Source organism: Onychomys torridus, chromosome X (genome assembly GCF_903995425.1).
Source record: "Onychomys torridus chromosome X, mOncTor1.1, whole genome shotgun sequence".
NCBI lineage: Eukaryota > Metazoa > Chordata > Mammalia > Rodentia > Cricetidae > Onychomys > Onychomys torridus.
The window spans coordinates 50,535,336-50,598,040 of NC_050466.1; the positions used below are offsets into that span (position 1 = coordinate 50,535,336).

Here is a 62,705-nt window from a genome sequence, read left to right on the forward strand (position 1 = left end):
ATTTAACAAGATGGTTACATCTACATTCATCAGTCAAAGAAAACACTAAAGATAACAAAGTCATGACCCAAAATGTCCAAGAAATTTGGGACGTCATGAAAAGACCAAAGCTACAAATAATAGGGATAGAGGAAGGAGAACAATACAAACTCAAAGGCACAGAAAATATATTTAACAAGATCATAGAAGAAAAGTTTCCCAACTTAAAGAAAGAAATGCCTATGAAGATACAAGAAACCTATACAACACCAAACAGAATAGACACCCCAAAAAGTCCCCTCACCACATTGTAATAAAACAATTAAATGTACAGAATAAAGAAAGGATATTAAGGCCAGCAAAGGAAAACGGTGAAGTGACTTATAAAGGCAAACCCATCAGAATAACACCCGATTTCTCAATGGAGACTTTGAAAGCCAGAAGGACCTGAACAGATATAATGCAGAAACTAAGAGACCATGGATGCCAGCCTAGACGAATATACCCAGCAAAACTTTCAATCATCATAGATGGAGTGAACAAGACATTCCAAGACAAAACCAGATTTAAATAATACTTATCCACAAACCCAGCCCTACAGAAAGCACCAGAAGGAAAATTCCAACCTAAGGAAGGCAGATACACCCATGAAAACACAGGCAATAGATAACACCACAGCAGTAAACCCCAAAGAAGAGAAGTACACACACACTACCACCAAAAAAATAAAAATAACAACAGGAATGAACAATCACTGGTCATTACTATCCCTTAATATTGACTTAATTCACCTATAAAAAGACACAGACTAACAGAATGGATACGAAACAGGACCCATCTTTCTGCTGCATACAAGAAACACACCTCAAATTCAAAGACAGACACCTCCTAAGAATAAAAGGTTGGGAAAAGACTTTCCAATCAAATGGTCTTAAGAAGCAAGCTGGTGTAGCCCTCCTAATATCCAGCAAAATAGACTTCAAACTAAAATCAATCAAAAGAGATGATGAAGGACATTACATACTCATCACAGGAAAGATCCGCCAAGATGAAGTCTCAATTCTGAACACTTCTGCCCCAAACACAAGGGCACCCACTTATGTAAAAGAAACATTAATAAAGTTTAAATCACATATAAAACCCCACACATTAATAGTGGCAGACTTCAACACCCCACTTTCACCTCTGGTGGGAATGCAAGCTTGTACAGCCACTTTGGAAATCAATATGGCACTTCCTTAGAAAATTGGGAATCCATCTCCCCCAAGACCCAGCTGTAGCACTCTTGGGCATATACCCAAGGAATGCTCAATCATACCACAAGGGCATTCGCTCAGATATGTTCATATCAGCATTGTTTGTAATAGCCAGAACCTGAAAACACCCTAGATTCCCTTCAACTGAAGAATGGATAAAGAAATATGGTACACATACACAATTTTCAGCAGAGAAAAAACAATGACATCATGAGGTTTGCAGGCAAATGGATGGATCTAGAAAAAATCATCCTGAGTGAGTTAACCCATACTCAGAAGGAAAAACATGGTATATATTCACTCATAGGATGATACTAAATGTAAAACAAAGATGACTAGACTGCTACACAACTCCAGGGAGGCTAGAAAACAGGACCCTAGGAAAGACACAGGGATTGCCCAATGACAGAGAAATGGATAAGATCTATATGAACAACCTGGATGACAGTGGGAGTAATGAAGGGCAAGTTTTGAGGGAAAGAAAGCTAAGGGGAGCAGGAGATCCTAGCTGGATCAAGAACAGAAAGGGAGAACCAGGAATAGCAGACCATGAAAAATGATGACCACATGAGAACAGGAATAGGCAGAGTGCTGGAGAGGTCCCCAGAAATCCACAATGATACATCCTCTGTAGACTGCTGGCAATGGTCGAGAGAAAGCCTGATCTGACCTAGTCTGGTGATCAGATGGCCAAACACCCTAAAGGTCATGCTGAAACTCTCATCCAATGACTGATGGAAGTGGATGCAGAGATCCTCAGCCAGGCTCCAGGTGGAGCTCCAGGAGTCCAATTGTTGAGAAAGAGGAGGGACTGTAAGAGCATGAATTGTTGAGACCAAGTTTGGAGAGGCACAGCGACAAATAGCCAAATGAATGGAAGCACATGAATTATGAACCAAAGGCTGTGGAGACCCCAGCTGGATCAGGCCCTCTGGATAAGTGAGACAATTGAATAGCTTGAACCGTTTGGGAGGCATCGAGGCTGTGGGACCGGGACCTGTCCTTAGTGCATGAGCTGGCTGTTTGGAACCTTGGGTTTACACAGGGACACTTTGCTCAGCCTGGAAGGAGGGGACTGGACCTGCCTGTACTGAATCCACCAGGTTTAAATGAATCCCTAGGGGTGTCTTAGCCCTGGAGGAGATGGGAATGGAGGGGAGGGGCTGGGGTGAAGGTGGGTGCGGGGGCAGGAGGGGGGAGGACAGGGGAACCCATGGCTGATGTGTAAAATTAAAACACAAATATAATAATAATAAAAAAAAGTGGGGAAATTTTGGGGAAAGTTCGTCTTTCTCTCCTGTGGAAAGAACCTTTCTCTTAAACTTAAAACCTTTTCTTGAAAAATTTGGGGAAAAAAAAATCTGTCTAAAAAAGCCTTAATCTTTCTCAAACTAAAAACTCTCTTAAACTTAAAAACTAAAGCCTTTCAGAACTCTCTCAGAAGGACAAAAATTAGAACCACCTGAAGATATTAGTATGGGGACCACCTGTGATTAGTTCTAAGGGAAAACAACAAACCTCTTAAGACAGCAAAACCCTGAGTCATTCACCTGCTTGCAGACCATGGGCATGAACTGACTCATCTACATGTGATTCTGCATTCAAGCCCAGAGTCCACAACCTCCATAAAACTTAAAGAGTCTATAGAATCAAATTTGGGAGAGTTTATATTTGCTTCTACCAACCTCTAACTGAAATTTAGCTTTACAGATAAACGGTGCAAACAGCCAATCACAAGATAATAAAAACTAGGGCTTTGTCACCAAGTGAAATACTTGGTATCCTCAGATCACAGTAGTCATGGCAGCAACTCTCTCTAAATATCCTTCATACTTGTCAGCACTTCAAAATTATAGTAATTAGATCTGCCACTCTATTTCATCATTTCATGCATTAATAGAGTCACATGTGCTTTATGAGAAAATTATGCTGTAAGACAAACATTTTGGTAGTTATATTTCAATTAAAAATTGGCTCCCTTTCAAAATGTATGTATTTTATTTTATTCATTCAGAAATGTTGGCTTTCCCCAGACATATTTGGTGCCTTCTCAGAGTGAAAGGGAACATAGATAAGTAGATAAAGCGCATTACATTTGGTGATTTCTGGGCTGGGACACCTGGGACCATGGGAACCCAGAAGACCACATCACTCGAAATTGATCACTCATTGTTCAGAGGTTTCTATGTGATAAGGGTAGCACTACTGATTTATAAACCTTACAGTGTGGCCCTGGCCCTGCTCACCTGTTTGCTTCACTACGCAGAGTTATAAGATGCAGTAAAACTAGCCCTGCCCCCTTTGGTAGCAGCAGATCAGCTCCCGGCCCCCTTTTCTGCTGACACCAGATATGTTCAGCTATAGAAGAGACACTACATGAGCTCTCAGTAACTATGGAAATCCAAGGGTTTCCCTAGCAACAGCTCCAAATGGTTCTTGTTGCTAGGGAACACAGGGACTTCCCAGACTACCAAAGAACAAAAGTACTGTAACTCTAGGGCATAAATGTGAATTCAGCTATGAGTCTGAGCCCCTGGAGACTGATATTTACCCTTGCTTCTGATTCTTTAAGAGTACCCAAGGCCAAGCCAAGTGAAAAGGGAGAGGGATATACACTGGGTGAGGGAATCTTGAGTAGGGACTGAGGAGTGCTGTGGTGTGAAAACTAATCATGGAAGTCTAGATGTGCCCAATAGATGTCTAGAGAAATGGAAGACATTGGATTTGAGGAATCAACTCAGTTTTCCAGCACAGCATTTGACTGTTCATCAAGAACATTCTCTGGGAAAATTACACAGTATCCAGAGGGGAGATTGCTAGAAGCTAGGCTGCTTTCATGGTTGTGTAGTCTAGGCAGTCACACGTGACCTCTGCACACTTAGTTTTAAGACTCAGCTGTCACTGACTTGAAGCACTTATAATTTTGTTTTGGTTGCTTTTGTGTCTGTGTTCTTGTGACAAAAATACATGTATTACAAAAACAAGTCATGTGACCACTCCCCCCACCCCACCCCCCAGCCAGAAGATAGCTGGATCCCTTTACTCATGAATGCCATTGATCACTGCATGAGCAGAGGTAAGGAGCTCACTCAGCATGCAGCTGCATTGTGAGCTCCCAGGCCATTCTTACTCCTCCTCCTCCTGCTCCCACAGCCAAGATCCAGTGTCTGCTTTTATTTATTTTTATGTTTTTTCCCTGTGTCTGCTTTTAGAAGTGGAGCTATGATAGGGTGCTTGCTGGATAGAAAGGAAACTCCTGACTGTATTTTACAAGAGCTTCTTATCAAGATTGTAGGCTAGGACAGATTGGCAGTTATTTATAAATCATGAGTGTGATATGCTTCTATGTTAGACACAAAAGAAATTTGTATAAATTTGTGCTCTCAGCTGTTTCATGGAGATTCTTAAGGGAGTTGTCCTATTCTCTATTTTACAGTAAAGTATATTGTTTTATTAAGATTTTGACGATCTCAATAAAATGCTAACCCATGTAAAAAAATACATGTTCATGTGTGTGCATGTCTGTAGAGACCAGAGATTAAAATCAAATGTCTTTCTCATTATTTCCCATATTTTAAGTCAGGATCTCTTATTGAACTTGGAGCCCTCCAATTATCTATGTTAGCTGGCCAATGAGCTCTCGAGAATCCAACTGTCTCTACTTCCCCCATCCAGTGTTGGAGTTGTAGGTACACACTACCGTACCCAGATTTTATGTGGGATTTGAAGACCCAAACTCAGAACCTTATGCTTTATACAGCAAGCACTTTACCCACTGAGCCATCTTCCCAACACTGTAACTTTTTTGTTTGTGTGTTTGTTTTTAAAGAAGAGGGATAAGTAACACTAAACACATTTTTAAAAGCCATATGGAAACCTACTACAGTAGGGGCTTCCTAAAAATGGGGGACCTGATATTTTTATTTTGCAGTCAGTCTCACAAATTACTTATAACTCTATTACGTGGCTATTAAAAACAAGGACACCAGAAAATTTGTAGGCAAATGGAACTAGAAAAAAAATCATCCTGAGTGAGGAAATCCAGACAGATAAAGACAAATACGTTACGTACTCACTCAGAAGTGGATGTTAGCTATAAAATAAGGGATAACTATGCTATAATCCATAGACCCAGAGAGACTAGGTAACAAGGAGAGTTCATGGGGCTACACCTTGAACTCCCTAGGAAGGGGAAATACAAGAGATTTCATGACTGGACTGAGGACAGGTGAGGATATGAGCGATCAGGTTGTGGGAAGCAACTGAGGGAGAGAGTGCTGGGGGCACATTTTGGGGTCAGGCAGAAGCATGGCACAGGGAATCTCCCAGAAGTCTATGTGGAGAACCCTAGCTTAGACTCCCAGAAATAGTGGATAAGTAGCCTGAACTGGCCTCTCCTGTGACCAGATTGGTACCTGGTCCAATTGTCATCAAAGAGGGTCATCTAGCAACTGATGGAGGGAAATGCAGAGATCCACAACCAAACATTAGGTGGAGTTTGGGAATCCTACAGAATAGGAGGAGAAATGGGGTAGGAGCCAGAGGGGTCAAGGATACCATAGGAAGGCTCACCCAATCAACTAACCTGGCCACATAGAGACAGAACTGTCAACCAGGGAGCCTGCATGAGACTGACATAAGCACTCTGCACATATGTGAACAGTTGTGTAGCTCCGTCCTCTTGTGGGACTCCTTAACAGGAGGAACAGGGGCTGTCTCCGACTCTTTTACTGGCTTTTGGGGCCCTACTCCTCATACTGGGTTGCCTTGCCCATCCTTAAAACATGGGGAGGTGCTTAGTCTTACTGCAGCTTGATATGTTTTATTGATAGTCATGGGAGATCTGCCCTTTCCTAGATGGCGATATAAGAGGAGGGAATTGGGGGGTGGGTGGGAAGGGACTGTGGGGAGGATGGAGGGATAAGAAGGCTGTGGCCCAGATGTAAAATAAATAGATGAATAAAAAAATGTATAACTTCTAAAACTGCCATTTTTCAAAGGAGAAAACTGAACTATAGGGAGCAGGTTTGATGAGCCTAAGCTCATATGTCAATACACCTTCAGGGCTTTCACTATCTTCAGGCATCAGTAGCCAGACAGATTGATCCAAAGGGGTATCTGTGTGAGAAGATCCTCCTGGGATGCCCACAGAAGAAAATTAGGGATTGTAGAAAGCATGTTCTCTCACCTGTTCTGGGGATTGAACTCAGAAGTGGAAGAAACAAAATTTTGGAGAGCTTCCCATCTCACAGAAGATGGACAGAATTAAGAAAATTCAAAGGGAATATGAGATAGGAGAGGCAGTAGGAACAAGATAGAGGCAGAACAGGTCTTCCCATGTCTCAGAAGTTCAGTCTGCTTCCTCTTGCCTTGGATTATGTCCAAAGTGGCCACTTTCCATCTCTATTACTTAATCATTAATTCCAGGGTCATTAGAAAGATTCATCTAACACTCTACACACATTCAGTGAGGTCCTGTGTCATACCCTAAGGTGATACTTTTAAGGACTGAATTGAATTTTTCTTCCTCGTAAATCCATATCATGAAGGCCCAATGCCAAGTACTACAGAATGTTATTGTCTTTAGAGAAATAACCTCTAACAAAGTAACAAAGTAACAAAGTAAGGTGAGGTTTGTATGGTCAACCCTAACACAGTGTGACTTGTTTCCTTACGATATAGAAATGCAGACTCTCTCACACACACATACTGAGGGGGATTGAGAATTCAGCTAACTGCATGCCAAAGAGAATGGGCTCAGGAGAAACCAACTCTGTGTACACTTTGATATTGGACTCCTGGCCTCTAAAACAGTGATTCAATAGACTTCTGTGCTGTGGGATGTTCTGTATGTTAAATGTGTTGCACTGATTGGTTAATAAATAAAACACTGATTGGCTAGTAACCAGGCAGGAAGTATAGGCAGGACAAGGAGAAAGGAGAATTCTGGGAACAGGAAGGCTGAGTCAGAGAGACACTGCCAGCCACCATGATGAGAAGCAGATGTTAAGATACTGGTAAGCCACGAGCCATGTGGCAAAGTATAGATTAATAGAAATGGGCTAATTTAAGATAGAAGAACTAGATAACAAGGAGCCTGCTGTGGCCATACAGTTTGTAAGCAATATAAGTCTCTGTGTGTTTACTCAGTTGGGTCTGAGCAGCTGTGGGACTGGTGGGTGAGAGAAATTTGTCCTGACCATGGGCCAGGCAGGAGCAGAGAAAACTCCAGCTACACTTCTATGCCTTAAACCACAGCTGTGTAAACCACCAAATCTACACTGTCTTATTTTGGAAGACCAGTATAAAATCCTTCCCTCACTTTGCTCCTAGGAAGTAAAAGCTATGGCTGTTTCAGAGGGACCTGAAGCTCTGAGCAGTGAAGTACTTTGCTGAGGATAATACAGGCTCTGTGGCAGCCACTTCAAATCTGGGACTCAGTTTGGCCAGACATCAAGTATGTAGGTACAACTTGCCTGTCCTTGGTGAGGCTGTAGCCTCAGGTCACCTAATTTGGAACATCTGCAGACTTTTCCAGGTACATTCCTCCCTCTATTTCACTGTGGGTTCAGGGGCTTCCCAGTATACTGCTGCTGCCCTGAGGCCTATCACTCACATGTTTATTCACATGTCTATAATTTCTGAAAACTTTGTGCTCTTGTCTCAAGATGAGATGACTATACAACCTTGATTCCTTGACAGAAGGACAGGGGCTGAAGAAGCACAGAGAGTATCCCTCCACACTGGAAGAACAGGTTAGAGCATTGACAAGTAAGCTGTAACTTGTAGAACAAGATGCTGAGGGGGAAGAAGACAGGAGGTAATATTGCAGACATCAGGATGCACAAGCAAAGCCTTTGGGGCATCAAAAGCTCCAGAAAAACAGATCAGCAAATACAATAAAGAATGTCTCATAGGATACAAAAAGAGTCCAGAACAAGGTGTGATCAGAGAGAAACAAAACAAAGCTTGCTGTAATATTTAAAAGCTATGTCTGAAGCCAGAAAAGGCAGTGTCTATTTGATGTTTGCATCATATTTTAGTTCTTGTGATCAATTGCTGTTTCACAATACATGAAGCGAACAGCAGGTGTTCCATGACTTTCATGAGCAATGTTTAGAGTAAACGTGAATGAATCTCTACCTAAGACATGATGTTGCTGAGCAAGTTATAGATATGGAACTATCCATGAACTACATCACAGCATTGATTGGTTAAGGAATCCAAAATCCATTTATCACTGGTGTTTAAAGCAGCAATGTAACATTCTAACACCTAAATGCACATCAAACCTCATTGTCCCAATATCCCATTTTCTCAATCTCTAGACATTTGTTTCTTTCTATCTCTTGGAACATATGTTTAAAGCTGTTTAAAAACCCCTTCAGTAAAAATAAAGTATGGACACACATAATTATGCTCCCACACATAGATGAATACATGTCTGTGTCTGAAACAGACCATTTCCCAGCATTTCTTTTTACTACCATAAGCCAAATTGTCATATACATTATTCTGTTTCAAGACTAGTTCTTGTTTGGCCAACAGTCTGTTTACTTGTTCCTGGGCCTACACCAGTTATTATGTACTATGCTTCTTTCCCTGTAATATTCAAAAATTCACAAGGCTCTCCCATCCAATTTTTTCCTATTCCCATCCTGAGTATCACCTTGCCTGGCCACTAGCTATTATCCTATGTCCTCCTATCGTTTTACAGTCAAATTATCAAAAATATTTTCTTATATACAGATATACCTATATCTGTATATAGGTAGATTTTTTTCTATGCTACTAAATCCAAAGAGAAAATCCCAGCCTTCACACAGTGTCCTCTCAGCCCTGAAGACTTCCACTTGGCTTTTTAGTCACTTTGCCTCCTTTGTCTCTGCTGTTCCTTTTCCTATTTCTTAAACACTGAGGCTCTGGGATGTTTGGCCATGATACTTTGTGGTGGTATTGTGTTCCCCAAAATATTGTGTACCCTAATAAACTTATCTGGGGTCAGAGAATAGAAAAGCCACTAGATACTTAGGCTAGAAAATGGTGGCACTCACGCCTTTAATCCTAGCATTCCAGAGGCAGAAATCCCTCTGGATCTCTAAGTTCAAGGCCACATTAGAACAGCCAGGCATGGTGACACACGCCTTTAATACCAAGAAGTGAGCCTTTAATCCCAGGGACTGATGACAGAAAGTAGAAAGATATACAAGGTGTGAAGACCAGAAACTAGCAGCATTTGGCTGGTTAAACTTTTAGGCTTTGGAGCAACAGTTCAGCTGAGAGTCATTCAGATGAGGACACAGAGGCTTCCAGTCTGAGGAAATAGGATCAGCTGAAGAACTGGCAAGGTGAGATAGCTGTGGCTTGTTCTGTCTTTCTGATCTTCCAGCATTCACCCCAATAACTGGCCTCGGGTTTGATTTTATTAATAAGATCTTTTAAGATTCCTGCTACAATACTTCTCTTAAAATCCCCACCACACAACTTCCCTAGGAGTATTCTCTAAATCTACAGTTTCCCTTATTACACATTACATATATGCATACAGTGTGTTCACCAGACACCATTTCCTTTTCCTCCTTTACATGTAGCTACACCATATTTCCCAGAATCTCATTATTAGGAATCCCTTGAGTAACAATGCGGTCATATACCATCCAATGTGATATGGACCAGAGGTTGTATGCCACTTTGGGGTCTGGCTACTGAAAGGCCACATATGATCCTTCATGTGCTCTCCTCTCACTTATCTTTATCTACCAGGTACAAAAGGGAAGATCTCTGAATACCTATGAGCCATTGGAGCTACCAGATAATAGAAAGCTGGATCCCTAATTATAGTGATATTTTATTTGTATTGAAATGTGATTTTATTTGTATGTCAATAAAGTTGCCTTAAGGTCAGAGCAAGCCAGAGCAGAAGCTGAGCAGTGGTGGTGCATGCCTTTAATATCCCAGCACTTGGGAGGCAGAGTTAGGCGGATCTCTGTGAGTTCAAGGACACAGCCAGCATGGCAGACACACGCCTTTAATATCAATAGCAACCATAGAAGACCTGGAGGTCTGTACAAACAGGCAGTGACGAGGAGGTCATGTGGCTGGGTTTATAACCAATGAAAAAGCAGAACAGAAAGTCTTTAAATAGACAGGACACACAGAAGTAGGTCTCTTGCAGAGAGGAAGAACAGCAGAAGCAGTGAAGGGTAAGGTTTTCCGCTCTTACTCTGACCTCATGGTTTTTAACTCTGCAATCGGTTCTGTGTTTCTTATTTAACAAGCCAGTTACATCTACACCTAATAGCTTCCATGGAGAAAATCTCAACCTGTATCACCAACCCTCCTTCATCAGCTTTGGGTCACAGTACAGCTACAAAATAATTCTTTATTGAATCAGCTCCCTGAGATGGTGAAATTAGCCTAGTTCAACTAATACATTGTCCCCAGGCTAATTACAAGCAAATATTTAAATTTTAAATTAAAAATATTTAAAATTTAGGCTCATGCTTCTAAATGTACATCAAATAATTGATAAAGGTGCCCAAATGATAGGCTACAGAATCATTTAAGCAGATTAGGAAGTTACAGATATTCATTTAATCATCCAACAAATACATATCAATTACTCAGCATACCAGATACTGTGTTAGGCACCAAAGTTGCAGTAAAGAGCATGGATAAATCCAGTCCTCATGCTAACAGTTTTCCATAACTAAATGACAGAGGATCTACATGTTTTCATATCACATCATATCATAGCTACTAGAACTTCCACGGCTTTTGCTTTTTCACCTAAGCATACCATCCACAAAATTGGGTGTTGCCTCTCCTTAGCTCTCAGAACTTATTCATCCCCACTCCCTTTGTCAAGGACTACAACTAGATCTAATAGCATAATACCCCTTCTGTTAAGAATATTTTTCATTTTTTATTCTGGAAGGATATTCGGGAATGTTTATCATTTTAACGACTAAGTATAAGATTAATTGACATTAAATATATTCACAATATCATGTAACCATAACCGGTATACTTACCCAAAACTTTGTCATTTCCAACAAAAACTCAATACCTATTAAATAGTAATTCACTTCCATTTCTCCTAGTCTCTGGTAATCTCTCATTTACTTTCTGTATGCATTTGCCTGTTGTATGTACCATATATAAGCATAATCATAATATTTGTCATCAATGCTTATATTTACTCAGCAAGCAGTGTTTTCATAATTCATGCAAGAGGAATTGGTAAACATTTTATATATATATATAAAATTTTCAATGATAAAGAACAAAGCTATGTCATTATTAGCAGGAAAAATGCAACTGGAGAGAATCATGCAAATTAAGCCAGTCTCAAAAAGACAAATATCAAATATTTTCTCTGATTTATAAATAAGCTATGTATACATGACATGAAATTAGAAACAAAACTAAAGAGGAACAAGTATTCCTAACAGGAAGTGTGAGAGGTAAGAGATGAGAGGGATAGACCATGGAGAAATATGCTTAAAATACATTATATACTTGTTTGGAAATATCCTTATGAAACCAGCACCATGTACAATAAATATATGCCAGTTAAAATTACTTCAAAAATTAATTTTATCCATTCTATGGATGACAATATTCCACTATATGGATTAATAGACTGCATGTTATTCACTCATCCTTCAATATATGCTTGAAATGCTTGAAGCTTTAGTGTGGGTCATGTGTTAGGAACATGTATGTAAAAATCTCTTTGAAACCCTGCTCTTGCTTATTTTGGCCATATACTTGGAAGTGTACCTGTCAAAAGCACCACCATACCATTTTACATTCCCATAAGCAATGAATTACAGTTTCAGCTATTCCACATTAACAAAAGCTATTTTCTTCTTTTAAATTATATCCATCTGGAACTAAAGAGATGATGGTTCAGTGTTAAAAAGCATTCGTTCTTGTAGAGGATCTGAGTTTGTTTCCCAGCACTCACACACTGGAATCCAGTGGTTCACAACCACCCATAACTCCAGATCCAGAGGATATAACACACACACACACACACACACACACACACACACACACACACACACATGTGTGTGTATGTGTATGTGTATATGTGTGTATGTACATATGTACGTATGTATGTATAATATATACAACCTTTTAAAAAATTTTACCCATCACAGAACATGTAAAGTGATACCTAACAACATTTTAAAATATGGAAGTCATACATGGATACACTCTTGTTGTTTGTTGTTGCAAGAAATTTAATCCCATGATAGTGTTAGACAGATAAGGTTTACAGATACTTATGTCTTAGGTATGAGTAGCTAAGTGCTAGCTGTGTTACTACAGTCTCTGATGGAAAGAGTTTACATATATTTGCACTACCTTAACAATTACAGGAAATAGATTTGTTGTAGTTGCTCTAAGAATGAAAAGTATGAGGAATGAAAACATTTCCTCAACAAAAATGGGAAGTAAGAAGCCACTCACAGGTCTGCATATTTAATCATTACTCTGTAGTTATATCAGAACCAGTTTGTTAGACTTAAGGGAACTGGAAAGAAAAAGTAGCCACCAAAAAAATAAAGAAGAAATTTAAGGCCAAAAGAGAGCAAAAGAAGAAAGGCAACAATCAACTGTAGCTTAGTCTACCCTTTAGCTCCTCTTCCTGTGCAGAGAAAAACCATGATTAAAAGCATGGGTCTTTTCAGACCTTGGTATATATATTCAAGATTGTGCATTGTCATTATTGTTGGTTTCTCACTGTATTTCACCCATTTCATTGGTCCTTTTGTTAAAGACATTGAACTTCTAAAGTTTTGATCTAAAACTTATTGTAGTATGAATCTTAAAGGTCTTATTAATAAAATCAAACCTGAGGCCAGTTATTGGGGTGAATGCTGGAAGATCAGAGAAGCAGAACAAGCCACAGCTTCCTCACCTTGCTAGTTCCTCAGGTGATCCTGTTTCCTCAGGCTGGAAGCTTCTGAGTCCTCCTCCACACGTATCTCAGCTGAACTGTGCTGATCTAAAGCCTGAATACTAACCCAGCCAAATGCTTAACCAACTAAATGCTTAACTAACCTAGTTCCTGGTCCTCACGCCTTATATAATCTTTCCCTTTCTGCCTCCACTCCCTGGGATTAAAGGTTGGGTTTCTGGGTCACCATGCTTAGCTGTTTCTAAAGTGGCCTTGAACTCAGAGATCCAGCTAGCTCTGCCTCCCAAGTGCTGGGATTAAAGGCGTGCACCACCACCACCCAACTTCTGCTATGGCTTACTCTTCCCATTTTCTAGTCACCATTTTTGTCTTTGTTCTAGTGGCTGTCTCTTCTATGACCCCAGATATGTTTATTTCAGGGAACACACAATATTTTGGGGAACACAATACCACCACAAGTTATCCCATTGGTTATAAGATGGCCTTTGAATCTTGGGAAGAGAAGCTGTGTTGGAGAGTGTTGTTTTTAGAAGCTGAAATTTTCTATGTCTCAGAGAGCACACAATGCCTCAGTCACTGCAGCATTGCTCTAGACTGACCTCATTTCACATATGTCAAAAACCCTTTATGTTACTCTCTTTCTCTGGTGCTGCCTTCATCATCTAATAAAAAAAAGAATTAAAAAGATTGTTCTGAGAGTATATCAGTCATGGGCCTAAGGGAAAACCCAATACTAATATTGTACTAAAGCAACATAGCAATAAAATAATTGATGACATATTTTTATACCAAAAGATAAGTTCATTGCTCAACCCTCATCTGATAAACTTCATCCTTCAGCAGATGCTATTTAACACAGAGGGCCACAACTGAACATTATGCTGAGTGTAAGAGACTTTGGAGCACTCAGCCCTAAATGGGACATCTGTATCATACCCTTCCCCTCAAGTTTCAGGGATCTACAAGGAAGAGGAGTCAGAGAAACTTAAGAGCCAGAGGGGATGGATGCCTCCAAGAAAAAAACATTGTGCAGACACAGCTGGGGCTGATGCACATATGAACTCACAGAGACTATGACATCATGCACAAGATCTGCACAAACTGAAGGCAGATAGAATCCCAGCATGGAAAAGTAGGCACAAATTCCTACTCCTAACCAAGCATCTAGCAGCCGATAACTGCTGAGAGAAAGCAAATCAGTTTTCTTCAATGGAGTGACACTTGAGTATTTCAACCACACTCCAAGGCATGCATATCTGGGAGTAGTTGACCAACACAAAATGGACTCCGTGTTTTTCATGTGATTTTTCTGTTTTGCTATAATTCAGGGGTTTTGTGTGTGTGTGTCTTATCATTTGTTTTGACCTGGGTTTTTTGTTGTTGTTGTTTTATTTTTTTTAAGAAAGAGACAACATGATGGTCAGTGGGTAGATAAGTAGGATCTGGATGAAGTTGGGTGAGAGGAAAGAGTATGATCAAAGAAAACTCTTCCCACCATATGAATATGGGAAACAAGCCTAGCTTGATAAAAGATTGTCCTCTGCTGGCTGTGTTAGTCAAGGCTCTCCAGAATTAGCACCTTAGGGTAAACAGGAATAATTTACAAATATATTTACATAGCATATATTTTATGCTACACACATAAGTATGCACATTATGCATTATAAAATATGCATATATATTAGTCCTTGTGAGAAGTCTCAAATCCTGCAGGTTAAATTAGCAAGCTGAAGGTCCAAGAGAGCTGATGTGTGGTTTCAGCCTAGTGAAGGAGACAGACAATCAGCTCAAGAAACTCAAGAGCAGCCTATGACACAGTTCAAATCCAAAGGCAAGAAAAAGTGAATGTTCCTGTTGCAAGCAATAAAAAATTTTAAGCAAGGGTCTGGGGAGATGGTTCATTGGATGAAGAGCTTGCTGAGTAACCATGAGGACCTGAGTTCAAATCCCCAGGTATGGTAGTGCCTACATTTAACCCTAGCACTCAGGAGGCAGAGATAAGAGTATCTTTGTAAGTTCAAGGCCAGCCTGGTCTATATCACAAGTTCCAGGATACAGAGTGAAACCCTGTCTTCTCAACAACAACAACAAAAAATCCAAGCATAGTGATACTATCTGTAACACTAGTATTCGGGGACAGAGACAAGCAAAATCCTGGAACTCTCTTACTAGCTTGTCTATCCAAAATTGTGTGCTCCAGAATCAGTGAGAAAATAATTAAAAATAAGGTGAAAGCAGTTGACAAAGACATCCTAACAACAATCTCTACCTTCCATCCATACCCACATTGGCAATCACGTGCACACAAACACATGTGCACACATGCATTTACTACACATACACACAAATCAATAATCAATAATTTTAAATGAGAAACATTAAATAAAATATGTAAGCCAAATTGGAAAGAAAAAGAATATATTACCAATGACTGGCATCTTACTATACTTCTTAGGACATGATTACTCTCCATTACCTACTACGGAGCCTACTAGGTCTGACCCCATCCCATACTATCTTCTGCTGCAACCAGATGGGATTTTTCATAGTTCCCCATATTCTGTGCCAAGACTGCTGCTATCTCAGGACCTTTTAACTTGCTATTCTCTCAAACTGGGCACTTTCCCCACAAGTCTATGTAAGATTTTAGGCTTTTGCTCAAATGTCATCTGCTGTGGATATCGCTCTGTATAAATAAAATGCTGTTTGGCCAGTGTCCAGGCAGGAAGTATAGGCAGGACAAGAGAGAAGAGAATTCTGGGAGGTGGAAGGCTGGGGTGGGGAGACACCACCAGCCACTGCCATGAGAAGAAAGAGATAAGGTACTGGTAAGCCACGAGCCACGTGGCAAAGTATAGATTAATAGAAATGGGCTAAATATAAGAGTAAGAGCTAGACAATGGTAGGCCTGAGCTAATGGCCAAGCAGTTTAAATAATATAAATGTCTGTGTGTTTATTTTACAAATGGTTTGTTGGACTAACAGGGCTTGGTGGCACCTGGAGAGAAGCTCTCCAACTATAGTCATCTCCCTAGCTAGGTCTTCCTTCCCTAGTCTGTAGTTAGAGTTTTCCTGCCTGGCTCACAGTCAGGACAAATCTCTCTCACCCGCCAGTCCCACAGTCGGTCAGACCCAACTAAGTAAGCACACAGAGACTTATATTGTTTACAAACTGTATGGCCGTGGCAGGCTTCTTGTTATCTGCTTCTTCTATCTTAATTAAATTAACCCATTTCTATTCATCTATACTTTGCCACGCGGCTTGTGGCTTACTAGTACCTTACATCTTTCTTTTCATGGCAGCAGCTGGCGGTGTCTCCCTGCCCCAGCCTTCCACCTCCCAGAATTCTCTTCTCTCTTGTCCTGCCTATACTTCCTGCCTGGACACTGGCCAAACAGCATTTTATTTATATAGAGTGATATCCACAGCACTAGTCATCCTGTCTCCATTCATGTTTATCTTTGTATCCTCTTTTATTTTTCTTGAGCTGATTGTCTGTCTCCTTCACTAGAATACAAATACCATGAGGCTTTGTTTTTTTCATGGCAGGCTGAAGTAGGTATGACATCTTTGCTGAGTGAATGAAAAAATGAATTAATCGAAAATAGTAAAAATCTTCTTGTTGGCATTTTTCCTTCAACAAGATTAATCTTCAAGCTAAAAATGTCAGAGATGAGGGAAAGAAAATAGCAGAAAAGTCATGCAAAGGGTGAGTCTGTTGGGTCCCAAAGGCTCCAAGCAGTAAATGGTTGCACATCTAGACCAGGACAAAGACAATATCAGTGTGGTCCTCATGGTCCAGAGCAGTCAGGAAACAATTGTCCTGGGTCCTCGGGCATGACATGAAATCAGGGTTAGATTGCATTGTGGGAAAAGGAAAGGTAGGTTAGGAAACCTGTGAGACTCAGAATTCCTGTGTGGATGGAGAATCTCAAAACCAGGTGTCTTCTGCACACTCCTGCAAACACATGTACACACACGTGTATGTGTACCAATATACATGCATATACACAAACACACAGATACACGTACACACATAAAACTGTAGCACAGTGCTGTGGGTTTACTTATTTCATGTTGTGCCTAATTCCAATTCTGAATTCTTTTGGGCTCCTGGGAGTCTTTGAACAAATCTAACACAAATTGTCTACCTGTATGTACCTGCAAACTGAGCATATAATGTCAGATTAGGAACTTCTTCAGAGCAATTCATGGAATCCTGATGTCTATGTAACTTGGATTAGAAGCCCCTGTTCTAATGGTATGACCCTGTCTTAGTTAGGATTACTATTGCTGTGATGAAACACCATGACCAAGAAAAGTTGGGGAGAAAAGGGTTTATTTAGCTTACACTTCCACATTGCTGTTTATCACTGAAGGTAATCAGGACAAGAGCTCAAACAAGGCAGGCTCCTGGAGGCAGGAGCTGATGCTGAGGCCATGGAGGGGTGCTGCTTACTGGCTTGCTCTTCATGGCTTGCTCAGCCTACTTTTTTATAGAACCCAGGACCACCAGCCCAGGGATGTTACTACCCACCATGGGCTGTGCCCTCCCCGCATTGATCAGTAAAAGAACATCCTACAGTCAGATTTTATGGAGGCATTCTCTCAATTAAGGTTCTCTTTTCTCAGATGACTTTGTGTCATGTTGACATAAAACTAGCCAGGACCACACCTTAATTGCAACACTGGGATCCATGATGTACTTCCTGGATTCTGCAGTGAAAAACTTCAGCCAAATTCTTGTTTTATTAATTGGACAGTATTTGTTACTTTCATGTGCAGAGTCTTTATTGGCTTAATTATAATTCTCACAATTGCTCTTCTCATTTTTTAAAGATTATTTTTTATTTATTTATATTTTATGTATGAGTGCTCTACATATATACTTGCATGCCAGAAGAGGATATCAGTCACCATGTGGTTGCTGGGAATCAAACTCAGGACCTCTGGATGAGCAGCAAATGCTCTTAACCACTAAGCCATCTCTCCAGCCCTCATAACTGCTCTTGAGATGGTTTATATTAACACACTCCTTGTAGACAGATGAAATGAATGAGGTCCTGGGACCTTGGATAACTTGCTGCAGGTCAAAGAAGCAGCAGTAGAACCAGGCACAAAAGCTCAACATTTCACTGTTACCCCTAACAATGCCTCTTATGAGATTGTATATCTGCTTTTACAGGCATCTACGTCCTTTCTTGTAGGAGGACTGTTTGGGGTTTTGTTTAATGAAAGGGGTTTCACGTAGTTCAGGCTGGCCTCTAAGTGCTCTGCAGCCAAAACTAGCCTTGGACTCCCAATCCTCCTGCTAGTACTTCTCCAGTGCTGGCATTCCAGCATCACACAGCCAGCTTAGCTAGGTTCCTTCAGATCACATTTCTCTTTAACTGCATATTGCAGGTTAAATACAGCAAACCCAATACCAAAGCCACACTGAGGCTGTTAACCTGCCTTGGCTTTCATCTTTCCCAGGATTTTTGTAATCACTGATCACCGTTTGGACTTATTTTATGAGGGTTTGTGGTGATATATGTACCCCAATAAAGCTTATCTGGTTATCAGAGGACAGAGCCAGCCACGAGATTAGACATAGAGGTCAGGCAGTGGTGGCACACACCCTTAATCCTATCACTCAGGAGGCAGAGATCTATCTGAATCTCTGTGAGTTCAATGCCACCCTGGACTACACAAGATTGATCAAGTATAGGAGAGAAACAAGCCAGGCAGTGGTGGCACACACCTTTAATCCCAGCACTTGAGATCTCATGCCTTTGCTTGGGAAGGACACATGCCTTTAATCCCAGGAAGTAATATGGCAGGACACAGAAAGGTATATAAAGCATGAGGAAACAGGAACTCTCTTGAGGTTGAGGATTTCGTAGAGATAAGAACTAGTAGTGGCTGGCTATTCTACTTCTCTGATCTTACAGTTTTCATCCCAATATCTGGTTCTGGGTTGTTTTTTTGTTTTGTTTTTTTTTTGTTGTTGTTGTTTTTTATTTTCTCACATCAACTATCTCATCTCAAAAGGAGATGGCCCACCCATATATACCTATCTACTCTCAGACTACACACTGAGTAAAAGGCAAGACTCGTGGATCTCTCCAGAAGAGGCCAGTGGCAGCATCCATATGGCAAAGAGTTCTCTAGCAAAGGTTCCAGGTTCAAGTTTTATTTCCTTGGTGGTAGGTACTGTATATACCTCTGGCAGAGCAGTTCCAGAAGCAGAGCAAGTACTTCAGGAAGAGAAGGATATGTGTTTTACTAGAGGTCTGGTAACAAAATACCACCAATTCAGAGGTTTCAGCAAGAGAAATATGTTTTGTTTTTGTTTTTGTTTTCACAGAAACCTGAGATTTGAATGTTAGTAGGGATGGTTCCTTTTAAGGCTATGAGGGAAGGAAGGGCTCTAGCCTCTTTCCATGGGCATTCTAAACATCCTTCTCTCAGAGTCTCTTACATGTTACAAAGATTCTTTCCCTATGGAGGCATAAACCATGTCTACCCCTCCTCCTTATGAGGTCCCAAAGACAAATCAAAATACAATTCCACCAAAGTTCATGTGGAGAACCAATGAATTTATTGTGATTACTCACAAAGCACTGGGTGAGGGGTTATTGGCAGGAGTGTAGGTGACCCCAATGCAGAGGCACTGGAAAGTCTTCACCCAGCATGGATGATAGCTTATTTATAGCTGTATAGATAGAAACTTGTTGTTAACTTTCCATAGACTATTATACTTTAGATACTTTAGCCCCTCCCCAGATATGGAAGCTGCATGCAATTAGGGCTAAGAGGAGCTGCTAGAACCTCAAGTGTGGGTCCAATAGCTCTCAGATCCCCACCCCTTCTATAAGGGAATATCAATAGTCCACAAGCCTGATCATGATGGGCTCTTACAAGTAGGCACAGGTAATATGATGAAGATGGCAGCTATTTTGTTCAGAGGATCCTACTCTACAGTTTTGTTTCCCTTTGTGTCCCAATGTTCCCTTTCTATAAGTGAATCAGTAAGAGTGGATCTGGGCCCACCCTCATGACCTCATCTTAACTTGATCACCACCATAAAGACCTTATCCATAATGAGGTTACATTCTGAGGTACCAGGAGTTACAACACCAACACCGAGGGAAGCACAATACAACCTGTAATAAAGAATAATTGTCAGAAAAACAGTCAGGGAAGGCTAGATAATTTTAATGAGTTAGTAAGTCCTTGCTTTATGACCCACAATCAGTAAATGAGTAAGTTTGACTGCAGCTGGAGCATTGCACCAGGCACAAAGCATGACTGTAAAGAACTCAAAGACATATCTGTGCCCTCCCTAGAGGGGTGTTCAGTGTACTTGGGGAATCTCAATAAGTGGCAGGTAAACCATTCTGATTGCAAACCTGTCATTATATTCTTTTAATTAGATTCAGTAGGGCATCCATCCAAATAAGTTATCATTTCATCAAAACCCATGCCTGCTAGTCTTTTTGTGGGGTCCCCGGCCCCACCAGGATTCCACCTCACCTCTCTCCTAGTATCCTCTCCATCATGCTCCAAGGCATTCAGGCATCAAGAAGCTCCAGCTGAAACCAATACTAAACTCCAAATGCCTCTGCCTCAGGACCTCTGTCCTGGTACTCCATCTAGTGGCAAGAACGTATTTGCAAGACTACTGTCTTGCATTAATTCTGGCCGGAAAGCCCTCCTACTCTCACCAAAAAAAAAAAAAAAAAAAAAAAAAAAAAAAAAAAAAACAAAACAGTTTTCTAAAATGAGAGAGCTCTGGAGAGCTTCACAAGGAGAAAAATGAAAAATATAGGTTTGGAAGAAAGATGGTGATAATATTTTAACCAGGGCAATGGCAGAAATATGAGTATGTATACAGAAACAAGCCAGCATAGGCTGAGAATCCAAATTCAGGGAAACAGGAAAACAGGCCAACAGAGAATGATCCTCAGTGGCAGAAAGGACTGCACTGATCCGCTGAAGGCTGTATGTGAGACCACCAGTATTTTGGCAATATGCTGTGTAGGAGCCTGGCTCCTTCTATTCTCACTGCACACCCATTTTCCAGACAGGCAAAGCAAGACTGAAGAAGTTCTAGCCCTCCAAGGCTATAGCTGATGAGTAGAAAAGTTGCAATTTGAAGCAGATAGGATCAAAACTAAAGGCTGCACTCCTTTGCAGAACAAGATAATATACGAACAAGGTAGGTGAATGGCGTAACAATCTATATTTGGATTGAGAGGGAGCTTCAGAAATTAAAGGGGATGGGGGGCTGATGAGGTGGCTCAGTGGTATAGATGCTTGTCACTAACCCTGATGACCTGAATTTAATCTCTGGGATCTACATGGTAGAAGGAGATAACCCACTCATGCTGGTTGTTCTCTGAAGATACATGTGCTATGGCACATATATCTACATAAATGAAATGAATGTAATTTTTTAGAAAAATTTAAAGAAAATTAAAAGACGGAGAATGGAGACATGGCTCAACAGTTAAAAGCACTTACTAGTTTTGCAGAGGACCCAGGTTTGGTCCCCAGTACCTACATGGTAGCTCACAACTGTCCTTAACTCCAGTTCCAGGAGCTTCTATACTTTCTGATGGTATCAAGCATTCACAGGGTACACAAACATATATGGGGGCAAAATATACATAAAATAAAAACAAATATTTTTTAAGAAAAGAAATTAAAAGGGAGGGGTAGATCAAAGTGAGTTCTATAGAGTAAGTCTTGGTGGCAGCCTAGATAGTCAGAGCAAAGAATAGAAAGGTAAATGACATGCAAAAAACAGTGGTTATAGGGAGGACAGAAGATCCCTCAGTGGCAAAACCTAAGAGGGAGGATTCCTTCCACATACCTCAAAGGCTGACAGTGATATTCTTAGCCACGAGGCCAGAGCTCTCGTAAGAATTTTAAGCAGGGCTGGAGAGATGACTCAGTTATTAAGAGCATTTGCTACTCTTGAGGAGAAACCTGAGTATGTATCCTTGTGGAGGCCACAAGTTCGAATCCCTGTACCCATGCTGGGTGGTTCACAATGGCTTTATAACTTCACCTCCAGGTGATCTGAAGCCCTTTACCAGCCTCTGCAGGCATAGGCACCTGTATATATGGGATGCACATGCACACGCACACGCGCACGCACACACACACGCACAAGTGCATGCACACATGAAAATATGTTCTATAATGGCACACTAGATTGGTGACACAGCTTCATAACTATAATCATTGCAGGCAGATTACTTTGGGTATAGTGTAAGGTGTGGAATATTCTAGCAAATTCCAGCATAGGAATGGAACAGTAAACAAAACAGGTCATGAGAATCAACATGGAAGAGAAAGCAACTTACTATAAGATACTAATCACCGTGGAAGGCTCAGAAAGAGCATGTCTTGGACTGGGACAGGGGTTGGTGGTCTTGGCTTCATAAGCAAATGCCATCAGGGAAGCAAATAATTCAAACTGATGGATGCCTATATGTCTAGTGGGCTGAATATTGCATGTTTCCTGGGAGCTAGTAACTAAGTTACAACTGCTATTAAACTGTAGTTTTGATCCTATTACTTCCTTTGACCCTGCTGCCAAAATTCTAATATCTGAAAGTATAACAAAAATGAAATCAAGTTGAGCAGCTTGGCGTGCAGTGTGGTTAAAGCAAGAGCAGGCTCAAGAGAAAAACTGAAGGAGAGCCAAAGATTCTTGCACTTACCACTGTGTTTGCAAGCTCAGCACTCTCAGAAGAAATTAAATTTCAGAGAAGTTCTTCCAAGTAGATGGTGAAGATGTCCAGGAGCTGGTAACCATGTGGACTGGTTCTAAACACAGAGTCTAACTACTAGGCTTCCCAAAGAGAAATTTTACCAGGGAACACGGTAAAGCACGTGTTAGCTCTCATTATTCCAGTCACCAGAGAAACTGTAGGAGGAGGGAGAAAAAGCAGAAACTGTTCATATGGGACTGAAGCAAAATAGTCCCCAAAGACTGTAAGATCTGGCAGAGGGTAAAGGGACTTCAAGATGGCCTAGAGAAGCCAGTCTGCATTTAGCCCTCTTCCTCCAGTGCCCTGTCCAAGTTCTGTGTCCATGTCTTGCAAGGATGGCAATTCAGCTACCTCTTATCTTTATACAGCTTTCTCAGATAAATTCTGAACCCAATGCCAGTGTCTTCAGAAACTAGCTTTTCTAACAACTTAGAGAGAAAAAAAGACTCACCTACTGAAAAGTTCTTTCATGAACACTTACTGTGTCTTTAAGTCATTCAGGAGTTCCAATATGAATGGACCTTTTCTCCTCTCCTATAGCTTTCTAGAACATCTTTCCAAAGCTCATCTCTGCTCCTTCTTCATTCCCTCTACACCCTTGAGATAGCACTGACCAAACCTCACACCAATTCATTACTACTGTCTTCAATACCACTCAACCAACCAGCCTCACATGAACTGTCTTCCATTTTCTCTCTCCTCTTCCCCACCACCTCCATGTATCATTGTGTTCTGTCCTCTATGAACTAAACTCACCTTGACTTTCTGACCCCTTCCTACTCTCTAATATATCTCTGGTCCATTCTTCCCCCTTTCCCTCACCCAAATGCTTCCACTGCTTCTATGAAAATACAGTCACACATCTACTGACATGAACGGCTGTAGCTATTCCTCTCCTCCTGAGTGTCCATGTCTTTCTGGTATAGTCATGCTGGAACTACCCTCAATTGTCTCTAGTGACCATCCCATCTATCTTTTTGCCTCAGTTCCTTCTCTATCCTACATTCCCAATCCCTACAGTGCTTCTTGCCTGACTCCACATGAACTGAACTTACAGGGCTCCTGTCCTTCTCACAGCTCTTTGGTTCAACCCCACCTCCATCCTTGGATGACTCACCCTGTCTGTTTCCTGAACCAAGGATCACATAATGGCTGCACTGCAGGACATGGTGAATTCCTTATATTTGGTTTTGTCACTGGGAATGATATGCAACTTAGCCACCCTTTCAACTCCCTCAAGAGATTTTAGAGAGATTTTATTTCATACTTGGGAACATTAAGCAGGAGGACAATGTTTTTAGGGTAATTAGCTTGATCCTACTATTTCATGAAGTAGATCTATTTTAAAATATAACTGTGCATACACTAAATATATAGAACTTTTACTTTCCCATTAAACATAAATTGATTTTGTAGGGTTATACTTCATAGTAAAATGAGAGGAAAGGTCAGTCTTTCCACCCCTTTGCTTTTATATCTGGTCAGATGCTTCTTACTAGAAAACAATAATCAAAAGACAAAAGCCACATCCTCCTAAAAAATGCTGTCAACTGACACTGGGGACAATGATCATAAGTTTCATGGAGCTGCTCCAAACTACAAACCACCACAAAAGAATGAGATCATTCTGAAACATCTCATTCTTGAACACCATAAAGCAAGGTCCTATTGTGAAAATTTTATTTGACCCCCAGAAATTCTCAGTTAAACAGTTCTCCCCATTGTCCAAATAAGGAATCTGAGGCACCGAGAGAAGCAGCTTGCCCCCAATTGTTCATCCAGTAAGTGAGCCCATATTATAATCTAAGTCTGAGGTTACTCTTGGCTCTTTGTCTTCTTTCCTGTGTTTCCCAAGGAGTAATCCCTCTCTCATTCCAGTGCCCCTAGATTATCAAGACTGTCAGATATAAGGATGTAACCCAGGAACAGACCTTTGTAACAAGCTCCCAGTTGAAAATACAAAATGCCTAAGTAAGTTGAACATTAGATCAACAAGAGGACTAGTGGGAGGCCTTTATTATTAAACACACAGAAAGAAATAGACAGACAGACAGACAGACAGACAGAAACAGATGGAGGGGCAGAGAGATTATGTAGTGGTTAAGAGAACCTTGTTACACTTGCATAAGACCTGGGTTCTATTTCTAGCACTCAGAACATACATAGTGGCTCACAACTGTCCCTAACTCCAGTTATAGAGGATCTTCTGCCTTCTTCTGATGCCTCAGGCACCAGGCACACACATAGCATGCAGACATACATGCTGGCAAAATACTCAAATACATAAAAATAAAAAAATCTAAAAAATTTTTAAATGCATGTATATATATCCATTGATGATATGATTCAAACTGATCTAGTTTGTGGGATTTTGTTGCTATTGTTTTGGTTTGCTTCTTTGAGACAGGGTCAGACTTTGTGACCCAGAATGACCTGAAACTCATTATGCAGCCCCAGCATGTCTCTTCCACCTATGTACTGGGATTACAAGCATGATCACCTGTCTGGCTCTTATTGTTTTTAGTTTTGTATGTGAATATATATATATATATATATATATATATATATATATATATATATATATATATGAGAAACACACACACACACACACATATATACATATATATATGGAAAACACACACACACACATTCCTCAGAGGACTAAAATGTCCACACAAGTTTAAAAACTCATTCTCTCTTTCTCATGTGAGGATCAATAAGTATTCAATCATTGTTCATTTTCCATTTCCTTTTAGCCTGTCTTGTTCCCCACTCTCACCATGGAGGTGACTTTAATGCCACATACTTGGGCTTCACTCCATAAGCAATTCTGTACAGGGAGCAGAGGGCACCTAGATAATACCCCTTTCCTTCTCAACCCAACCCCAAGATTCTATGAGATGTTCTAAGTAAATAAACTCACAAGATTGACTGAATCTTACCTACTGCCTATCTCTCTCCATTTTGTCCAAGCACAAATTACCCACAAGACTCTGTAAGCTTTACAGTTTGCTGGAATCACTTTTAGGGCATCATTTAGGCTTGGGTCACATGGAAATTCTACCAGTTATAAAAACTCACAAGTTTTGAAAGCAAGAAACAATTCATGGCAGAAAAGTAGCAAAGAATTATTTCCTTTTTTGTTCATAGGCTGATGGCAAATTTTATATAACTACCAGGCTGCCCTCAATACAATTGTTTACAAGATGGACTCACAGTTAAAGATAAAAATACTCATCCTTTAAAGAATGAGAGCTTAAATTAAGAAAGGTTTTATTTTTAAAACAAAACAAATGCATTAACACACATCCAAATTCCACAGCAAGCATTCGTTGGGTTTTATGAGAGGAAAGATACTACACTCTGGTGTCAACTAAAAACTAGAACAATTTTAGAACAACCATGGCTTATGGTGAGGTGGATACATGGACATCTAAGAAACCACTGTGTGTTTACAGCTGGGTGAAAATGCATGAGCAATGCGAAGTAATGGAAGGTGGAGTGGCTCTAGTCTCACTTTCAGAGCCTTTCCCCACTATGTGTTCTTGCTCTGCCCTGTTGAATTGGTCAGCAGGTAAATGTACAAAGAACTTACTATCAAAGAAACTTCCAAAAGTCAAAAATAGATTCAAGGGCACAGCTAGGGTTACCCCAGAGGTTGGGGGAGGGGAATTCTCAAAAGCCATATTTCACAAAATGGCAGGCACTAAATCTAGTCACATGTATTTGTAGTAGAAAAAGAAACACTGATCTTAATAGAGACTGGTCTTCTTCATGATGCGCAGGAACTCTTGCTCATTGACCTCGCCATCTCCATCTCGATCAGCTTCATCAATCATTTCCTGCATGGCATAAGGGTTCATTTTAGATTAAGTCACAAACTAAACTAAAAAGTGACTAGACAAGAAACTTCAAATAATGCTATGAGGAAAGACAACTGTGGTCTATCAAATGTGAGTGTGTGTCTTTTTTTTCCCCCAAGACAGGGTTTCTCTGTGTAGCTTTGCACCTTTCCTGGAACTCGCTTTGGAGACCAGGCTGGCCTGGAACTCACAGAGATCCGCCTGCTTCTGCCTCCCAAGTGCTGGGATTAAAGGCGTGTGCCACCACCGCCTGGTGAGTGTGTCATGACTGTGTCACTTTTTATGATAGTTATTTGAAAACCAAATCACACATATTGTCAAATGTATCAATTGAAAAGGAGTTAGAAAGTAACCCTGAAATCTGAAACCCAAAAGAGTAAGTTCAACTGTACATGTGTATCCTGGAAGCAGGGTCCATGGGCATTAAATTATCACCAGAAGCACAAGGAATACTAGCTTCCCTTCAAAGAAGTTGCCCCAGTAGAAAAAACAGAAGCTTGGAAAGCCAGGGGGTTCAAAGGTGGGGAGTTGAGTTTCTGACTGAGGCATTACTCACCTGCAGCTCCTCATCAGTCAAGTTCTCGCCTAGCTCCTTGGCCACACGCTTCAGATTTTTGAATGATATTTTCCCAGTTTCATCATCATCAAAGAGCTTGAAAGCTTTCAGGATTTCTTCTTTGGTGTCTTTCTCAGACTTTAGTAGAATATAAAACAGATAGTTACTCATATCCTTCAGCCTTGCCACTTCTTGGTCCTCCTTTTGTCTCCAATAACCTGACTGAGCCAGGTTAGGAAGCCAGGCAAGCCAGGTTCTCTGGTACACGGTGGAATGTACTCCCTGCCTACTTCTCAACATCTATTTCATAATCAGCTCAGAATTCAGTAGGAAAAGATGCAGCTTTGTTAAAAAGCCAAGAAGTCCTGATAAATGGGCATAAGCACTGGTTTAAGGGGCTAATGAATCACATAGGGAGGATAGACTCCTGGTGCTGCTGGACAGTTTTTGCAGGTAGAAGACAACAGCTTCTGAAGTGAGCTGGGGCTCATCTTTCCAACACCCAACATTGGGTATTACTAGGTATCTATACTGATTGCCCCTCTTGTGCTTTGTCCTGTTCAGAACTTTCCTCACTTCTAAAGCCAAGAGTGGAAACTATCTTCTTAGATTAAATCCCTGGCCCCATCCCACATGGTCCTGGTGATAGCCGTTGTGATATATGCCCTCAGTCACAGAAAAACAAGTATGACCCATTGTAGAAAAAGAAGACAAAGTCAGTAAACTGAACATAAACTCAGGGGTTACAAAGGAAATGTAATTTTACAAAGGAAATCTAAAACACTGTACAAACCAAGGAGATTCTAGATTCATTTTTAAAATACAGAAGCAGTGAGTAGGGTTATAATTAGAGAAAATACACTGTTTATGCTAACAGAAGACAGATATACTGATAAGGGCAGTGGAAAAAAGAGGCATTTTGCACACTGGACTTCAAAGAATTACTGGGGCCCTGAGTACTCCAACAAAAAAGAGAGTAAAATTTCCAAAAGCATTCAAACCTTAAATATTTCAGGAAGGTTCTTGCCAGGACTATAACTGGAGATAAACTTTAGGAAGAACAATCTATGAGCCAGTGTTAAATGTGAATTAGATTTGCTAGGTGGTTGCAGAATACCAAGCTTCCTGATTTCTTAAATCAGTAGACACACACATATGCACAAAGGCACGCACACACACACTCACACACAATGTAGGTATGGTGATTTCAAAGCAACTCAACTGTTAAAGAGGTATGGCCTGTGCCCTGGGAAACACTTTGAGGAACCTGAAAGGGGTTACCTTTCTCCAGGTATACTGAGAGAAGGTGAGCCACACCAACAAGCCAGAAGGCCAATGAAAGAGTAAAGATGGTCTGGTTCGGGTGACATGTTCATGTTCTCTCAAACCTTTGGACCTGCTAAAAGGATCTGAGATACTACGGATGCAACTTTAGAAATACCAAAACACTTTATCTAAAGCTCAAAATTCTTGTGCCTCCAATTGTACATACTGAACTATCAAAATGAGAAGCATTTATCTGAAAATGCTATAATACTTGATTTATTGTATGCTAATTTAATTTTAATACAATTAAAATGAGAAGCATTTGAAAAATCTGTATTAACAGGTTTTTACTGCTTGTGATTATCATGTGGCTATATGAGACAAGATAAAATAATTTCTGTAATTCTGTGACCTTAAAGAAAGCCAAATGAAAACTAGGAATCCTCTCAATTAAAAATATAATCCTCAACCATGTGAATGGTATAGATTTTATTGAATGAAGTTCTTTTTATATCTATATTCCCATGTATCTACCATTATGGATGGAAAATATGCTCATTATCAACTAACTTACCATTTTCTGAGTCATTACTGTCAAAAAGTCACTAAAGTTCATTTTTCCTGTCCCTTCCTTATCAATTTCGCTTATCATCTTCTTGATTTCTTCTTTCTTGGGTTCAAAGCCCAGTGCCCTCATTGCAACCTACAATGAAAACAGGATCAGCTAAATAAACACATGTAAATGATGTAGAAGCAAAAAACGACTGTTGAGGATATTAACCTAACACCTCATAAAATAATGAAAAATGATTAGATAGCACTGTAATGCTGATTTAATTTATAATTGTAATCAACTTTATCAATTAGATCATTGTTTCAGGTAAAATATACACAGGGTACCTTTTTCTGTTACTTTTTACAGGGAGAAAGGAGAAAGGTGACAGGTAAAAGACAAGCAACAGGGAAATACAAGGTGGCAAAGCAGAAATGTAGAGAGCTTGCCTTTAGTTCCTTGATGTCTATAGTTCCAGTTCCATCAGCATCAAAAAGATCAAAAGCTTCCCGGATCTCCTGTTTCTGTTCTTCAGTCAGTTCAGGCTTGGGGCTCATTCTTTTTCTCTGGCTACTGGATGTCATGTTTGTCTTCTTAAAATTAGAGGCCTTCAGACATTATACAAACACAGAAGCAGAGTATTACAAGCCATAGTCCATATTTTATGACAGTTATAGATATCCATATCGTTTTCATTTATGCTCCATTCTGAGTAATGTACATACAATATTATATAAACGTTTGTAAGCTGGTGAGATGTCTTGCTGTTAAGCTTGATAACCTGAGTGGGAACCCAGGACCTACATGGAAGAAAAAGAGAAACAACTCTTCCAAGTTGTTCTCTGACCTCCATGCTCAGCCTAAGTCATACTCCCCTTCTCCCCTACACAAATAACAAGTGTAAAAATTGAAGTAAAATTAACCCCAACTCTTAAAAAAAATCCTCTCTGAAGAAAAATCTTTCAATTTAAAACTGTTTTAATAAATATATTTTAGTTTTTACCACCACATTGTAAAAAATAGAAAATCAGCAATACACTAATTAAATATGGTTGTCTTCTACCATAACTGTAAATTAAAACATCATGTCTATTAATAATGTGATATTTCACATGATTAAAACCAACTATATTTCATTGGGGAGCCATCAGCTTGAAGGGACTTTTTGTTTTAAAATAATTTATTACCAGTTTCCTCCTTGTTCCTGTACAGATCAACATAGAGCAAGTGAATATACATATATGAATTTCTGGTGTTAACATGACCAGTTTTTCATCAGAGGATATAATTGGACTTCCACTGTCTTAAAGTTTATGCTACAGAAAGTTTATGTACTTGTACCTTTAATCAACATGTCACTTTAGGAAAAGTAAATTTTTTAATCGGAATTTCTTAAATCAAATTTTTTAAAAATAAAGATGCAACATTAAAAACTCTTTGAATGATAAGCTGGGCAGTGGTGGTGCACACCTTTAATTCTGGCACTCAGGAGGCAGAACCAGGCCAGTCTCTGTGAGTTCAAGGCCAGCCTGGTCGACAAAGTGAGATCCAGGACAGGCACCAAAACTACATAGAGAAACCCTGTCTCAAAAAAATCAAAAAGAAAAAAACCCTGTTTGAATGAGACTATCATTTTTACCTAAAGATTTAACATGCTTGAATTTTCTCCTTTTCCAAAGCTAGTAAACAGCAAATGTGAGACCATATCTGTTTGTAAGGAACAAGCTTATTTTATTATGAATAGATTAAAGTCACACATTTCCATATTGTATATTCAATTAAAAAGACATGGTGTGGCTTCAGTTTTCATTACCAAAGATGAAAATGATCTCTCCCTGTTCTAATGCCACTGTCAGACAGCTGGTAATTAACGGAAAAACAGTTTATACAAATCAATTCTAAAGATCTGCCTAATAAATTGAGAGGTAACAAAGTTTGCTGGAAAGAACAATTAATCTTTCCATGAACCTCTGACTTTTTTTTAAAACTATAGATTTTAGAAGCCAGAAAATCCCTTATTCTTCATGCTGAAAGAGAGCTACCTGAAAAATCAATTATGGATACTTAACAGATATCAACTGTCCCTGAATCCGGGGATCTGAGTTCTAGAAATGTACTTAAAACATCTACTAATGGTGCTAGCTCTCATGAACTCTGTTGCTCCGATTAATTTTGCCTAAATTTGGCCAAATGTAAAGTTACTAAGATAAATATAGTGCCAGTACAAAATAATACAGGGCATTTGCGTGCCTTGTCTGCGAAGCTCAAAGCATCTGCTGAAAGCCATCAGAACACCTTAAACCTCTTAGCACCATGCATAAACTTTAGCCAGGTGGCAGCGGCCAGGAGGCCTGAGTCTGACTGAGGTCAGGGTCTGTGGGAAGCCTAGGTGTTCCTTGCAACAGAATGATCACCTGCGGTTCAGGGAAAATCAGCAGTGGTTGAGAGGCAGGTTAGGGGTGACTGAAAGTGACTGGGGGCGGGGAGGGAGCAGTGGTTAAAAGCAGGCAGGCTACTTTACTACCCTTCCAGCATAGAGTTCTAAGGAAGAACTAATGCGTCAACGCGAAGAACCAAGCAGGAAAGGCTGTAGGGCTTCAATGAGGCCTAGGAAGGGCTCGGGGGCGCCGTGTAAGGTCCCTGGAACTCCTAGCACTTACCATCGCCAAACAGACTCCTCTGCGACCAGTAGTTAAGGCAACAGAGTACTTGCGGCCTCGGCGCCTTTCCCACAGCTCCGCGCGCGCGCGATCCGCTTCCCATAGGTTTGCAGATGAAGCAGGTGGAGCTAACCTTAGCTAGACCCGCCCCAGGGTAAGAGGGCAGTGAGGCGGCTGTAAGGACTGGCTTCATTGGGCAAAATCGCGCTGCGGGCGTCAATTGGCTGCGCCAAGCAGAGCTAGACCAATCAACATGATGAAGGAAGCTCGGCTGATCATGGGCTGATACCGCTCCGTAGAAAAGAGTGACTGTCTTGGGTTGAATTTCCTGGGTTGTAGGTTGCTAGCAAGCTGAAGTCAACCGCAAGATTGTCTAAACCGGGTAAGAGCTGCGGCCTTGCCCTTGGAGGCAGCAGCTTGTGGGCGACAGAGCTGGGAGGAAGTGCGAGGGGATGGGTGGGACGTCCTAAAACCCGAGTTGGGGGAAATAGAGCATCTGGGGGCCAGAAAAGATTTGGCCTGTTTAGAGGGGTGACTATGAATGGGGCAGCTGAGGCCTAGAAAGGGCATGCCGAGCATTGTGTCAGCGATTCACAGGGCTGGAGCTTAGAAACCGAATCCGAACGAAGCTTTGTGAATTTAGCTCTACAAGAATCACTTTAGCTCTCAGGATGATAAACTAGGGACTTTCTGGGCCTAGAAAAGTCATCAAAATGTGCCCCGTTAGACGTACAGACACTCAAGTCTCTTGGGAAAGAGCATTCCTGAATGAGACTCCCTTGAAAGCAAAGCCACAGGAATTTTGGAAATGTTGAGGTGCATAGAGAAGTAAAGAGGAATGTGAGCAGGGGGTGGGGGTGGAGTTACCTGGAACTATGCCAGGAGTAATGGTGGTCCCAGGTCAGCTACAGCAGTGCTTCCTGCTTCCCTTCAAGGCATAGGTTATTAGTTTGGGGATATTAAGAACATGGCATCAGTCTCTCAAACTGAGAAAGGCCAGAGACTTAACAGCACCCCATAAGTGTAATGTAGGCCCTTTGCCCTCTTTCCTTGGAGCCATGAACCAGATTCAAAACTTTTGTGTCCCATTTGACTCTTCTGTTCCCTCCAGCAGCAATCCTCCATATCCAGCCCTTGGGTTCTCTCAGTTCTGTCCTTGAAGTGTCCTTTCTATTTTCTCTGCTCCTCCCCAGCCCTTCCTCAGCTGTATGAGCTGAAGTTCTCACAGAAGCCTGTAATGCCTGGCAAGCAACTTCTCCTCTCATACCCACACTGGTATCCACCTCCTTTTCCCCGGCTCCCTCCCACCCAGGACACTGGTTTTGTAACTATAACATTCTTCTGCATTGGCCTTACCCAGCCCATGAACTTTTTTAAAAATATAATATTAATTCTTTGAGAATTTTTTCACATATACATGCAGTTTCTTTGTCATCATTGTTTTGAGAAAGGATCTCACTATGTAGCCCTGGCTGTCCTGGAACTCACTGTACACCAGGCTGGCCAAACTCACAGAGATCCACCTGCCACTGCCTCCCGAATGCTGAGATTAGAGGTGTGCACCACTGCGCCCAATATTGGCAATGTATTTTGATCATATTCACTCTCCACTCCTCCCATTAACTCCTTCCAGAATCACATACCTCCCACCCTTCACTGAACTTTCACTTCACCTGGCCCTTTTGTAGACTCGACCTACATCTTTCCCCTCCAGTTCTTCAGCCATTGTCACCTTCTCAGAAAGATTACTCTAAGCACCCTATTCATTTTGCACACAAGCCCCTCGTCTTGCTCTGTTTTTATAGTGGCACCTGCCACTTTGTAAGTCACTGTAAATTTAACGTTTTTGTTCTTTGTTGCCTCCACTAGAAGGCAGGCACACATGGGGGCAAGCATCTTTTGTTCACTGCTGGCACTCCAGTACCTGGAGCAGGGAGGAATACATGTTAGGTATTCAGTGAACCTTATTCTATCAGCAAGTTGGTAAGTAGTTCCTTAATTCCTGTTATTTACCTGTATACCCTCTACCAACATACACACCTGCTCCACCAAGTCTATCTTGAAGTGAACAGCTCTGGTCAGGTCAGTCCCCTACTTATAACCTTCGGTTTACAGAATAAAGCCCATTGAAGCTTCCTGCCAAGTTTCACCCCTACTTACCTTCTTGACTTCGTGTCCCTCCATACTCTTTGCAAAAAAGTGTTTTGGGGTTTTTTTTTGTTTTTGTTTTTTTCCTCGAGACAGGGTTTCTCTGTGTAGCTTTGCACCTTTCCTGGAACTCACTCTGTAGACCAGGCTGGCCTCGAACTCACAGAGATCCGCCTGCCTCTGCCTCCCGAGTGCTAGGTTTAAAGGCGTGCGCCACCACCCAGCTTTTACTTTTTTTATTTGCAAAAAGTGATTCTTAAATATTCCTCAAAAGTTCATGTATTGGGGGTTTGGTCCCCACCCATGGTGTTATTGGAAAGTAGTGGAACCTATACAGAATGGGATATGCTGGGAGGCTATTAGGTCATTAGGGCTGTGACTTTGAAGTGGATTATGAGGTCTTATCTCTCTTGATTCCTGGCTGCTGAAAGGTGATCAGTATCCAGCTTCATCTACCAGATTATTTTATGTGACCAAGCAGCCTACATTGGTTCTGTGGGCTTGCCCTCCTTAGGACCCAAACACAGCTTTGCCATTCTTTGAATATTTTTGTTTTCCACACAAGCTGATGGTTTCTTTGAAGGCCTAAACTGTGTTTTAGTTGTTTTCTTCCTGACAGTGGCTGGTGTTTGGTAACTTGTGAATGAGTAAACAAGGTGACACTCAGTCCTGTGGGCTACTATGAGCCCCATAGCAGTCTGAGGTAAGCAGGAAAGATGACTATTTTCCAGATCCAGCCTCTAAAACAACAGCAACAGGGGTAATTTAATAGATGTCACTTGAACTCAGGAAGAGATCATTGAGAACAGATGCTGAGGAAGTAGAAGCAAGGTTCACAGTGGCCAGTTGAGACAGGCCTTGAAGGATAAGGGAGAATTCATCTTGGCAAAGAAAGGAAATATGAAAGGAGCAGTAGAAGCTAGGCTCAGGCATGGTAAGGGAACCCTGAGTGGCCTGTGGCAAATTCAAAGCTGGGTACCTTCTGTGTCCTAAAAGTAGGTAGGTAGTCAAGCTGACATGAAGTGAGAGACATGTGGCATCTCAGGTCTGTGAAAAGACAGTACAGTTGGATGGCCCCAGGGAAATAATGGCTCACCTGAGACCTCCCACCCCTATCTAGCCCAATTTGAGCCCATATTTCTTCCTACCTCTTGTGCTAAGCTTTGAGTAGTGGAATGTTGAAATTTTCTGTACTTTAGAACAGAATTAAGAACTGGGTGAAGCACTTTGGGGTAAATTGTTATGCTCTGCCTTGAATGAAGTGGAAAGGGAAAGTTTATTCTACCAAATGTTTGCCTGAGAGTTTCTGTCTTACTCATTGTTTCCTTCTTTCTGTGCCGGGGATCAAAGCCAGGGCCTTGTGCATGTTAAGGAGCCTGTATTAAGTATACACAGCGTGGCCTCAGGTAAGCTGGAGAGGTATAAAGTGGTGGTGGAGTTCAGAAGAGGATTATTAGGAGGTGAGATAAAGTAGACTTCTGCTAGAGAAATAATATTTATGATGATAATAGCTGCTTTTAACAGGCTGTTTAATGGGTATTTGGCACTGTGCTAAAGGCTTTGTCTTTGTTTTTCATTTAATTTTCTTTCTCACCATGATCTTATAAGGCTATTTGTTTTATAAATGAAGAAGCAGGTGCAATTCTTTTAAATGACTCCTAAGAGAGCTTCCTAGTCAGAGGTAGAACTGGGATTTGAACCCAGGCACAGGCTCCGGATTCATTAGTTTATAGCTCTGAAGAGTGAAGGGATATGTGCTTTGGCAGTGGAGGTAAGCAGACACTTCCAAGAACAGTATCCTCCAGGGATAAACTTGGTTAGTAACTTTGCATTCATCTCCTAGGTCTGTGTAACACCTGACCACATACTGCATGACTTAAAACAACAAGACTCCAAACCTGTAGGAACCATTCCCTCCCTGCAACTGTGATGGGATCCCACAGGCAGGCAGATGACCATCGTGGCCCAGATACACTACACAAACTCCTGCTAGAGTTTAATAATGATGTTGGCAGGGTTGCAAGCTAGACATGAGAGTCCTCTTGCCTCCATTTATGCCATCTGCCTTCTCATTTGCTTCCCTGAGGATCTGACAAATCTATTTGCAAAGTAATGAGTAGGCATTCATGAGTCCTGAGGCCAGCAGGCAGGTGAGTGCCTGCTTATCCTAGGCCTTGTCTTGCATGCCTATGATTCAACAGCAAGCATGCCAGCTCAGACTACTTACAAGACTGGTACAAGGTACCCTGATTCTTGTTCTCCAGCAACTTCTGTCCTAATATACATAGAAACATATGAGTCCAGTTATAGCCACATATGTTTGAGGTGAGTAGATGTCAGGTCCCTGCAAGTATGCAGGGGAATGAGCAATAAAGAGAGGGATGGAGTAGGCACAGAGCTGCAGGTTAACTATCCATATTCATTAGATACATATGCACAGAGACCCAGGAAAAGGCAAGTTCTGAAATATACTGATCTGATGTATTAGTTTTTGGGGTGTTTGTTTGTTTGTTTGTTTGTTTGCTGTGAGAAAATACCTGAGGAAAAGCAACCTATGGAAGGGAGGGTTTTAGTATGGTTTGAGAATACAGTCTATCATGGTGAGGCAGTCATGATATCAGGAATGTAAGGTAGCAAGTCACATTGCATCTGCAGTCAGGAAGCAGAGATAAACAAATGCTGGTGCTCAAATCACTTTCTTATTTATTTTAATTTAAAAAGAATTAAGATTTTTAAATTTTATTTTATGTGTAACAGTGTAGTGCCTACATTGTATAGATGTGCATCACATACATACCTAGTACTCACAAAGGTCAGAATAGAGTGTCAGATCCCCAATCACTAGAGTCAAGGACAGTTGTAAGCCACCATGTGGGTGCTGGGAACCAAGCACAGTTCTTCCACAAGAGTGGCAAGTATTATTAACCACTGAGCCACATCTCCATTGCTTTCTCATTTTTATCGAGTCCAGGATACCAGTCCATGGAATAGGGTCAACCACATTCAGTGTATGTCTTTGCACCTCAGTTAAACTTCTCTGGAAATGCCCTTACAGGCATGCCTAGAAGAATCCTAGAGATGGTTCTAAATCTTGTCAGTTTGACAAGATTAATAATTACAACTGATAACTTCCACTGTGAGTTTATAAAACTTCTCTATAAATGACCCATCAAACATTAAGGGTTGTAATATCCATTTCAAGGAAATTTGGGCCTCAGATATGCCCACAAAATAAATACACTCATAAAATCAAATCCCCTGGGGATGTATGATGGCACCCATTGTTTGAAAATGTCAGGCTATGGAAATTGGATTGGAGCCATCACAAGACCCAGTCAGTGCTGGCTGCCTGACAGTTCTTTCTCCAGTGGCATTCTCTGCATCTTCTTTCATGGGTAGACTCTTTTATGTCTGGTACACTTTGCCATTTACACATATTGCACCAATAAATACGTTCTTTGTGTTTGCAACTTGATATTGTGGGTAAAAGAAGAGGGGAGGCCTTTGCCTGGGCTGCAATTTCTCTTTGGTAGCATCATTACATTTGGTTACTCCTGTCTTCCATTGTGAAGTGCTTGGTCGTCACCATTCTCCAACCACAAACCAAAGATTTTTGGTATGACTAGTGAAGGAGGTTATTTATCTGTCCTACCTCTAATCCAAGTGCTCTGTAAATTAAATGGCCCACCATACCCTGAGAGAGCATCCTCTAACACAGGAATATGCACAGAGTACTTTGGCTGATAGGTATAGCTATGGCTCAGCTATTTATGAACACTTGCCCATAACAGCTAAAGATGCTTTGCTTCACATACTATTAATGTCTTTCTCTAATTATATCTTTAGGAAGAAGAGTTGATTGCAAACAAGACTGTAGTTTGAGCCATAATGGAACAAGCAGTTGGTGGTGAGTCAAAGAGAGGCCAGGTCACAGGGACACATTTGGGAAAAGATGTTTCCAAAGTAAGTACTAGCATTAAAAAAGTAGGGGGAGGCCAGACTGTGGTGGTGCATGCCTTTAATCCTAGCACTTGGGAGGCAGAGGCAGGTGGATCTCTGTGATTTCAAGACCAGACTGGTCTTTTTAGTGAGTTCCAGAACAACCAGAGCTGTTATACTAAGAAACCCTGCCTCAAAAAACAAAAAAGTAGAGGAAAGTCAAGCCATTGATATTACCTGTGTATTTTTAAATGTACTTAATCTATTTGTTCAGTCAGTATTGGTTGGTTATGTTTTTGTGTATTATATACTTTTATTTAAGATGTGCCAGTTACTTATTGCTGTGTAACAAAAGAATCAGAAAGTACGGGTTTAAAAAAGCAATGATTGGAGCTGTAGTGATGGCTCAGTGGTTAAGAGCACCAGCTGTTCTTGAACAGGACCTGGGTGCAGTCCCCAGCACCCACATGGCAACTCACAACCATCTGTAACTCCAATCCCAGGGCATCCCCTTCTTCTGCCTTCAGAGAGTACTGAATGCACATGGTGCACAGACATACATGCAGGCAAAATACCTATACACAATAATATAATAATAATTTTTTAAAGTAATAACTTCTTTGCTCATGACTCTGGGCCCAGTTGGGAGATTTTACTCTAGTCTTCCCTTGTTCATCTAGCTGCAATCATGCAGGCCCCTCTGGTGTGCATGTTCCAAAATGGACTCATGCGTGTGGTGGAAGTAAATGTTGGCTGTCATCTAGACATGTTGGTTTACCTAGACTTCCTAGTGGAATGGTAGAATTCTTCTCAGATGGTGGCAGCAGTTCCTAAGAATCTCAGAAGAGACTTTGTTGTCTCATCATTGTCAAGCCTTCTGGAGGTTCTTCACATAGGTCAGGTCTTCAAGTTATTGATAAAAAGCACACTTCCAAAATATGTCTATCAAATATTAGTAAATTAGATATTCTCCAAGATGATTCTGGGACCACCAAATCAATCTAGTATTAGTGTAGAGCTCAAATAAGGCTTCATGTGGGCATCTTTGGTGAAGACCTGTGGCCAAAAATCATCATAATAAATTGCTAGTATCATCAACCTTTTTTTTCTGTTTACATAGATTCTGAGAGGTTACTGACCAGCCATATTAAGCAAAACAGCAGTCTTCTAATTTACAGAGTATAGCAGTTTGAATAAGCACCAATATGAAAAGTCAGGCATGGCTGTACATGCTGGTAACTTGCTGGGGATTTGAACTCATGTTGTATCTTTTCATAGCAAACACTCTTAACCACTAAGCCATCTGCACTCTTAACCACTAAGCCCATAAATTGATTTATTTAAAAACAATTAGACTATGAGCCTTATGTAATCCCTGAACTTAGAGGTGCTAGAGAGTATCAGCGGGGAGCTCTGAGAACTGGCCAGACTTTTAATAACACAAGAAAAACCAGAGTGGTTCTAAGTGCATACAGTCTGCCTCTGCAACTGAGGTAGAAAGAGATGGAAGGAAGAGATTGCCAGAGATGCACTTGATAGACAGTGATGAGGCTGATCATTTCTACAGATTATGAGAGCCATTTCAGAATGGATACCTTGATTAAGTGAGAGGTAAATCTGCAGGCAGTACCTGGCTCTGACAAGTCCTGAGTATGTCACATAGCTTAGTTATGTCAGTGTTTAAGGTACAAGAGAGGAGGTTGGTGGCCTGGTTAAGAGCAACTGATGCTCTTCCAGATCCAGGTTCAGTTCCCAGAATCCACATAGTGCCTCACAGCCATCTGTAACTCCAGTTCCAGAGGATTTGACACCCTCTTCTGTCCTTCATAGGCACTGCATGCACACAGTGCACAAACATACATGCAGGCAATATACCCATACATGTAAAATAAAGATAAATCTTTTTAAAATTATTAGAAAGGGGGGAGATTGGTTGTTTTATTCGATAATAAGGAACAGAAGTTCTTTTTGGTCTTGACTATCCACATAGCCAACACTGACTAATTCTATACAAGCTAAGAAAATTAGGGTCTGTCATCTTAGAGAAGCCCAGCTACAGCTCTGGAAAGACCCCAGGGAGGAGGAAAGCTATTACAGGCCCTCCTTAGGAACAGTGGTAGTGTGATGGGTAATCTTCATTGTCAACATAACTAGATTTGTAATCACCTAGGAGACATGCCTCTGGGAATGTCTGTGAGGTTGTTTTCAGATATATTTAACTGACAAGGAAACACCTAAATGTTGGTGGCAGCATCCCATGTGCTGGAATTTCAGACTGAATAAAAAGGAAAAAGCCAGCTGAGTGCGTGCATGTGTGTCTCTGTCTGTCTGTCTGTGTCTTCCTCCCTCTTTTCTGACCAGAAAAGCCACTGTGTGTCTGTGTGTGGCTGTGTATCTGTACCTCCCTCTTTTCTGACCAGGAATGCAAGATAGCCACCTGCCTCTCCTGATATCATGTCTTTCCACCATGATGGCCTGTATCCTTTAAACCATGGTAATATTATTTTCCTTCTTGGGTCTTTGATGAGGTTGAAGACTGGATAGTTACAGGTACAATCCTCTTGTATCTTAGCTAAGAACATATTAGGTACTAGAGTTAGATTCTTCAGGATAGGACAGCTATTGGAGTAATCTCAGTAATTTGCCATTTACCTGCCAGGAGCCCGGTGATGGATGGGTCCTGCAGAGGGTTTAAGGAGTGAGAGGGAGAAGGAAGTGAGCCAGGCCATGGTGGTCGGGACAATCTTGCAACCTGACTGACTAGCAGCCAGAGTGTGTGTTTATTTATACAGAATTTAGTTAGCATGGATCGATTCATGATGTTCCAAAACATAGATCATCTCATTTTTCATTTTGAACTTGAGTTTCACTTCCTTTTGCTCATCTTTTAGTCATCATTAATAAACTATGACAGAACAGAGTTATCATTTCCAATCATTTTCCCTCAAGTTTTGACATCATTAATAAACAGAGTTATCATTCTTACTCATAAACCCCATAACCCAATTTTTGAGAACCTTAAGGCATATGACAGCCTGTTCTCAGGCTGGTTGTTTTGGTAGCTTCAAGGACACTAGACTAAAACAAAACCTTCAACCACCCTGGGCATTTTGCCAGTACTAAGTAGTGCATTATTAACTCTTAGTGGTCAGAGTGCCCAGGAAAAGTCCTCAGACCAAAGCTACTACTGTTACTATTCAAATCCTGGCATAATACAATCAGTGTTCACATTTATATCCTTATAGAATTTGTCTGTATGTCTAATCCTGGCATTCTGTTGTTCCTTGGTCATATGACATTATAGTGGCTCTACATGAGCTAACTTCTAAGAGAGGGAGGTCCTAACACCTCATACTTTTATCATCTTTCCACTCCATACTTTGCTCATCACCATGTCTCTATGTAGGGCAGAGTTGTGTGCCACGTAATTGTCTAAGTGTACAGTGGGAAGAGGTTTCCAATCTGAACTGCGGACAATTCCTCTAGCCCACTGAATCTTGTTGACCTTTTTAATTTTACTTTGTTTTGAGTATCTTGTTCCTGCATAAGTACAGGGACAGATGTTTCAAGAACGTCTCATAGCCTCATGAAGAGACCTCTGGCTTCTTTTTTCAAAAAATATATTTATTTATTAAAATTGTTTTCATTTTACATACCAACCCCAGTTCCCCCTCCCTCCCCTTCTCCCACCTCCTCACCTCCCTCCCACTCTACCCCCATCCACTCCTCAGAGTGGGTAAGGCCTCCCATGGTAGTCAACAAAGTCTGGCATACCAAGTTGAAGGAGAGCCTAGCCCCTCCCCATTGTATCTAGGCTGAGCAAGGTATCCCACCACAGGGAATGGGCTCCAAAAAGCCAGTTCATGTACCTAGGATAAGTCTTGGTCCCACTGCCAGGGACCCCACAAACAGATCAAGCCACACAACTGTCACCCACATTCAGCAGGCCTAGTTCAGTCCCATGCAGGTTCCTGAGCTGTCAGTCCAGAGTCAGTGAGCTCCAACTAGTACCAGTCAGCTCTCTCTGTGGGTTTCCCCATCATGATCTTGACCCCCCTTCTCCTTCTCCTTCTCCTTCTCCTCCTCCTCCTCCTCCTTCTCCTTTCTCCTCCTCCTTCCTCCTCCTCCTCCTCCTCCTCCTCCTCCTCCTACTACTACTACTAATGTCGTTTATTAAAGGAGGGAAGAGGTCTTAAATACAGGCTTACAGCACAATGGGAGAACCCCGGTGGGCAGAAGTTCGCTTCTGATTTTTTTTTTTTTTTTTTGAGCTGAGGATCGAACCCCGAGCCTTGCACTTGCTCAAGGCCAGGGCTCTACCACTGAGCTAAATCCCCAACCCTGCTTCTGATGTTTTACAATCTTGCATCTAAGCTGTTAACGCCCTATATGCTGGATACACAGACAAGGAGTTTCCCTTAAGCATTCAGGAGGGTGGAATCTCGCAGGGAATTAGCATAGGGAGGATATCATGGTAAAGGTCAGCAAGCAATGCAACAGTTACCCAAAACAGGAGCCAGGGACCTACAGGTCCCCTCCTATTACTAAAAAATAAAAATAAAAATAAGCTTCTGACTTGACCTCTGGCTTCTTTATGTGTCACAACCTCTAAGGTTGAAGGAAGACCTTCAGGTAGATAAGTATATCTCCCTCAAAGTGGGAGTGGGGGCAATAGTATGTTCAAGACTTTCCTGGGTAAGCTTAGAAGCAGCATTCTTGGGAGAAGGCATAAATGATTCAGAAGGAATTTTCCATTAACCCAATATCCCCCAAATTTAACAAATATTAAAAGTGCCCCAAGCATGTAACTGGTGGAGATGAAATCCGAAGGTGGCATGGCAGCCATCTTGCGGCTCAGCTGGATCTTTGTCAAGCAGCTGTGCTGGCTTTATGACTTCTGCCATTCCATTCAGTTATGGCTGTGCTATTTACCTATGATCTGGACATTTAGCATGTGTTTCTTGTTTAAAGTTGTTCTTGTTGGTTGTAGTTCCATTTTTGTTTATAGTTTGCATTAGGTTTAGAACCTTCTTTTTTTTTTTTTTTTTTTTTTGGTTTTTCGAGACAGGGTTTCTCTGTGTGGCTTTAGAGCCTGTCCTGGAACTCACCCAGGCTGGCCTCCAACTCACAGAGATCCACCTGCCTCTGCCTCCCCAGTGCTGGGATTAAAGGCATGCACCACCACCGCCCTGCTTAGAACCTTCTTATTTAGACAAAAGGGAGAAATTTGCTCTGCCTGTGGCCCTGAGCCATATGGCCCAAGGGAGAAGGTACTCTTGCTTTCCTATGTGACCTCTTTCTGAAAGGAATCACGGGTAGGTGGATTTGCTCCTGGTCAGAACAGAGCATGACTTCAGCTGTTTACTCAGTTCTGGATTTGTATGTGTATTTCATCAATTTATATCCTAATAAATCCCAATTACCCATTAAATAAACTCACATGGATTGATCTTAACACCAAGGGCTAAAATAAATCCTTCTTTCCTTAAGTTGCATCTGACAGATATTTTCTTACAGTGATGAGAAAAGGTTACTAATGCAGGTAGCCAGATTATTGAGCAGGTGCCAGTGAACATTTGCACTGATATTCAGGAGTCCTAATATTTATGCACCTGCAGGTGGTATACTATCCTTCCATTACCCTACTTCCCAGAGTTGGAGTTTAGCCAAAAAATTGGACACACTAGGGAGACTGGAAACTAATACTGATTCATCAGTTCCTCCAAGTTAAGAGAGGGCACAGCAAATACCTGGGTGTGAGTGATGAATGGCTTCCCAATTCTGCCTGGAGATCCCAGCAACATAGCCCTTAATACATGGGCAGGAAGAGTCACAAGAGCCACCCTCCTTGTGGGCATGGAGGCAAAGAAAATCACTGTCCTGTGAGTTTGGAGACAGATGCTTTTGTTACAAACAATCAAATGGCTAGGTTTATTTTTTTTTTCTGGGCAGGGATTACCAATCAGGAGCAAGAAGGCACTGCCTTTGGCTTTTTTGCTTCTTTATATTGTCTGGTGTGATCATAGGAATTTTAATTCCCTTCCACTAAATATAAAATGTGAATTATATCATCAAATTTACCAGGCTAGCCTAGTGTTATTAGTTTTCTCTTCCTTCCTTGTTAAACCCAGGAGAAGAGGTGACACTGGTGATCAAACACAGACAGATGTGTGTGCTTTTATCACTTCCATCTTCACAATTCTGGACCTCTTGCCATCTCTTTCCCCAGGCTAAGAAGAAGTGCACGGTGATTGGAGGCTCTGGGTTCCTGGGGCAGCACATGGTGGAACAGTTGCTGGCACGAGGCTATGCTGTCAATGTATTTGATATCCGCCAAGGGTTTGATAACCCCCAGGTGCACTTCTTTATAGGTGATCTCTGCAGCCCACAGGTAAGGGACCCACTCAGCCTCAATAATTTCCCACAGGGCCCTGAAGGGAAAACCAGGTGCTCAAAGGCCAGGAAAACTATAGTTTGAAAAGAAATATATTTTGAAAAATGTCAAATTTATAGGAAATAATTTCACATACCATGTTGTCAGTATTCAGAATGAATGAGTGTTGTCTGTGTCATGGAGGCTTTATTGTGTCACAGGAGCATGAAAGCAGCCATGGGTCATAGTCCAGTGAGCATACAAGGCTGTGTGCCAAGCAAACTTTACCAAAACATTTCATCAAACATATTATGGGTTGCAGCATGCCAACTGCTGCCTTAGATTATGCAGATGCTAGGCCATATTGTATTTATCCCATTTAACTGAGATACTGTTCATATGCCATAAAATTCATATTTTTAAATTTTTATCTTATTATTTTAGTTTATATATATATATATATATACATATATATGTCTATGTTGGTATGTGCATGTGAGTGTAGGTGTCTACAGAAGCCAGAGGTAAGTTTTAGATTCCATCCCACATCAGAGTTTGAGTTACAGGTGGTTGTAAGTCATCTGATGTGGGTACTGGGACTCAACTCGGGTCCTCTGAAAAAGCAGTTCATGCTCTTAAATGCTGATCCAACTCTCCAGCCCCCAAATTCACATTTTTGAAATGTACACTGAAATAATTTTCAGCAGCTCTTCAAAACTGTGCAGTCATTCCCCATTATGTACTTCCAGAACATCTTTACTTCAAAAGGAAATCTTATACCTGTTTACTTCCCACTCTCATCCCAGCCCCTGAGCACTGCTCACTCATCCACTTTAGTTGTTCCATTCTCTCTATTCTGCAAATTTCTTTGATGGCCAGCTTTTTTAACACAATGCTTTCAAATTCCATCCATGTTGTATGGGATATTTATATACTGAAAATTTTTAGGTATTGCCAAGTTGCTCAGCAAAGCTGTTGAGTCTGTTTATGGCAGCTATCCATAGTTATTCCTTTCCCTTCCCAAGTGACTCATATCATTCCATAATGGTTTCAGCTCCTTGCTGATGATGACACCATCCACATTTCTGGTACTATTGTCGAATTGGATAGCCTTACTGGTTTTGTCTCTTTTCCTTTGCAATTAATGCTCTAGCCCTGTGCTCCCATTGTCATTCCCTAGCCCAGACCTGTCCTCCCCAATAAGTACATTCTCTCTGGCAGACACTGTACTTTGGGTACTGTTTTATCTCTTCCTACTCCTGTCATCTACTACTGCAGTAGGACCAACTCTGGTCATTTCTACTGTCACTCTCTGTACAATATCCTCACCAGCTTTGGCTCCATAGCCCCTTTGTCGTCTCTCAAATATTATTAAAGGACTAGCCTTAATAATATTCTTCCCAGGGGCCCAGAAGAGAAACTACAAATAGTGAGAATTATTTTTGGGAAATGAATCTAAGTACACCAAGCTCTATGTCCATCTACTTGATTCCTCAGGGATCAAATCCTATCTACACAGCTTCAGTTCTGTTCTCATGCCTAGCTCCTTTCTTGCCTGATTTCTCTCTATTTATCCGTAGCCCCCCTCTAAGTTCTATCTTAATTCTTTTATCTTAATTCTGCCTCATCTAGATTCTTCTCATCTCATTCTTACCCATCTAATACTTCCCCATCTGGCTCTTCCTCATCTTCCATCTTGCCCTCAAGTTCTCTAGTCAAAATCCTCCTTATCCCTCTCAGTTCTCTGTCCTCAAGTTCTCTAGGGTATTCAGTTATAAACCTGAGCAATAGCAATCCTGCCCCCCAGCCCTGTCACCAGGCTTGAATTCTTACAGGGTCATGAAGGCAGATAAGAGTTTTCCTCAGGCAGTGACACCCTCAGGCTTTCTTTTACAACCCAAAAATGGAGTGGTTAAAGCAGGAGGTCAACTGAGAGCTAATATCGGTTAGTATATCAAGAAGGGGATCTGTGTGCTCAGTCTACATTCCTAGAAGTGGTTAGGTAAGAAGTTAAGAGTCTATAGTGTTAGTAATAGAAAAGGAGGGTCTCAGATAGCACAAGAAATAAAACTATCCACCTTAGTTCAGGAGATCATTTGGCATTGGATGCTTTGTGGGTATTTTAGATAAATACACTGTTAGGAGTTCTTGGAAGCACACATAGCATTACAAGAAAATCACTGTAGGAACCATATATATATATGCTAAAATATCACCAAGACTTCTTAAGGCATGGCTTGATCTTTGGACAAGTCCTTGTCCTTTCCAAGTAGTAGCTTTTGTGGTAGTAGCTGAATTCCATTACATTTTCCGGCATCTTGCAGCAGTTGTCCTGTATAACTTTCATCCCCCTACACATCCAGCAGTTTGCTGACTCAGCCATCTTCTCAGTGTGTCCATCCCTCTGGCCCCCCAATTATTTTGAAACCAGTCTTCAACATATCTATCAGTCTATCTGTAAACATAGAAAAAAAAATCAGAATTTGTGTCTAAAACATAAAAGTCACATCTCAGAGGCACCATTAATAGCTCCTTAAAGCCAATCATTCATTAACTACTTCATAAGACTTCTATGTAATTGTTTTTCCAAATAAAGAGTTAAACACAGTCAAGACTGTATTTGATTAAAATGTATTAGTCTCTTAATTCCCAAGATGCCTTAATGTATGCGTTGACTTGGTGGTGCTTAGCTTGTTCATTGTCAGGCAGCATTTCCCAGGGTCTGGATTTTGCTAATTACATCTCCAGGGCATCATCATGTCTCTGTGCTACCTATTGTTTCCTGTGAACTAGTATATCTAGGACTGCATTGTGCAGTAAGGCAGCCACTGGGCATGTATGGCCATCCAGCATTTCAATTGAAACAAGTCTGCAGTCATAGGCACATTAAAATACATGTTGAATTTCAAAGACTGAGTATAAAACCAGTAAGTATCTCAATAATTTTATATTGGTTATGTCTAGATGATACAAAATCAAGACTTTGATAGATTTACACACATGCATATTTTGAGACAGGGTCTTTGTAGTCTAGGCTAGCTTGGAACTCACTGTGTTGAGGATACTAGCCTCAAACTCACACTAATCCTTTTCTTTCCACCTCCCAAATGCTGGGATTACAAGTATGAGGCACCACACTCAATTTCATTTATTTCTATAGAACTAAAGACTTGATGTGTGGTTCAGGTTCCCCCATCCTGATACATCAAGACTGCAAACCCCTATGCATGTATACGCAAACACACACACAGGAAAGAGAGAAAGAGAGAGTAAAAATATTAGAGATATTAAATAGAGAGAAGAGTGAGTATTTGTTTTCATCTACATTTCCTACTTCACAGCTCTTCTCTAAGGCAGGCTATAGAAACTATAATTCATCTTTCTAAAGATGAGTATTATGATCTTCTCCCCACCCAGTGTCAGAAGGGATCCATCCCCATACCTAGGAAGAAGGAATGCTACATAGAGCATCCAAGAAGAATCTGACCAGACAGGCCTTGCTTGGCTTCATTATTCGATTTGCTTATGTCTATGCTTCAGTCATGCTTATCTCATGAGACTGGAGGTTGATGCATGCAGGGTGGGTATGGAAGCTCCATACCATTCCCTTACCACCTCACCCTGTGCATCTCTTTACTTACAGCCTTTGTAATTCCTTTATAGTTAGTCAGTAAATGTGTTTACCTGAATTCTGTTAACCACTTGTACAAGTTAAACAAAACCATAAAAGGGAATCTGGGAGTGTAGTATCTGTGGATGCATAGATTCTCTTATCTAACACATTATTAAAGGAATCTACGTATCCATAGTTACTAAAAAGAAAATTCAGGTGGGCAGAGGTCTTCTTGGCAGAGGAATGTCAACTCAATAAATGCATAGGGCACCCTCAAATAAGAATGTCACCATTTGATGAGAAATGCTCCAGGACAGAACCATTAGTGGATACTGTAACCAGTCCATGGAATTATCACAGATTTGGTAAGAATCTGTCAGCCATCACCTTCATTGAATGATCCAACTTGGCATTAACCAGGAGTGCCCTGATAAGAACACAACAGCACTGATGTGGAATGTTTGCCAAAACTATTAAGCCTGAATCTGATTGTGAACAAACAGACAAATGCAAATTGAGCAGAAGTCCATAAATTAACCTCCCTGATACTGTGAGATGGTTCACTAAGTGAAAGCACTTGCTATAAAAGCAAGAGTTCAAATCTCCCAAATCCGCAAATAGTAAAAAAGCTATGCATGGTCATGCAGTCCTGCAAGCGAATCATTAGAGAGGTGGTGATGGGTGAATTTCAGGAGCTTGTTGGCCAACCAAGGTGTCTTTTAAAATGTAGGAGTTGGAAACAGATAGATCTGTGAGTTTGAGAGCAGCCTGATCAGGATAGCAAGTTCCAGGCCAGCCAGAGTCACATAGTGAAACCCTGTCTCAAAAAAAGGAGAGGGGAAGACATCCTACATCCTCTTCTGGTCTCCAGATGTGCGAGCACATGCACGCATGTGCACACACACATATACACACAACAATATAAAATACTTAAAAAGAATAGCCTATGTGTTAGAATGTGCCTACTGTTCATCATTTGATAGTTATTTGAGCAAAAGTCTATGTGCCTAGATGACACCTTACTCTCAAATGGTTTCCCAGGACTATCATGTTTGTGTATAATAACAAAGTATTTTAGGGCATCTAGTGATTTTCTTCTGGTGATAACCATGAATTATACCTAAAGCCCACTACTTTGTGGAAATTTGGCACAATGGTGACATTTTGTCATTCTGTTCATTTAGCCCCTCAGATCTTTTTTCCTCAAGAGTTAGTTTATTCTCTATTCTCCACTTTCACTAACAACTCTTATTCTAACTGATGACCAAATTGCCTCTTCTTTGGCCAGTAGGAGTCTCTGTGTGTTGGTTCTTAAGTCTCTGAGGGCCCCAGTAGGCTTAGAGAACCTCCTTATTTCCTGACATGATGAAACAAGGTCTTCCTGGTTCATTTGGTATGTTTCCTGCCCCAGATATGCAGCCACCTACCTGTTGGTCTTAGGAACTTCCTTCTAGAAGTAAGTGAAACTGACTCATTTTATATACATCTTCCAGTCACTGCATTGTCTGGCTTCTCATACTCCCTTTTTATTCAGGACAAGGTAATTAAAGGGGGCAATTAAAAGAAAGCATGGTTTTATCTTACATGCTCCTATGTAGTTTGAATCTTTTACAAAGAGTATGTTTCTGTGTTGCTTATATAATTATAAAAAAACAAAAGACCTACAGGCCACAGATGACAGAGAACATGAGAAGGCTGTTGACCCACCCTAAGCTGGAATGATTCTTTTGTCTTTGTGTGCTTTCCCAGGACCTGTACCCAGCTCTGGAAGGTGTAAGCACAGTTTTCCACTGTGCGTCACCCTCGCCATCCAGTGACAACAAGGAACTCTTTTATAGAGTGAATTTCATTGGCACCAAGAATGTCATTGAAACCTGCAAAGAGGCTGGGGTTCAGGTAAGGGGAATGTTGTGGTGCCTAGTATCAGGAGCATGTACTTGCTTTTCAGAGGGAGAGAAAGAGGAGTGGTTCCTGTTACTGTCTTCCTGGGATTACCCAGGGTTGCCTCTTCCATGTTGTGAAGAAATTAAAAATTAAGCCCTGGGTACCAGGTAATATTGCAGAAGGCCAGCTGGTGTTATAATCTTCCAATACAGATAGACCATCTGAGTGCTTAGATAGGCTAAGGCTTATTGGTCTTTGCTTAAAGAGCTATGAAATTTAGACATTGCTTATTTTCTCCACTGAAACAACATATACATAATGTTTTCAATATACTTTTTAACCACTGTAACCCTTTTTCAAGTATGCATTCAGTGATATTATCTATATTCACTTCATTGTCTAACCATTATCACTGTCCTTCTCTGTCCAAGTAGTAAGCAGAAGTTTTGCATCCTTCTGCCCCTCCCTAGCTCCTGACAGCTACTCTCCAGTCTCTCTCTCTTATTACTTTGGAAAGCTCACATGAGTGCATTCAAACAGTTTTTATCCTTTTGTAGTGTGCTTATTTTACTTATCACAATGTCTGTAAGATTTGTCTATATTGTAGCATGTCAGTATTTCCTTCATTTTTCAAGCCAATACTTCCCATTTATAGATGAAGAGAGTCAAGGAAGACCTCCAACATAAACCTCTGACCTACACACACACACACACACACACACACACACACACACACACACACACACAAACATACACACACACACACACACACACACACACGAAAGAGAGAAAATAAATATAAGTATTTTATTTATTCATGCATCCATAAGTAGGCATTTGTGTTGCTTTTGCCTTTGGGCTGCTATGAATTGTACTTCTGTGAATGGAGACTACAAATACATGCCTTTTGATTCTTTCGGGTATCTACCTGGGATTCCTGGATCATAAGCTAATTTTGTGCTGAACCTTTTTAAAAATTCATCACATTGTTTACCACCTGCTTTTATTTTAAAAGAAAAAAAGGAAAGCATTGTTGCTTATATCTGATAGAAACCTATTCTGAGTTGAACCTAAGGGCATACAAATGTTGGCCTTGCATCAGTTTACAACATTGTTAAATCTGGTTCCTAGAATGACCTTAACAGAAACCGCAGCCTCTGGGTGCAACAGGTCATTTGCTCACAGTGCTGCATGCCACAAATAATCTTGAAACTGAGAAAAGGGTTACAAAGAGTAGGGGCTCTTCTCCCAGTAATCTTCCTGGGTACTTTTGTCCAGTTCCCAGTAATCAACTGGTCCAACAGGAATAGGTGAGAGGGGAGCTCTTGTGGATTCCCATCACTTGAAATTCCCATTGGCTAATCATACTACTTAAGTAAGCAGGAAGAAGAGAGAAATAGATGCCAATATTCAATTAACTTCCTTTTTTCTTCCTGTTCCGGACCTCAGCCCATGATCCCATTCAGGGTGGATTTCCTTCTACAGTCTAAACCTCTCTGGGAATGCCTTCACAGGAATGTCCAGCAGGTGTCTCCTAGATGATTCCAAACCCCATCAAGTTGACAATCAGAACCAACTGTCATACTCAGTTATGCTTTATACTTTGACAAGAACTTTGCCCTGCTGCATTTATCACCCACATTTCCTTAGGTAGCCCGGGGCTAAGCAAAGTCTCTGGTAGTAAATAAAAGAGGTGGAATTCAAAGCAGACCCTCTGTTGCCAAGTTCCAGATTCTCCACTCTCTACTCCCCTGCTGCTTTGGTTAAATGGAAGGCACCGAACAATACAAATGGGCAGAGTGTTTACTACTAGCATGGCTGAAACCACCTGTGGGTGGCACCTCAGGGCCACTGCCCTTTCATCACCCATGTGGGGCAACAGTTCTGAATCTGGCTTGTTATATCTATTAATTCCATGCACTTACAGCATAAGGTATTAGTTTGCATGTTATAGAACTTTATATCAATAATACCATGCTGAACATGTCTTTCTGAAACTTTTTTCAACCAATATTAAGTTTTTGAGCTTTATGCATCTTGATAGATGTATAATTCTTGTTCATCCTTTAAGGGGTGGGTAGCTTGGTGTGTAAGGCCAAAAAGAAATTGATTTGAGGAACATTTTTTCCAACACCAAAAACAAGAAAGCCTTTAATGCATTTTATCTTGAATATTTAAAGAATTACTTCCCATATTTAAATCTAATTAACCAGGAATCTATGATTATATGCAACAGGGTCAAGATCAAATTTTTTCCTAAATAATTAGTTCAGCATGCTGATGGCTTAATCCAAGCTTTGTGTAAATATATGCTGCCTGCAGCATACTTTGACATCCTGTTTGCCTGAGTCCTGGTAGGCACACTCCCTGACCAACTTCTTCAAAGATCCCTTAGCTGCTCTGAGCCTTTTGTTCAAGTTTTCCCAACCAGTGTAGAATCAGCTTGTCAAGTTCCTTGATGAAGCTGGCTGGGATTGTTGCAGCAATTGCATTTATGTTCTGTGAAATTTTAAAAAGGTCTGATGTCTTTCTAACATTGAGTCTTCCTATCTATGAATATGAAATATCTCCCAATCTGTAATGCCACTCAGTGATACTTGTACTGTACTTCACAGAGGTTTTATACATCTTTTGTTATGTCTATTCCTGTATACCCCATCATTTGTTAATCAACAACTTATACTGTATTTTCAGTTATTGCAAATGTTTAGGAATATGGCTAACTTTCATATATGTAAATAAATATAGATATTTAGGGGTTTTTTGTTTGGTATTTATATGTGTGTGCATGTGCATGTGCACATTTATGTACTGTGGTGGTATTGTGTTCCCCAAAATATTGTGTGTTCCCCGAAATAAACTTATCTGGGGTCAGAGAGCAGGACAGCCACAATATTAAACATGAGGATAGGCAGTGGTAGCACACGCCTTTAATCCTAGCACTCCAGAAACAGAAATACCTCTGGATCTCTGAGTTCAAGGCCACATTAGAAACAGCCAGGCATGGTGACACATGCCTTTAATCCCAGAAATCCAGCCTTTAATCCCAGGGAGTGACGGCAGAAAGTAGAAAGATTATATAAGGCGTGAAGACCAGAAACTAGAAGCATTTTGCTGGTTAGGCTTTAAGGCTTTGGAGCAGCACAGTTCAGCTGAGATTCATTCTGGATGAGGACTCAGAAGCTTGCAGTCTGAGGAAACAAGACCAGCTGAGGAACTGTTGAGGTGAGGTAGCTGTGGCTTGTTCTGTCTCTCGGATCTTCCAGCATTCACCCCAGTACCTGGCCTCAGGTTTGATTTTATTAAGACTTTTAAGATTCCTGCTACAATGTACAGGAGTTTTCAGAGGCCAGAGGTATCAAATCCCCTTGGAACTGGAGTTACAAGTAGTTGTGAGCCATATCATGGAGGTGCTGGGAACCTAACTCGGGTTTACTTCAAGAGCACTAAACACTCTTAACCACCGAGCCATCTCTCCAGTTCCTAATTTTCTTATATTGATTTTGAATTCAGCTAGTTTGCTGAACTCCTAATATTTTCTATAGGCTTGCTCATGTTTTCCATGTGGGCATTGTATCTTTTTATTTCTATCACCTACTAATGCAGCAGTTTTCAGCCTGTGGGCCACAACCCCTTTGGGAATTGAATGACCCTTTCACAGGGTCACATATTAGATATCCTGTATATACAGTAGCAAAATGAAAGTTACAAAGTAGCAATGAAATAATTTTATGGTTGGGGGTCACCACAACATGAAGAATGTATTAAAATGTCTCAGCATTAGGAAGGTTGAGAAACATTGGGCTAAGGAGATTGGTTTGGTTTATTGTTTTTTAAAAACATTATAAATTAGTGTTTGTCTTCTACTATCTGGCTAGGACTTGTAGAATGATGTAGAATAAAAGCAGTAAAGGTATAACTAATGGAGCTTGTGGTGTCAGTATCAGATGAACTGCTCTTAACCAGAATGATGCAATCTGGGGACCTTCAAAAGAGAGCATCCTCCTTCAAAATATAGGTAGCTTGCTTTCCTTCCTTCTTTTCTTCCTTCCCTCCCTCCCTCCCTCCATCCCTCCCTCTCTCCTTCCTTTCTTCCCTCCCTCCCTCCATCCCTCTCACCTCTCCTTCCCTTCTTCCTTCCTTCCTTCCTTTTATACTGCTATTGTGTACTGAACCTTCGGCCTTATACATGCTAGATGCTTGGCTCTACTAGCAAAGCATGATTTAAGTTACGTCCATATGCATAGGTTTGTGTTTACATAGCAAGATTGGTATCAGAGTATCTGGTGGAATTTTGCAAGCAGAATTTTCTCTACAAGTTGGTAGACCATCCTTGTCTCCATGGAGATTCTCCCATAGATTTCTACCATGAATAGTATTAGTTTTGTTTTCTCCCTCAGACATGATAGGATGGGAAAAATGAGATCCACTCCTTTTAGATTGTAATACCATAATGTGTCTAAAGTCCCTATGGCTACAAAGGTGGCAATCTTTGGGTTATCTTAGAAGATTTAGAAAGAAAAGGCACTCCAGCAAGTGACTTGGAAGTGCCTTGTGGATGGGTCTTGCTCATATATGATGCCTAGGCAGTTGGAATAGCAATAATTCCTGACATATGTTTTCCTTTAAATGTATCTCTACCAGAAACTCATTTTAACCAGCAGTGCCAGTGTTGTCTTTGAGGGTGTTGACATAAAAAATGGAACTGAAGACCTCCCTTATGCCATAAAGCCCATTGACTACTACACAGAGACCAAGATCTTGCAGGAGAGAGTATGTACTTTTGTGTGTGTGTGTTTGGTTTTTGTTTGTTTTTTCAAGACAGGGTTACCCTGTGTAGCTTTGTGCCTTTCCTGGAACTCACTTGGTAGCCCAGGCTGGCCTCAAACTCACAGAGATCCGCCTGCCTCTGCCTCCCGAGTGCTGGGATTAAAGGCGTGCGCCACCGCCGCCCAGCTGAGAGTATGTACTTTAAAGCCAATTAAATGAACAGATACCTCAAGTGTCTCCACTCATAAGAAAGAATGTCTGTGAACATGGAAAAGTTAGTATTTTGAGACCCAAGTACCCAACATGAAATGTACATTCAATACATGGAATTAAAGTTCAAGAGGACACAATGACTTAATGTGGCCAGATCTGTCCTCATTATTTTCTGGGGACTACTTCCTTTAAACTCCAAAATGATCTAATACAACAGGCACTCTTACCATCTCCAGATTACAGAAAAATACACTGATTCAAAAAGGGATCTAGAGTCTTCATCAGGGATCTCATAATTTCTTTTTTTCCCCATTTTCTTTATTAAGAAATTTTCTACTCACTCTACATACTACCCACAGATCCCCCCTCCTCCCTCCTCCCACCCCCAGCCCTCTTTCCTGAGCCATCATCCTAAACCCTTTTAATAATAATAAGTAATCTTTGGGATTGGTCTAGCAGCTTTTCAAACTCCATAGAGATAGCCATGTCAGAGGTCATTTGAAATCTTGGTCATTCCCCTCAGTACCACAGATACTTAGCAGCATTTGAAGGGGGTGGGGACAGGAAGCTCTGATGGCCATATATTCAATCGATAACTAGCTAAAAGTGGCTAGGACTATAATCTGTATATGTATATGTCTTTGTGCTTACAAGACAAGTCCCTTGCTGACTGAGGTAACTCCCCAACTCCATGTGTCTGTTGTTGACTGAACTGTTTGTTACGTAGTGAATAATTATGTTTGAAGCCTTGTACATGCCACCGAATTCATGACCTCTTTTGGTGGTAGTAGCCTTATGGAGGCTACCTCATAAACTAGAATTCTCAAACCTTTTCCATAAATTGAAGCCAGGATCCACCTTCTGGCTGAATGTGTAAATAGTCATTGAACCCAACCTGAGCTTTCTGATTTCATCCTAGCAGGTGTTAGCCAGTTTTCTCCTTCATTGTTGGTTTTCCATGGATAGGTGGGATACAGAATTATAGTGTGAGATGTTGTCCCAAGGCAGACAACTAACTATCCAGTAACCTGCACATACACCAAGTATGTCATTGATCTGTCTCTTAATGGGAAGTATTCACACATAGTAAGGTACAATCTTAGCTCAGGAGAAGACTTACAGTGGACCCTTTCTCTCCTGCTCTCTTTCAGGTAGTACTGGATGCCAATGACCCTGAGAAGAATTTCTTAACCATAGCAATTCGTCCTCACGGCATTTTCGGCCCAAGGGACCCGCAGTTAGTCCCCATCCTAATTGATGCAGCTAGAAAGGGCAAAATGAAGTTCATGATTGGGTAAGGCAACTACCATTGCTCATTCTGTCCCCTTCAGACTGTGTGAGCACACATGCAGATAATGATTTGAGAGTGCCAAGCAGCATTGTAAAATAGTCTGAATCTGTTCGGGCTTCTATAACAAAATACTATAGTCTGGATAACTTCACAAACAAGAGTAACTCACAGCTCATAGATCTGGAGACTGAGAAGTGTTATTGGTTGTTTTTTAATCTTTTGGCTCTTCGTTCTTTGCTCTTTGAGGGGCCTGCCACGGAGCTCCCAGAAAAATCACACACAGAGGCTTATTCTTAATTATAAATGCCTAGCTTTAGCTAGGCTTGTTACTAGACAGCTTTTCTTAACTTTAAATTATCCCATCTATCTTTTGCCTCTGGGCTTTTTCTTTTTTTTACTTCTGTATATTTTATTTTCACTCTTACTCTGTGGGTGGCTGGCCTCTAGTGTCCTCCTCTCCTCTTCCTTCTCTCCTCCCAGATTTCTCCTTCTATTTATTCTCTTTGCCTGCCAGCCCCACCTATCCTTTCTCCTTATTGGCCATTCAGCTCTTTATTAGACCATCAGATGTTTTAGACAGGCAAAGAAACACAGCTTCACAGAGTTAAACAAATGCAACATAAAGGAATGCAGCATATCTTTGCGTCATTAAAACAAATGTTCCACAGCATAAACAAATGTAACACATCTTAAAATAGTATTGCACAATAGTCCAAGATCAGCCATCAGCAAAATTGGTGTCTACTAAGAATCTAATCCTCATACTTGTGTCTTTATGTGGCCCAAGGATTGAACAGCCTCCCACAAGCCTCTTTTATAAGGAACAGCATTGATCCCATTCATGAGGGCAGAGCTCTCATGGTCTAATTGCCCTGCGAAGTTTCCACCTCAGAATATCAGCACATTAGAGATTAGGTTCTAACAAGAATGTTGAGGGAACAGAAACATTCATACCATACATGTGACCTCCATTCACCTACACGTTGATTTCCTGGAACTGCCATCTCAAATTCCCACAAACAGTTCTTAAATCAACAAAAATTGATTCTCAGTTATGGAAGCCAGAAGTCTGAAATGCAACTATTAGCAGGACTGGCTCCTTCTGGCTGCTGTGAGGAGGATATGTTCCAGGCCTCTGTGGGCTCCTCCTTGCTGCGCTTTGCATGCCAGTGTATTACTCCTACCTCTTCCTGCCTTTACACATGGCTGTCTTCTGTGCTATCTATGGCCAAGTTTCCCTTTAATTATTAAGACATCAGTTATTGAGCTAAGACTTTTACCCTAGTCTGACCTTAACTGATTTCATCTGCAAAGACCCCATTTCAACATAAAGTCAACTCCACAATTTCCAGAGTGGTATAAGGTTTGGAAGGATACTTTTCAGTTCTGTATACTCTTTTAGGTACAATGGGAAAATATGTGTGTCCCTGCTTAGAAATTAAGAAACTGAAGCTCTGGAGGGAAACAATGACCCTTGACTTTCTGCATATAGAGGACAGTTAGTGTGTTGAAAAAGTAGAGGATGATAGCAGGTATGGTTGGATGCCAAACAGGCCTTTTCTTTTCTTTTCTTTTCTTTTCCTTTCCTTTCTTTTCAAGACAGGGTCTCACTATATGGCTCTGGGTTTTCTGGAACTCACTCTATAGACCAGGCTATCCTGAAACTCAGAGATCTGCCTGCCTCTGCCTCCCAAGTGCTGGGATCCAAGGCATGAGTCACTATGCCTGGTGGTTTTTACATTTCTTTTTTTCCTTTTTATCCCCATGTCTTGTCTTCCTGTACTTATTAAATCTCACTGATGCCCTGCCTTAAAACTTTGAGGGATTTCAGAGACAGTGAGAGAAAACTGGAACACCATTGGCCTGATATATCCTGGGAAAGTGTTCAAGATCAACACCTTAAATCAAAGCCCAAGAAGATACCCTAGTGCTAGTCATGCTGGGGCATGCAGAATACCACAGTCTCACATTCATTGGTTGGTCCTTCAATATCCCACCACCCCAAAAGTCCCAGTAGTTCTGCATGGCCATGTTTCATTACCTGTTACAATCATTCAGGTGTACCAGAAGCAGGCACCATTAAGATAGAAGTGGGTTCGTCTCTCAAATGTCTCAGAGCTAGGGTGTGGTGGGGCTGGCAGCCAAACACTTAGCACAATTGGAACACTTGTGTGCCTACAGAAATGGGGAGAACCTGGTTGACTTCACCTTTGTGGAGAATGTGGTTCATGGACATATCTTGGCAGCTGAGCACCTTTCCCAAGATCCAGCTGTAGGTGGGAAGGTAAGACACTTGTTTCTCCCAGCACTTTCAGACCCACTGGGAAGTTCTCCATCATTACAGTATCACATTACTCTGGACAGCCAAAAATCTAGGACCCAAGCTTCAAGGTTTTGTTCTCTAGAGCCCCCATGCTCACTCCAGGCCTGGTCACATGTACGTTAGGCAGATGCTTACTCCTCACTCTTCTCCTCATATTTCAGATCTCCATCCTCCCTCACCACCCACACATGGCTCATTTTGCTCAGACCTGAGACTCCTCTAGCAAATGATATATATGAAGTCATCCAGAAGTCAGCAGAGTTGAGAAGGCCTACTCTGTTACCCCCATCTTGCCTTCTACCTCTCAGGCTCACTATATTCCTTATTTCTCACTGCTAGCTCTGTAATCCTTCCTGAGCACTCAGTGCTCTTTTCTCCCTCATTAACCTTTTCCATTTTCCCACTTACAGCTTATGGTTTAGAACAAAGTGTTTTAGAGATCTAATATGGACCATTTGTTACATGCAAAAATAAAACTGAGTTTTACCATGGGCTATAATTACCAAATGTAACTTCCTAAGTATAAGCTAAACTTCACTTATAGCCCTGACCTTTTTATAGAATTTATATCACCTTCCCTCTCTACCCTCATACACTGCCCATTCTGAGAGTCTAACACAGACTCTGATACACTGCAGCTGCTAGGCATCTGAGGCCTCATAACACATACCTCACCATTTAGTGCCCCTGCAAAAGAGATAGGGCAGGCAGGACAGTATGCCCCTGCTTTCCCACAGTAATAGTTATAAGTGGACCCAGTAACTAGTTGAGTTTGGAGACCCATGTGTGACCTGTTCAACCCAGCAGCTGTGCAGGGCTCTCTAACTTTGTGTTCCTTTACCAGGCATTTCACATTACCAACGATGAGCCAATCCCTTTCTGGACGTTCCTGTCCCGCATTCTGACAGGCCTCAATTATGAGGCCCCCAAGTACCACATCCCCTACTGGGTGGCCTACTACCTTGCTTTCCTGCTATCTCTGCTGGTAATGGTGATTAGTCCTCTCATCCAAATTCAGCCGACTTTTACACCAATGCGGGTGGCACTGGCTGGCACATTCCACTACTACAGTTGTGAGAAAGCCAAAAAGCTCATTGGCTACCAGCCACTGGTCACCATGGATGATGCTGTGGAAAGGACTGTGCAGAGTTTTCACCACCTGCGGAAGGACAAGTGACGTGCCCCAGTGCCCTCACCTATAACTTTTTCCTCTCTGTTCTGATGAACCAATATCCTTAAGTGAGTTTCTTCTGAGCTATGTGCCCCTTGCTGGTTAAATGGTAGCACCTGACCCTTTTCATTAAAAAGTGACAACAACAGGAGACATTTCTTCCAGGATATCATTGGACTTCTTAAAGTAGACAGACACATAATCTACTACTTTGGTCTTTCTCTCTCCCTCCCCCTACTTATCTCTTGTAGTTGGAAGCTTTCCTATCCTGACAGCCCACTCTCCTCCTGGCAGCTGCTTCCAAATTACTACACAGAGACTTAATATTTATAACTGCTCAGCCAATAGCTCAGGCTTGTTACCAACTAGGTCTTACAACTTAACCCTTTTCTATTAATCCATGTACTGCCCTGAGGCTCATAGCCTTTACCTCTATCCCATTTTGTATGTCCAATTTGTTCTTCATCTAGTTCCAGACTCCTCTGACTCCACCCTTTTTCATCCCATAATTCTCAGTTTGGCTTTCCCACCCAGCTTTATCCTATTCAGCTATTGGCCAGTCAGCTTGTTTATTAAACCAATCACAGCGACAAATCTTCACAGTAAACAAGAGAATTTTCCACAGCACTATCTCCAGTATTCATTATCATAAAGACAACCCTGAGTATACCAGCATTAAAGTGAAAACCACAAGACTTTGTTCAAGGTCTTAAAAATTGAAGCAAAGCCAAAAATTGTAAACACAGAGTAAGCCTTCAGACATACATTTCATATGATCACAGTAGAATAGTTAGAAGTATTGATGACTGTAGCCCCTAATCCCCAATCCTTAATGATAAATCCACTCCTGGTTCCTTGCTGCCTTGTATGCTGTCAGGGTCTCTTTAAAAATGGTTTCAGTGTCTGCCTCCATTGTTTAACCACAAAACATTTCCCTTTATCCACAGAATCTGGTAGTGATCTTTAGTTGTCAGTAGTGATGTGATGAAGTGTGTGCTAATATGGTAAATTGTGTGCTGTGTTAGCTGGTCAGCTCCTAATAACATGGGATATTGGGCTGGTTGACAATGAGCTGGAGAGAGTGGCTTTCTTCATCTCCATGATGTTTGAGTAGAAACTCCTTCATGAGATGATGCAGAATGGGCTGCAGACTTCCTTGCAGCTCACCTCAAAGAACATATCAGGCCATCTTCCAAAAAGAATACAGCCCATCTAACAATCCAGCATTTTCTGTCCTCTGAATTCATTAAAATATATTCCTGAAGAATTCTAACTTCGTCACTTTTTAAGGGTAGGAAGGCAACTGGAGGAAAATACAATAAAGGTATAAAAGCCATACAGTTCATGTTGCTGGCTTACTAGCTCTGCCTGGGGAGAGACCATGCTGAGCTGCCAAGGCATTCAGATATAAATGTAAATAAGATGTCATCTTTGCCCATGAGGCTTACAGTAATGAAATTTTATTCATAAACCCCTGAAGTATGATAAAAATGTATGTGCTTATACACTTATGTATAACAAAGTAAAGTGACATGGTTTCTGCAGAACAGCTGATGCACTGAGGATGGACTTTAAGGATGTAGAAATGGTCACTGATGCAGACCATTTCAATTGGCATTTCAATCTAAAGAGATCAGTCTCATAGTCAACAGCTTTCAGTAGCATGTTGTGTTTCTTTTCTTTTCTTTTTTTTTTTTTTTGTTGAGCTGAGGATCAAACCCAGGGCCTTGAGGTTGCTAGGCAAGCGCTCTACCACTGAGCTAAATCCCCAACGCATGTTGTGTTTCTTAACCATATATGAAATAATAGTGTATCTTGCACTTACTGGCATAACTTCAATTCAATAGAGGATACAAGTAGGAAGGCTAGTTTGTGAAACAGTAGGACATTGGTCAGGCTGAAGCAGGAATATGGGAATAACCTTTATTCTGTAGATCTGGACAGCCTGTGGTGGTTCATAACAATTAGGATTTACTCAGTGGAGGGCAAGGATCAAGAAAATCCTGACTGCTCTCCATGAGTTAGAACTGAACACTTAGTGGACATACTTAGAAAGGAATCAGAATTCAGCACAGAGAGGAAAGATGCACCTTAGATGGGAACAAAGCTTAGGATTTGCTCAGAACTACTGGATGAGAAAGCAATAGACCTAGCTAGCAAACACTGAGAACCACATGCCTTAAAAGTCCCTTGAAAATGTTAACAGCTGTTAGGCCAGAGATGTCTCTTGTCAAGCTCAGTTGCCCAATGCATTCTTCCTTCTATTTTGTAAGCCTTCTGTCACTGTGACAAAATACCTGTTATAAACAACTTGAAAACAGGAAATGTTTTAAAGAACTTGCTTTATGGTTGGTTGGCTCTGTTGCTTTTGGGACTGTGGTGCCCTATCCCATTCAAAGGCTTACCTCAAACACCTAACTTCTTCCCACTAGGCCCCACCTGTTAAAGGATCCACCACTTCCATTGGCACCAGGAGATGGAGTCCAAACCTTCAACACAAACCTGTAGGAGATATTTAAGAATCAAACTGTGGCTTTTGTTTACTTGTGTAGTCCACACATTTTCACTAGGTGCTGCTCTGAGCTTCTGCAGTGAGTACAGCAGGCATAGATCCTGCCTGTCTGGCATAGACATTGTAGCAGGGCCACACAACTAATATATAACACAAAACTGTTCCAAATTCCAAGAGAAAATTGGGGCTAAGAATATGGGCCAGTGGTAAATAGCATGTGTCGCTCTTGCATAGGACCCAGTTCAGTTTCCACTACCCATTGGGAGGCTCACAAACTGTCTATAACTCTAGTTCCTGGGGTCTGATGCCTGCTCTGACTTCCATAGACACTAAGTATGCATGTGATGAACATATATACATGCATGCAGACAAAACACTGATATATATGAAAAGAAAAATAAATATTTTAAGGGAAAAGTACAGAGTATCATGGGCAGGATATGGGCCTATGAGTGAACTTGGTGCATTTAGAAACTAGAGCTAGGCATGGAAGCAGTATCCTCTCAGACCTGAAAGATGAAGTGAGTTAATTAGAAAGAGACTGGGAAAGCCCTCCAGACAGATCCTAAGTTCCCAGCTGACCAGTCTTTCCCTGCATTCCCCACTCAGACCCACTCCTTCTGCCCATTTGGAGG

The 62,705-nt window shown here is 41.1% G+C and overlaps 2 protein-coding genes across 3 annotated transcripts; one reads left to right on the forward strand and one right to left on the reverse strand.

The window, feature by feature from the left end:
- Nucleotides 1-26,191: 26,191 nt before the first annotated feature.
- Nucleotides 26,192-31,980, reverse strand: Cetn2 (centrin 2). Its single transcript, XM_036175211.1, has 5 exons — nt 31,834-31,980; nt 29,623-29,781; nt 29,195-29,323; nt 27,355-27,492; nt 26,192-26,777 (listed from the first exon to the last, which is right to left on the reverse strand). The coding sequence occupies exons 1-5, from the start codon at nt 31,834-31,836 to the stop codon at nt 26,688-26,690; spliced, it is 519 nt and encodes a 172-aa protein (XP_036031104.1). The 5' UTR covers nt 31,837-31,980; the 3' UTR covers nt 26,192-26,687.
- Nucleotides 31,981-32,037: 57 nt separating this feature from the next.
- Nucleotides 32,038-59,706, forward strand: Nsdhl (NAD(P) dependent steroid dehydrogenase-like). 2 transcript variants are annotated; one of them, XM_036175209.1, is made up of 8 exons: nt 32,040-32,215; nt 37,828-37,944; nt 44,150-44,311; nt 49,656-49,802; nt 54,435-54,563; nt 55,925-56,067; nt 58,246-58,348; nt 59,232-59,706. In XM_036175209.1, the coding sequence occupies exons 2-8, from the start codon at nt 37,870-37,872 to the stop codon at nt 59,562-59,564; spliced, it is 1,092 nt and encodes a 363-aa protein (XP_036031102.1). In that variant the 5' UTR covers nt 32,040-32,215; nt 37,828-37,869; the 3' UTR covers nt 59,565-59,706. The 2 variants fall into 2 exon arrangements, with proteins under 2 accessions (XP_036031103.1, XP_036031102.1); XM_036175210.1 differs by lacking the exon at nt 54,435-54,563 and having other exon boundaries at nt 32,038-32,215.
- Nucleotides 59,707-62,705: the final 2,999 nt, after the last annotated feature.

Bases quoted from the DNA above. Each gene is read 5' to 3' on its own strand.
- Cetn2 (XM_036175211.1), bottom strand. The intron at 27,493-29,194 runs GTAAGTTAGTTG...ATTCTACTAAAG, and splicing joins CAGTAATGACTCAGAAAATG to TCTGAGAAAGACACCAAAGA. The intron at 26,778-27,354 runs GTGAGTAATGCC...TATGCCATGCAG, and splicing joins TGACTGATGAGGAGCTGCAG to GAAATGATTGATGAAGCTGA.
- Nsdhl (XM_036175209.1), top strand. From the start codon at position 37,870: ATGGAACAAGCAGTTGGTGGTGAGTCAAAGAGAGGCCAGGTCACAGGG. The intron at 37,945-44,149 runs GTAAGTACTAGC...CTCTTTCCCCAG, and splicing joins TGGGAAAAGATGTTTCCAAA to GCTAAGAAGAAGTGCACGGT. The intron at 58,349-59,231 runs GTAAGACACTTG...TTCCTTTACCAG, and splicing joins ATCCAGCTGTAGGTGGGAAG to GCATTTCACATTACCAACGA.